The 60,948-nt window shown below is 48.7% G+C and overlaps 5 protein-coding genes, 1 long non-coding RNA gene and 1 other non-coding gene across 13 annotated transcripts; 4 read left to right on the top strand and 3 right to left on the bottom strand.

Moving 5' to 3' along the window:
* Positions 1-188: 188 nt before the first annotated feature.
* Positions 189-4,895, top strand: LOC120654745 (thiosulfate/3-mercaptopyruvate sulfurtransferase 1, mitochondrial-like). 4 transcript variants are annotated; one of them, XM_039932374.1, is made up of 12 exons: positions 189-1,302; positions 1,448-1,526; positions 1,835-1,894; positions 2,015-2,077; positions 2,345-2,469; positions 2,755-2,917; positions 3,010-3,069; positions 3,364-3,422; positions 3,759-3,840; positions 3,927-3,990; positions 4,242-4,309; positions 4,386-4,895. In XM_039932374.1, exons 1-12 carry the CDS (start codon positions 1,094-1,096, stop codon positions 4,494-4,496), a joined length of 1,143 nt encoding a protein of 380 aa, XP_039788308.1. In that variant the 5' UTR covers positions 189-1,093; the 3' UTR covers positions 4,497-4,895. The 4 variants fall into 4 exon arrangements, with proteins under 4 accessions (XP_039788308.1, XP_039788309.1, XP_039788310.1 ...); XM_039932375.1 differs by having other exon boundaries at positions 190-1,302; positions 1,451-1,526; XM_039932377.1 differs by having other exon boundaries at positions 1,230-1,302; positions 1,417-1,526.
* On the bottom strand, positions 2,583-3,760 carry LOC120654746. The gene is made up of 2 exons (XR_005667165.1): positions 3,610-3,760; positions 2,583-3,001 (listed from the first exon to the last, which is right to left on the bottom strand). It is a non-coding gene; the product is annotated as an uncharacterized LOC120654746 (long non-coding RNA).
* A 58-nt stretch (positions 4,896-4,953) lies between the features above and the next one.
* On the bottom strand, positions 4,954-7,806 carry LOC120654744 (pentatricopeptide repeat-containing protein At4g20770-like). Its single transcript, XM_039932373.1, has one exon. It carries the CDS (start codon positions 7,804-7,806, stop codon positions 5,383-5,385), a length of 2,424 nt encoding a protein of 807 aa, XP_039788307.1. The 3' UTR covers positions 4,954-5,382.
* A 1,232-nt stretch (positions 7,807-9,038) lies between these two features.
* LOC120654319 (putative germin-like protein 2-1) lies at positions 9,039-9,842 on the top strand. The gene is made up of 3 exons (XM_039931818.1): positions 9,039-9,210; positions 9,297-9,561; positions 9,635-9,842. Exons 1-3 carry the CDS (start codon positions 9,039-9,041, stop codon positions 9,840-9,842), a joined length of 645 nt encoding a protein of 214 aa, XP_039787752.1.
* Positions 9,843-37,675: 27,833 nt separating this feature from the next.
* Positions 37,676-40,651, top strand: LOC120654748 (tubulin beta chain). Its single transcript, XM_039932381.1, has 3 exons — positions 37,676-38,157; positions 39,118-39,387; positions 39,776-40,651. The coding sequence occupies exons 1-3, from the start codon at positions 37,764-37,766 to the stop codon at positions 40,450-40,452; spliced, it is 1,341 nt and encodes a 446-aa protein (XP_039788315.1). The 5' UTR covers positions 37,676-37,763; the 3' UTR covers positions 40,453-40,651.
* Positions 40,652-42,769: 2,118 nt separating this feature from the next.
* On the top strand, positions 42,770-42,841 carry TRNAD-GUC. The gene has a single exon. It is a non-coding gene; the product is annotated as a tRNA-Asp (tRNA).
* A 238-nt stretch (positions 42,842-43,079) lies between these two features.
* Positions 43,080-58,233, bottom strand: LOC120654747 (SUPPRESSOR OF ABI3-5-like). 4 transcript variants are annotated; one of them, XM_039932380.1, is made up of 17 exons: positions 58,019-58,233; positions 56,738-56,867; positions 56,502-56,542; positions 50,339-50,530; positions 49,783-50,200; positions 49,636-49,707; positions 49,457-49,549; positions 49,299-49,378; positions 48,726-48,879; positions 48,504-48,588; positions 48,335-48,426; positions 48,191-48,259; positions 47,935-48,105; positions 47,394-47,562; positions 46,312-47,244; positions 44,112-44,302; positions 43,116-43,515 (listed from the first exon to the last, which is right to left on the bottom strand). In XM_039932380.1, the coding sequence occupies exons 2-17, from the start codon at positions 56,783-56,785 to the stop codon at positions 43,336-43,338; spliced, it is 2,988 nt and encodes a 995-aa protein (XP_039788314.1). In that variant the 5' UTR covers positions 56,786-56,867; positions 58,019-58,233; the 3' UTR covers positions 43,116-43,335. The 4 variants fall into 4 exon arrangements, 3 of the variants coding, with proteins under 3 accessions (XP_039788312.1, XP_039788314.1, XP_039788313.1); XR_005667166.1 differs by having other exon boundaries at positions 43,080-43,515; positions 44,112-44,279; positions 49,783-50,530; XM_039932378.1 differs by having other exon boundaries at positions 43,080-43,515; positions 49,783-50,530; positions 58,019-58,232.
* Between the last annotated feature and the right edge of the window lie 2,715 nt (positions 58,234-60,948).

The following is a 60,948-nucleotide window of genomic DNA, read 5'->3' on the forward strand; positions in this document are numbered from 1 at the left end:
GAATTCAGCAGCTTTGTGGTTTGGTGTTTGTGTGATTCTTGTGCAGGGAGACGAATCGAGTGCGTGTGTGGGAAATCCCGGCTCTGATCGTGTTTGTTCTTCATCAGAACAACTCTGCCCGTAAGGTGTTCGATGAATTGCTTCACCAGTCTTTCCTTTTTCTGTTAATTTTGCTAGAATTTTTTTGGGTCCCTTTTGAGTAGCAAATCATGTTTTAGGGCTGCCTTCTAGTATTAGTCGCTTAGCTCCTTCTCTAGATTTATTTTCCTGCTCTAGGTTTAATTAATTTTCAGCTTAATTAAAACCTGAAAAAGCAAAACAAAAATTAGTTTAGTTGTTCCTGTGTTAGCTAGATTTCATTCCAGTATTTCTAGTTTTTGTTTTATCTATGCTCTAACCCCTTTGTTCGAGTTTCTGAGATATTTTGGCCTTCCGAACGCTTTGCTCTGATCTTCGTTTGCGTGGTTGAACTTGTGAGATTTTGTTCGAACTTTTCTCGATCGAGCTTCCGTTGTGTGTCAAGAGTATTCCTAGTGCCGATAGTCGTTCCGAGCTATGCGGTACTGACACTCTTCGTCCGAGGTGCGTTGGGTGTAATCGGGACTTTTCTCTTCGATTTTTCAAATCGAATTTGAGGCTCTCATTCACCCCTCCTCTGCTCGCCTATTTGGTCCTTCACAAAGGTCAGGAGGTTAAAGCTGCAACGGCTGAAGACCCTTTACTTGAACAAAGAATAGCAAGAGGGTAGGAAAACCATGAAGCGCCTCTGCTCTGCTGCTGGGCGCAATAGCTTCATCCAGAGTGTTGTGTCTTGGTGTGTATTTGCATCAGCCATCAGGTTCTTCTATAGCTGTGACATTGCCTTAGTTTTTTGTTCTTAGTGAGTTGAGTTTTAGAGCTGCTAAGATTATACTGGTTACTCCAGTGAATTGAGTTGGAAACTGTGTTTGCATTGAAGCTTAACTTGTTATGACTATTAACCATATGAAAGGAGATCCCATCTTTGTATTCATGCCGTTGTTCCCTTGGAGTGCTGTCCTATCTCCTATGCGTGCGTTGTTTTTTGAGGGCAAGACGGCCATACACTAGCGTGATGTCATTGATAACTTTGCACATATGGGCACAAACATGGACACACAGTTCGAGCTGGCAGGACGGATCCGAAGCAAACAAAAATTATTTGTTTATTTATAATAAATTCCTGGCTGCCTCACGAGCCCATCTGCTCCGCCCATCGTCTCCCTCGGCTTTCTTAAGCCCTCCGCTCCCCTTCTCTCTCCCACAGGAGTCCCAATCAACAAGGTGAGCTCCAATCTCTGGCTTGATGGCGGCTCGCTGCAGCTGAGAAGCTGAGTTATCTGCCCTCTTTTGATTCTCATCCTTGGAGGCTATCCCCTAGCGAGCTTCTTTTTCTAGCTAATCCAGTCCGGCGACCTCGGCTCGCCAGCAGGTCGGCCATGGCGCAGGATGATTCGGTTGTTTCTGCTCAGTGGCTGCACCAGCACCTAGGAGCGCCTGACGTTAAGGTACCTACAAAATTAATTCCTCAATTCTGCATGCTCCTCTTCAATTAGGAGATTTGTTTGCTTCTTTCAGATACGGAGTAACATGTTAGGAACAGTTTTCTTCTTCATTTACCATCCAGCTATACCCAATAAGGCTATAATAGTAGTATGTGGAGAACATAAACAGTTTTCCGTGGAGTAGCTATGCACTTGTGATAGTCTGTCAAATTTATTTTACATCCTTGCATGTCTTGTGTTCTTATTGTGCCCATAAAGAATTATGGAGTTACACAAGGATGTCTTTGTGACAGTTGTCTACCTTGTTTTAGGTTTTGGATGCTTCCTGGTACATGCCGGTAGAGAACAGGGATCCATGGGAAGAATACCAGGTTTTCAGAATCAGCTGTAACGTGTTTGTCACGTGCTTGTCTTTCAAAAGGAATACTGTAACGTGTTGCATCTCCCTTTTTGAGATAATTCTTGTTGCTAAAGTGTTATGATATCATCAGGTGGCACATATCCCTGGTGCGTTGTTCTTCGACATAGATGGCATAGTCGATCAGACAACTGACGTGAGAAATCTTTCTGGATATTTCAATGTTAGCTTAGTTGAAGTAAATAAGCAACAAGTTTTTTCTGGTGCTTTTGATGATTAATTGATATAGCCCTATTACTCAAACCTTATGCATTTAAATTTTGTCGCCAACTGACTGGAAGCTTATGTTTCAATTACTTACTGCAAGATGGCCATATAAAGCTTTTATCTTCTTTTTCTGAAGCATCACTGTAAGAATACATATGTTGCTCCTATGTATGCTGACCCCATGTCATTGTTTCAGTTACCACACATGTTGCCATCAGAAGAGGCTTTTGCAGCAGCAGTTTCTGCGCTGGATATAAAAAACCAGGATAAAGTTATTGTTTATGATGGAAAAGGATTCTTCAGTGCACCTCGTGTTTGGTGGTAAGCAGAATGTTTGGATACGCTTAATCATAATGATGAACCTGGCTGAACTTGCTATTTATATGAGTTGTTGGTAAAAATAATAATAATAAAAGTATGTAAAGTTGTTGATATTATCAAGGATTCCATTGTCTTCTGTTTGTGTGCATATGCTACCATGTTCGTATGACTTATCAGTGTATTGGTTTCTTTTCCAAACCAGAGTGACCGCTCGTTGCTTTACTCGATTAACATCCTTTACTTATGCACAAGATGATGACTTCATTTACAATTATCAATTAATAGGATGTTTAGAGTTTTTGGGCACAATAAAGTTTGGGTGTTAGATGGAGGTTTACCTCAGTGGCGAGCTTCGGGGTTTGATCTTGGAAGTGCCAACCCTGATGATGCAGTTGTTAAATCCAAAACTGCCAATAAGGCTGTTGAAAGGGTTTATAATGGTGAACTGGTGAGTCGGTTATAACTATGTTGTACTCATGATTGCTCAAAATTCTTCTTTTCGCTCATTGGATAATGACCCCCTTTTCCTTCCCTGTGCAGACAAATACAATCACATTCAAGACTGAATTTCAGCCTCATCTATATTGGACACTGGAAAAGGCTAGTCCATTTTTCTCCTGAAAACTCTAGGCTTGCATGCATAGGCTATAGTCCATTTTCACCTGAAAACTCTAGTCTTCCATGCATAGACAATACAGATACGCATTCAATATGATCGTGGACTAGTGCGTGTGGTTTTTTTTTTCCATTGCTCCCTTAATGTTTGCTGGAAGCCTGGAACTCCCTAATAATATGGATTATTCAAAAAAGAATTATGAAAATCGGCAACTAAATGAAAACATTATTTTCAATGATTATTCTCATGTGAAATGAGTTGTTTGATTCATGCAACAGGTCGCGCATAATGTTGCTGCTAAGAATTACCAACAAGTAGATGCCAGATCAAAGGGCAGGTAATATCTTGTACTCTTTATTTGTTAGTAACTCAGACTGTAGCAATACATTATAAAAGTTCTGGCGGTAACTAAATGCAGCATGCAAAACTCTTTTGAACTTTGGTTCGCAAAGGCTGTCTTCCAGTTTCAAGCAAGTGTAGGATTACATTAAACTGTTATCTGTATAAATGAAAAGAGACTTCACCTTTTGTGGATCTGTTAATTGTCAAAATAACTGTCAAATATACTTTCACTGCATAGGCAGATGATGCATGTTTTCATATTTGATCCTCTTCCTGAGTTGCCTGCAGTTTCTTGTTATGCTGAAGAAAACTCCTGGTTTTGAATTCTCAGATTTGATGGTGTAGCACCAGAACCACGGGAAGGAGTGAGAAGTGGACATATACCAGGAAGCAGATGTGTTCCGTTCCCAGAGGTGGTATAATTCAAATATTCAGTACATCACATAACACTTGGATAACCATGAATTGCTAAGAAATGATGCTGCTGAACTTGTCCCAGATGTTTGATGGTGCACCAAGGCTTCTGTCCGCTGATGAGCTGAGGAAAAAGTTTCAGCAAGCAGGTTTGGATTCTTCTGTAGTTAACTTTTCTAATCTGGAACTTGTAATTTTCCCATGTTCTTTGGCAAGGAAGAAAGCAACAACTTCTTCAAAATACAAAATATGAGAAGCAGAACAACAACTACATTGATAATTAAACTATATAGGTCACACTTAGAAGCAAATTTGTTTTAGGTATATCACATATGTACAGAAAGTCTGAAAAGTATGGTAGGCAATAACAATAATAGCACTGCATTCTATTTTTATCCAGGAATTTCTCTTGACCACCCCATTGTTGTCAGTTGCGGATCTGGCGTGACTGCCTGCATACTTGCTCTGGTCTGGAATCTTCCCCAGTTGTCTTGGATTTTGCCATGTGTCTGTAAAGCAATCTCTAATAATATCTGATTTACAGGGGCTCTATAGAATTGGGAAGCATGATGTTCCAGTTTATGATGGATCTTGGACAGAATGGGAAGCGCAATCAGATTCTGATTACCCAAAAGCTACCGCCACTGCTGCTTAAAATCCCCAACTATAAAGAGAAGTGAAACAGTCCATCCATCCTGGAGCATTCAGTTTAGAATGTCAGCAAAGATGACATTTCCATGTTACAAGCTTTGCACTTAAACAAAGGCAAAGCTTATAAGGGTAAGAAATGCCCAAAGAGATGAAGAGAACATGAAGCAGGGACAGAAAGTGCACCTTGTCAATTCTTGTGACCCTATTGTCAGCATCGAACTTATGGTTGACATCTACTAGCGTCATTGTATTTACCCATGCTCACGATATTGCAGCTAAATGAGTTAAGAATGGCAAATTCTTGTTTTTGGATCAAAATATGAGGATTAATGTATGAGAGTTTCAACTCTCACAACATTTTTTATTTTGCAAAGTCGATTAAATTGGATATGGAAATTGTTTTCTTCTGAGTTCTAAATGATCAATTGAGAGAAGAAATCAAACGGTGGGTATCTTAAACAGAAAAGAGACAGCTGTCTGTTTGTCTTTCTCAGTAAATGTGCATTTGTAATTAAAAGACAACGTCTGCTACCATTAGAGAGTTAAACTTACTCTTATAATGGGCCATGGAGCTAGGAATTGCTTTGAACATCCACGTGCCATGGCTTATCACGCCCTTTACAACATATGGCGAAATGAACTGAGCAATCAAGCATGTAGTCATCTTTACACCACATCTGCAATAAGCATTTCCTGCCTTCCATTCCCATACTTTGCTCCCAAACGTTCAGACCATGCACAGTTCCCAGTACTGCATTAAACTAAAACAAGAGTGCAACATGAGTCTCACAAGAGAATTGCACCAAGAGTGAGACTGCTGGATTCAGCTAAAAGTGGCATAATATGTCAGTGAATATGCTATAGCAGCAGCAGCAGCAGCAGATTCCGAATCAGCCAGCACAAGTTTCATCACAGTGCACTTCTGCAATCCCAGAAGTATCCTCACTCTCACTGAACATTGTGGATTGTCCAACATTCTTTCCGAGATCATCAGCTACCATAAAGGCACGAGCACCATCCTTTTGATGTACCCAGCTGTATCCACGACCTTTCACAACACCACGACTACTCATTAGTGCCCTAACAGCTGATGCATCGCCATGTCTGCCCAAGGAAGCATATATGTTTGATAGAAGCACATAAGGTGATGGATTCTTCGGTTCAAGGCGGAATAGATGCTTTGCAGCCAATTCTCCCAATTCAGCATTGTGATGTACCACACAGGCAGCTAGTAGAACTTCCCACACTATAGGATCATCCTTGTATGGCATTTTGTCTATTACAGCCTCGACTTCAACAAAACGACCAGCCCGCCCCAGTGCATCTATGAGGCAAGTGTAATGCTCAACTAGTGGTGTTATCCCATAATTGCTCTCCATGGAATTAAACAATGCAATGGCTTCATCAACAAGCCCAGCGTGACTACATCCTGTCAGCACAGCAATGAACGTCACACTGTCTGGTTTTTGTTTTGTAGTTAGCATGTACTCAAACAATTCTATAGCTTTCTCTCCAAAACCATTCTGAGCATATCCATGTATCATCTCATTCCATGCCACTATGTTCTTCACAATCATGCAGTTAAAGGAAAGGCGTGCATCATCCATGTTGCCACATTTAGCATACATGTCGATCAGGGCACTGCCAACATAGACATTCTGATCATAGCCATCTTTTAGAACCTGTGCATGCATCTGCCTACCTTGAGGTATGGATGACAATCTAGCACATGAGTTTATCATACTAGCATAGGAGGATTCTGTGGGAAACATTCCATTTTCTCGCATCTGCTTGAAGAAATCGAAGGCCTCTTCATTCAAAGAATGGATAGCCAAACCTGATATCATGGAATTCCAACATACCACATCTCTCTGTGTCATCCTATTGAAAATGATCTGAGCAAAACCAACGTGACCGCATTTTGAATACATGTCCACCAGACCATTTGCAACAAACATGTCGTTGTGAAGCAAAAGTCTTACTGAAGCAGAGTGCACTTGCTTGCCCAGTTCCAAAGTTCCTAATCTAGAGCATGAACTGAGGATCACAGCCAAGGTTGTCCTGTCAGGCTGCACTTTTTGATGCTGCATCCTCTTGAACAACTCAATTGTGTCCTGATGCAGTTCCTCCTGGCAGTAACCAGATAACAGAGTGTTCCAAGTAGTCACACTTGGCTTTGATATCTTCTCAAACATTGTACGAGCAGAAGGAACATCCCTCGCCTTAATACAGGAAGCAAGCATGTTACTATAAGTGACCTCATTGGGCTCAAAGCCTGACTCTTGCATGAGGTCCAGCACTTCCATGGCCTTAGCATAGAGGCCCACCTGGCCATATCCAGTTATAAGGATGTTCCAAGAAACGATACTGACGCTGGGCAATGACTCGAAGACTTTCATGGCCTCGTCCACCTCCATGCACTTTGCATACATATCCATCAAGGAGTTTCCAACGTGTTGGTCTGATCCAAACCCTTTCCTGACAACCAATGCGTGAATGGACTGTCCAAGCCTGATTGCACGAACGATGCTGTACTCACCAGCGCAAGCCTGTGCACACGCGCCGAGAACACTGGAGACAGCCACCGGATCAACACGGACCCCGCTTCTGCTCATGCGTGCAAACAGCCTGAGCGCATCGTCCGCAGCCCCGCTCTGCGCCAGCCCGCCCATCATCGCCGTGAACGCCACCTCGTTTGGGCGAGCCATCCCGTCGAACAGCCTGACGGCATCATCGACGCTCCCGCACTTGGTGTACATGCCGAGGAGCGCGTTCTCCACGAACTGGTTCCCGTCGAGCCCGACCTTGACGGCGAGCCCGTGGCAGCGCCTCCCGTCGTCGAGCGCAGCCACGGCGCCGCACGCGCTCAGCACGCTGGCGAGCGTGAAGTGCGTCGGCGCGAGGCCCTCCTGCAGCATCCCCTCGTACATCCCCAGCGCGTCCCCCGGCGAGCCCGACCGCGCGACGGCGGCGATCACGGTGTTCCAGGAGACGGCGTTCCGTTCGGGCATTCCGCCGAGCAGGTCCCGGGCGGCGGCGAGATCCCCCGCGCGGCAGGCCGCCGAGATCGCGGCGTTGTAGGAGTAGACGTTGGGGTGGGGCAGCGCGCGGAAGGCGCGGAGCGCGTGGCATGGCAGGCCGGAGAGGGAGTAGAGCTCGACGAGGCGGTTGAGGAGGAAGGTGTCGGCGCCGAGGCCGGCGGCGAGGACGCGCGCGTGCGCGGCCCTGGCGTGGGCGCGGCTGGGCTTGGGGCCGCTGCTCCGCTTGATGCAGGCCTGGAGCACGGCCGCGAGCTGGGCCGCTAGGTTTGCCATCGCAGTCGTCACTCGGCGTCAGTCACAACATTTTATACTGCTCCAGAGGTTCAATTCGTGCCTGGGCCGTAGAATTGAAGTCCAGTTTCTCCTTCCTTCCTCTACTTGGCCCGCTTTAAAAAAAAGTCACAATTGTGTCTATAAAATTGTCTTCATTCAAAACGGCACGGCTCTATTCATTACCCGATTTGCCGGATACCAAGATGAAGCAAATTCTAGAGTCGTGTTTTTGCTACCCTAAACGTTTAAACAAACTAAAGTCACTAATACCCGTTAGCTATTTATTTGAGCTAAATAGCTATTTAAGTAGACTAAATAGTGATTAAACGGGATAAACGGTTGATTAAACGGATACGGTAAGCCACTGTGTGGCGCATACACGGGCTAAACGTTTGCGTCTACCTATTACAAACCAAATGGGTAAACAATCAGGTACCCTGTTACAAATCATATCGGCAAAACGAGACTTTCCATCGAGAAGATGGCGATCTAATACAATCTCGAATTTCTTTTAAATTGCATTTAGAACATTTCGAATACTACTCACATCTTTAATAGCTTTCGCAGCAAAGATGGATTTTCCCGGTGAAGTCTTTTCCACTCCTAAAGCAAAAGATACAGTTTCCTAGCATTTGGGGGACTCTATTGGTGGGTACGGGTGTGGGGCAAGGACACCGCTAGAGACGTGACAACGTAAAGTCATTCGACGAAGAGGAAATAGTGGAAGTAGAAGAAAACAATCCTGATGGTTGAACCACGATCCGACGATCGGTGGAGGAACAAAGGCTGGGTGGTGACTTGGTGAGCATAGGATAGATCAGGGCGGGGTGCCGGCCCTGCAACAACTCGACCAGCTCAACGATCGCATCCAATCGATGCCTTATTTTGCGTGGACTTGGCCCGGCCGGTCACATCAAGTCCACGAGTGACCTCGTCGGTTTGCGCGCGAATTTTTAAACGCCTCGCTCCTTATCCGCCGCTGCGACCTGATTGGCGCCTCGCCGTCCGGAGTGCCTTGCCTGCACAGGACCCGGTCGCGCGCGGGGCCCAGTCGTGTCCAGGAGCCCGGAGCAGGCAGCGCAACCATGCAATGCAAGCTGAGCTCTGGCTATTATATATATATTCGCGTCCTACATCCAGGCCTCTTCATTCTCTCGTCGGCGGCGATCACGCAGGTGTGCTCTCTGCCGGAATAGCCGCGAGAGCTTGAGGGCGGCTGCAGCCAATCAGCCATGGCCATGGCCAGGTCTTGCGACCTCGTCCTGCTTGCTCTTCTTGTTGCAGGCTTGGCGGCGTCTCTGCCTCTGGCCCTCGCCTACGACCCGAGCCCGCTCCAGGACTTCTGCGTCGCCGACGCCGCTTCCGATGCTACGCAGCGTTTCATCGCTCCACCATATGCTGCTTGTGCAGCAACATCGATTCATCAATGGCGGCGGCCTTGCTAATCTTTTATCCCCGTTGGATCGCTCGCGCGCGACCCGACGACGCAGTGTTCCTGAACGGGGTGGCGTGCAAGGACCCGGCGCGCGTGTCGGCCGGCGACTTCGCCTTCTCGGGCCTCGACGCCGCCGGCGACACGGCGAACGCGCTCGGCTCCCGGGTGACCCTGGTGGACGCGCGCGCGGTGCCGGGGCTCAACTCGCTGGGCGTCTCCATGGCGAGCCTCGACCTGGCCCCCGGCGGGCTCAACCCGCCGCACACGCACCCGCGCGCCTCCGAGGTGCTCACCGTCGTCGAGGGCCAGATGCACGCCGGGTACGTTCGTCGCCGCCGACGGGACGCTCTTCGCCAGGGTGCTGTCCGCGGGCGACGCGTTCGTGTTCCCCAGGGGGCTCGTGCACTTCGAGATCAACTTCGGCGAGCGGCCCGCCGTGTGGATCGCCGGCCTCAGCAGCCAGAACCCGGGGGTCGTCCGCGTCGCCGACTCGCTCTTCGGCGCCACCCCGGCCGTCACCGACGACGTGCTCGCCAAGGCGTTTGGGATCGACGCCGCCACCGTGCAGAGGATCAAGGCGCAGTTCGCCACCAAGAAGTAACTCGACTAGAATTCGTTACGTGCCTGGGTGTCAGTCAATTTGTGTGATTGTGTCGTAGAATTTTATTTGTTATGATTTTTCTTGTGTGTGGTGTATTTATGTTTAGGCATGCCCTCTGAAAATAATGTTTTTCCGGTCAAAAGTTGTCATCTTCATTTTTTCCATCCTTTTTATATTTTTGTACGCAGGAATATTACGCATACTATATTTTCAGTCGATTCCTCCTATGCAATGTGAGATTTTGAGTTTAATCCACGGCCTTCAAAGTTGTACAATTGGACAGAGACCACTAGACAGGCATGGGGCCATGTAGGTGATCAGCACATCTTTTGGGCCGGTAGTGTCACGATGGGCCGAAGCAACTAGATCTAGTGGTGCGTCTGTTTGTTTGAGCTATAGCTTTTGATTTTTTTTTTTTGAAAAACTGCTTCTGGTGTCTTGGTTTTGAAAATCCAACATTAGCTTTTAGAAGAAGATGTGTTTAGTTTTTTGAGCTTAAAAAGCTACGAAATGCTTGTAAAACTAAGCTTTCGAATAAACTCAGCTTTTCGGAAGCTGCACGAGAAATTCGCTATTTGTTTGAGCTTCTGGTTTTTGACACTAAGAAGCTACCAGGTGTTGACATCCAAAATTGGCAAATACCGAGTTTGCTGGACAATCTGGGCAAACCGGTCAGACCGGTCCAATAAACCGGTCAGACCGGTCTGGGCAACATTGTCAAAATACCAATTGGACTGCACCATTGTGTAGATCTCGTCGATATGATCGAAATACATATACAGATCGTCAAATTCAGAGTCCGGATGAGGGAGTTATGCCTCCCGGAAGACCTGCACCCCGGTCTGACCAGTCCAGAGCGGTCAGACCGGTCAGACCAGTCCAAAACAGCCAATCCGAGTTAGAAGTTGTATTTTGACACGAGATTTGTTAGGGTTCCGACTGTTAATGGGTACAGACCTCCCCACCCTATATATATGAAGGGCCACGGCTAATTGAGGTAATCCCAATCGAATCAACACATTTATCATTTACTTTTTTATCTCCAAACCCTAGCTTTTCCAACCCTTTGCTGTTCTTCGCTCATCTCTACGGCGTTCGAGGGCGTTATAGGTGGCCTGCCGACTCCAGGACAACCCTAAATCTGCGAGCTCCGATGGGGTCCCTCCCGAGCTCGTGGTTTTAGGTTTTCGCGGTGTCTCTGCCTCAATCGGTCTGACCAGTCTGAAGAACCGGTCTGCACAGCGAGGAGGATCGTTTGCGATCCGCGCGTGCTAGCGCTTTCGTGTGTTGACCAGAATTGTGTCAACATATTTTGGCGACTCCGCTGGGGAAGAAGAAATCTTCATCGTCAACCATGGCCGATAATATAGTAGATGCATCTGAGATCGACCCCGAGGACATCATCAATGTTGAGTACGACGACATACCTGAGGAGCGCCGCAAGCAATTCGAGGCGAAGCTCAGGATGGAGCAGGAAGAGGCCACGAGGAGATTGCTTGCATGTTACGAGAGGACTCGGCAAGGCGTGATCAAGAAGGAAGAATTCATCATGCCGACGTTCCCATCTACAGCGACAAGCGAAGTAAGCACTCCGTCTCCTGATTTGGTTGAACAATTTTTGTCCATCATAGGAGAAAGGATTGTTAATTCATGCGACCGTACAAATGATCTATTGCGCAATCTTGTCGATCAAGTGCGAGGTTTGGGTGAGGGAGAAGTCTTGAATTATAGTTGTTCTATTGAAACCCTTAACCCTAGTTCATCGGCAACATCTGCATTATATCACAACCGTTAAATAGTATGCCGCCGAGCTATTTTGCTGGGCAGTCACCGCCACCATGTTCGGCCCTACCAAACATGGCCGAACCGGTCAGACCGGTCCTACCGACCGGTCAGACCGGTGTGGCAGTGGCCAGCCCGGCAACACCATCACCATTTGCATCAATTCCTTATTCGGCTGGCCCTAGCCGAACGAATGAATTGGCAAATTGTGATTCCTCACATACTACTGTAGCATGCAGTGTGCCGCCTATATTTCTACAAGAATCGGGCGTTCGTCATTGAAGCGTCCCCTCATAAGAGAAGACTTAAATGTGATACAAAGCACCAGTCCCAGGAGGCTGATGCCACATTTATTACATCAGATGGTTCAAAACCGTACAAACCTTGGAGGACACTCGATACAGATAATGATAATGATTAACCAAGCTACGACATAACACCAGACCGCAAACCACATGGGGTCTACCACAGGCTCAGAGTACTGCGACAGCGGAGGCATCTCGTCAGGGCCGGTACCACAGGCAAGGTTGGGTGTAGAACGATAACCCTACTCGGCGTCGTCTGGTATGAAGTCTGGGTCTTCTTCTGTAAAAAGTAAGAGTGGGGTGAGTACAAACGTACTCAGCAAGTCCAATCACACCCACGGAGGGGTTATAACAGAATAATATGCATAGGTAAATCAAGGATAAGGTTACGGTTTAATTTGCAGAAAAACGATATTTTATGCAGGGGTTTATTTTAAGGAAAACTTTTTTGAAAATCAGTTTCTGGAGTAAACACGAAGTTTCAAATTTTAAAACTGCTACCGGACTCCCCGTCCGTCGTAGCACATGGCACAACTGCCGGACACAATTCCAAAGCAACTCACACCAGCCCATCCCAAAGAACACTAGTTATGTGACCACACCGTAACTCGCCCATTACCGTGGGCCCGGACTATTCGAATAGATTCTTAACTCTGCAGAGGTGTGCAACTTTACCCACAAGTAGGATACCACAACTCGAGCACCGTCGTGTCGGTGTAGATCCCAACATAGCCATTACCCACCATAGCTAAGCCTGACTAGCCATCACGGGATGCACCAAGGGGTCATTGACCATTCACTTAGGTATAACCGGGCATAAGCCACTCGGGGCTTATCCCTTTTCCTTAGTTACCCATTGCTCTCAGCTCTCCTGATGGCTACCACACCAACTAGTGGGATTTATGCTACGCCGTTGCCCATTCAACGGTCGAGTGGTTTGCACGATAGTGGAGTTAGGTGAGATGACACACCAACTCGGTCCTTAGACACGACAAGATGGATATCTCCCTTCTTTGCCCTGCCACACAGGCATAAGCACACCAGTCGGCAATTCACACAGAAATGCCGTCCATCCCATCCATACTCATCTTTCGAAAATCCACGTTTTATCCCTTCCCACACGCACACATTTTCTTTATCAAATAAATTATGTTATGAGTAAAGTCCTAAGCGTTCTAATATCGATTAACGTCCAAGCAAAATCAGACATTAATCTAGGTGATCAAGGAATGGTCATCACAAATCAAGGGGTGGCTATCCAACCATGTTTTCATGCAAGTAAAACATATGCAACTTTTTAAAACAGGCCATTGGGTTGTGTTTATAAAAACTAGGACAGAAACATGCATCAAAGGATGGGATTGAACTTGCCGTCTTCGTAGCCTTCGGGGAAGTCCTGTCCTTCGGGCTCGGGGTCGCGGAACTGGTCCTCGTTCTCCTACTCACAGTACTGCTCGTTGACGGGCTCTCCTTCGTTCACTCCGTGATCTACGACGCAAACAAACAAGACACAGGAAATAAAAGGTTTATCGTTGAGCTCGAAACAGAGACACATAAAATATAGAGTATAGAGTGCTAATTTCGTGTGGTTTCTGAGTGACATGGCCAAGACTGAGTTAAATTAGGCAGGGTAGAGTTTTGGTTTGATCCGGGGTTGTTTGGTACATGAAATGATAGGTTTTATAAAGGTTCGTGGGTTAGTTAAGGGGCCAGGGGCCTGGTTGTAAATAAGCTTTAGTAGGCAGGGGTCTGTTTGTAATTTTTGTAATCTTTTGGGTTATTCTGGAGAGGTCAGGGGTATATTTGAGATTAAGTTTATATTGGAAGAGGGTTCATTCGCAAATATATTAAAGGTGGGGGTGATTCTGCAAAAGGCAAAAAGGGTGGAAGGTTCCTTTAAGAAAAAGAGGAAAGGGGGAGGGGGTTTTGGCAAAATTGCCATCCCCTTCCTCCCTCCCACGCTGGGAAACAGGGGAGGTGTCCCCGGGGTGCCGGCGGCGGCCGATTTGGCCGTCCTGGACCACGGCGGCGGCCGGGGGTGGGGGAAAAGGGCTAGGAGGGGCGTGGGGTTCGATTCCCCAGCTCACCTCGGCTCGGGGCGCGGCGAGGGAGCAGGGCGACGTGAACCGGCGGCGGCGGGCGGAAATGGCAGCGGCGGCGGCGCTGTGAGCTGCGAGGAGAGGCGGTGGTGGCCGGGGAAGTTTGGGTGCGGAGGAGCGGCGCCGGCGGGGCCTTTTATAGCCGTTGTAGGTCGGTTTGGGGGGGGCGTGGCCGGTGGCGAGTAGGTGGCGCCCGGCGGGCGGCGCGGCGGGCCTTAATGGCGCTCGGCCGCGCTCGCGCGTCGTGGAGCGGCGCACGGGCAGCGATGTTGTGCAGGGATGACGGGACGTGTGCGGCAGTGGTGAGCATAGGGCGGCGCTGTGCGGGGCAGCGGCGGGCGGCGCGCGGCGTGGCCAGGCGCGCACGTGGGCTCGGCGGAGCTCACGTCACTGCGGCCCGGCGCGTTCGCCCACGGCCCTGTGCTCCGTGCGCGCGTGCGCGCAAGCGGGGCGAGGCGCAGCGGGGTGGCGCGGGCGGCGAGGCGGCGGTGCGCGGGAGCGGGCAGCCTGGCAGCGGCGGGTGGCGCGGCGGTGCTCCGAGCACGCGGTCCACGCGCGTGGACCGGCTCGGTGGGGCGTGCAGGACGAGCGGGGGAGGCGGGGTGCGGCTCGGAGCGAGCGGGGCGGCGTGGCGCGTGTACGAGGCCGGTGCGGTGGTCAGGCCGCTCGGCTCGGGGAGGAGGGCCGGGCACGGCGGCGCTCGGAGCGGGAGGCGGCTCGGGGCAGGCGCGACGGGTAGGAGAAAGGAGAGGGAGGGAGAGGGAGAAAGGAAGGGGGGAAAAGAGAAAAGAAAAGAAGAAAAAGAGAAAAGGGGGAAAAGAAATGGGAAAAAGAAATAGGGAAAAAGAAAATGGGAGGGAGGGAAAGGAAAAGGAGGGGGGGCGGTGCGCGCCAGCGGCGACCGCGACTGCGGTCGGCCACGCGTGGCGTGCGGCCGCGGGAGGTGGGGCACGCGGTCGGAGGGGAGAGAGGAAAAAGGAGGGGGCGGGATTCGCGGCGGCCGGTCACGACGCGTCGCGTTGGATGGGAAGGAGATGAGACGTGGATTGAAATCGGGTGTCGGGTCAGATCTCCGGGGATCGGGAGATCGGAGCAGGAGGGTTTCCGGGAAGTTAGGGTTAGGGTTTGAGTCGAGCTCAACAACAAAAACAAATTTAGCGCATGATTTATTTTGGTGAGTTTTCGGGATGTCACAGTCATGGGCCGATTCCGAATGATGTGTACAATGATTTGTTAAGGCGTGTACCTGTTAGTTCTGCACAGACGATGGTGCAAACTGATCCTATCACACATCGTCTAGCTTCTAACGCACAAGCAGCTACAAGTAGATATTATAAAGCCGATCTTGCAGAAGATCTGGCTAATATGTTTAAAGCCAAACTCAGATTGGATGTGGGAGGATCTCATTTACATCAAAAACCATATCCCGATGACTTTGATTTGGTTTCTTATCCCTTTGGCTGGTGTGTTCCTGATTTTATAAAATTCAATGGTGATGATAATAGAACAACTTGGGAACACATTAGTCAATATGTGGCTTAACTTGGAGAGGCTAGTTCTATAGATGCTTTGCGAGTTCGCTTGTTTTCTTTGTCTTTGACTGGAACTGCTTTCTCTTGATTTTTGTCATTGCCTCCAAATTCGGTCCACTCTTGGAATGAATTAGAACAAAAATTCCATGATCACTTTTATAGTGGAGTCAATGAAGCAAAATTGACAGATTTGACATCGGTTAAACATGGTAGAGATGAGTCTATTCATGACTACTTTATAAGATTTAAAGATGCAAAAAAACCGGTATTTCAATTTGTCAATTTCTGAAAGAGATTTGGCTGGTTTGGCTCTTGGTGGTTTATGCTCTCACTTTAAGGAAAAACTTAAGGGTTATACTTATTATTCTATTAATCAACTCCAAGTTGAAGCTTTAGGCCAAGAGTGCAGATTTAAATGGGCCAAAGAAATTTGTGAATCTCATCAGTCCAATACACATGTTGATTGTGAATCCGATAATTCAGACAATGAGAAAAAGGGAGTTTATGTTGCTGAGCTTGTATGGTCTTTTGAGGCTATACCTTATTCTTGTTCATCACTTAAGCCGATTCAAAAGAATCGGCAAGAAGGAGCTCGTTTAACTTTTGATGTTTCTAAGTGTGATCGCATATTTGATGAATTGCATAGAAACAGAAATATCAAATTGTCTCATGTCATACCACCGCTTGAGGAGTTAAAGCGGCGTGCATATTGCAAGTGGCATGATTCTTCTTCTCATGCAACCAATGCTATCAATGTTTTTCGTCGACAAATACAATCGGCCATTAATGAAGGACGATTGGCTTTGCATGAGAACCAAGTTGACAAGGCGCCGTTCCCTGTACATACCATTGATATGAACAACGCCAAGGTACTCATTCGGCCAGTACAAGCCGAAGAAGCTAAAGGAAAGAATGTGATTGTTGGTGAAAAAGGCCGAAGAATGTCAATGACAAGATTCTGGTCAGGGAAGTGGTGCTAGAAAAGACTCCAGATGGCAAGAAGTCATTGAAAATTACTTTGAAAGCTTCAAGACCCGGGGAGCAAGTAAGTTCCTCGCAGAACTCGAGTTGGCCTGTTACCCAGGCGCGACCGGTCAGACCGGCCTCATCGACCGGTCATACCGGTCATCCCCAGGGCCGACCCAAAACATTTCAGCCCAAGCGCTCAGAAGTGGATACTTGAAAGGTGAATGAATCAAAGGTGCAAGGAGTTGTGAAGCAGAAGCTCACCTTTGATCAGTTGCTGAATAAGTATGCAAAGGTCGTTCCAAAAGATCGGTCGCTAAAAAAGAGACCAAGGTCACCTCTGCATCAAGGCAAATCTGCATCTCCTAGAGGAGAATTCAGCAAGCACAGAAGAGACGTCACCACCTTGTTCCCTCCTCAAACAGTGTATTCTACTATGCCATGGGCGCCGCCGGCATCGGATTCTTCTTGCCCAACGTGGGAGCACGAAGGAATTTGGATGCAATGGTATCCGATGCTGCATCCACCATCTCACCAGAAAGGAGGGAACTTCAGAAAACCTGTTTTTGATAGGTTAGCACGACCGGTGCATGATCAATCGGGATATCACCGATTAGGTCAGAGGCAACAGCCTACACCGGTCAGACCGGTTACCACCGACCGGTCCCACCAGGGACCAGGTCAATTTCGTTTTCCAAGACAGGTGTACCGTGTCAAGGAGAATAAAAAAGAGGTACAGTCCACTACTGATTCAGAGAAGATCAAAGCCAACGATGTTATGCAAATCGGCAACATCAAGGTGGCTGTCACTGAGTCGGGCACAAGACCGATGGTTCTTGGTAAATCGGTTGATACCTCTATCCAGAGGCCGATCATGGCGGATGATCATGAGGCCAGCAGCAGCACTACAACATCAAGGTACTTTCAACCAAGGTGGTGTCCGTCAGGGTTGACTCGTACTCAAAAAAGGAAGCTGCAACGTCTACGATGTCAGGAGAAGAAGGGACATGAGGTCGAAAAGCTAAAGGCTGGGCAATTTAACAAATGCAGGCCCATCATCCCTCAGAGCAAGGTGTGGCGGGTCAAGTCAGCTGACCCGCCAGCAAGACCGGTCGGACCGCCCTTACCGACCGGTCTGACTGGTATAGCTGACCGGTCTGACCGCCCTAACCAACCGGTCAGACCGGTCCAGCCTGTAGTTGAGTAGAAAGCCGAATCAGAAACGCCCATTTTGGCTCCTTGAAATGAAGAAATACTACTGGCGCCTTCAGTACAAGATGATGAGGAGCTAGTGGATCACGAGGCTACACCAAGAATGCAGCAACGCGGAGCTCAACGAGACTTTAGTGCTCGGGGGGGCAGGAAATCGGCAAATGGTAATTTACCTCATGAAGTTTCTATTCAATATATCAGTTTGCAAAGGGTTCTCAAGACTTTGATTATGAAGTCTTGAATTGGTTTAAATTTTTAATATTAGCAAATAAAGCCGAATTAGAAGTTTTTTCAATTCGAGCTAGAAAGTTTGCAAACTGTCAATGAGGAAAAATGTAGAGATACTTTAAATCAATAAGCATCAGGTCATCATGTTCAAAATATATTTTCATGCTAAAGACCGATGTTTATTTATGTGTAAAATATATTTTCATGCTAAAGACCGATGTTTATTTATGTGTGGGGGCACATCATGAACAAACCGGTCTAAATACCATTGACACTAATATGACCGGTTGGGCTGCTACTTCGGCTATTGAGGTTTCATGACTTGTTGAGGCCGAGGTTAGTAGTTAAAAAGCTTGTTGTTGGACATTTGCATAATCCAAGACATATTGGAAGACAAGATAAAAACAAATCAAAAGGGTTCAAGAATAATTTGGCCATCTTTCAATATTGCAGCGACCGATTAACTTTATAGCAATTCGGTCATGTTATACGTCCACAACAGCTTACAAGTGTGAGAATGATTTTAACTGGTGTTTCAAGAGTTCACAGCCGAGGTCATGTGTACTCAGGCTTGGTTCACTCACACAAGATGCATTAATGGCATGGAGCAGGACTGAAGTAAAGATATTGAGCAGAATCAAATGATATAGTCGATATTCAATATCGCCCTTGAAGGCAAGACATGATTGGTGCAGGTGATTCTCATTGTTTCAGTGCAACTGGGCTTTGAGAGATGTTTCTTGGTACGCAAACTTTACCAAGAAACAGGGGGCATATGTTGACATCCAAAATTCGCAAATACCGAGTTTGTTGGACAATCTGGGCAAACCGGTCAGACCGGTCCAATAAATCAGTCAGACCGGTCTGGGTAACATTGTAAAAATGCCAATTGGACTACATCATTGTGTAGATCTCGTCGAGATGATCGAAATGCATATATAGATCGTCCAATTCGGAGTTCGGATGAGGGAGTTATGCCTCCCGGAAGACCTGCACCCCGGTCTAAACGGTCATACCGGTCTAGAGCGGTCAGACTGGTCTAGAGACCGGTCCGAAATAGCCAATCCGAATTAGGAGTTGTATTTTGACACGAAATTTGTTAGGGTTCCAACTGTTAATGGGTACAGACCTCCCCACCCTATATATATGAAGGGCCACGGCCGATTGAGGTAATCTCAATCGAATCAACACATTTATCATTTATTTTTTATCTCCAAATCCTAGTTTTTCCAACCCCTTGCTGTTCTTCACTCGTCTCTACGGCATTCGAGGGCGTTCTGGGTGGCCTGCCGACTCCAGGACAACCCTAAATCTGCGAGCTCCGATAGGGTCCCTCCCGAGCTCGTGGTTTTAGGTTTTCGCAGCGTCTCTGCCTCAACCGGTCTGACTGGTCTGAAGAACCGGTCTGACTGGTCTGAAGAACCGGTCTGACTGGTCTGAAGAACCGGTCTGACCGGTCTGCGCAGAACCTCGCTGGTGAGGACCGTTTGCTATCCGCGCGTGCTAGCGCTTTCGTGTATTGACCAAAATTGCGTCAACACCAGGAAGCTGGAACAAACATTCCCTTAGTTTTCGTTGAAGCAAATAGAGCGCGCTACTGCAATTGGCCCAACTCACTAGAGAGAGCATTATTATTTTTCGTAACTACTTGAGGCACAGAGGCAGCATTTAACCACTTTTTTTGTAAGATTAGTGATTTTTTTAAACTTAATCTAGTGAATCTTTCAGATGTAGCAGCTGCGTTGATGGGTATTTCGTAGCATTATCCTTATGACAATTGCATAGTAGATATAGAAGTATGTTAAACAAAGTACGATTATGAAGTTGCATTGACTATCATCCATCCAAAAGGCAGAGTCGCGGAGGAAAAAGATTTAGGCTATTGGCATGTACTTCAAGTCTTCAACAGAGGTTAGCCTTGCACTGGGAACCAGTAAGGCAGATGGTTTTGGCAATAGTAAGGATATGAAACGGATAGCAGATATTCGAATTATCTGACAGCCATATTCACTTAAATATCAATATGAATTCCGTATCTGTATTCAAATTTAATGTGGTAGTAAAATTGATACAACCGAATCTGATTTTTATTGATTTTTATTGATTTTCTCTGTCCGATTTTGTTGACAGCCAAAATTGGCACCAACCGGTCTGACCAGTCGAGGCACTGTGGCATGTCCGGCAGGGACCGACCGGTCTGACCGGTCCAGGTAGAGTCCGAGTACAACTAGGGTTTTTCATAGATTTATATCTGTAAACAGGATTTCTTGCGGGATAAGTCCACCCCACCCTATAAATATAAAGGGTCACGGCCGATTATAAAACCCAATCGAACCAATCAAATACATTTATCTTTTATTGTCTTTACTTTTTCTCTTTACCCTACTTTTCCAATCTCGACATGCTATTCTTTTCTCGTCTCCATGGCGTTTGAGGATGCCCTAGTTGGCCTGCCGAGCCTAGGGCAACCCTACGCGCGCTTGCCCCGACGGGGTCCCTCCCGGGCGGGCATTCGTCGGATTGTCGTCGTTCTGCACGGCGATCGGTCTGACCGCTCCACGCAGGAGGTGCTTCAAGGAGCTCCTCCTCGCACCGCGCGACCTAGCGCAATCGTGTGTTGGCCCGTAAAAGGCGTCAACAGATTCCACATCCATATTCGACAATATCCGACCCTATCCGTATTCGCTTTCATTCAAAAATTATTTAAAAATTATATTTATTTCTCATAACCCATACTATTAATTTTTACAATAAAGATATAAAAAATAAATTTACTTTTATATATTCTTGTTTTATCTTGAAATTACTTCTATATTTTTTATTTATATATAATAAAAATTATTTATGTTGTTGCAATATATTTTTATTTCTAATTTTATTTTCATGTATTTATTTGTTAACATATTTATTGATAAATAATCTATTTTTAACTAGCTATCTTTATTATATTATTATACTTTAGTTTGTACACGTATAACAGTTTTGTAATCTAAAACTATCAATAAAAAAATAGTTAAACATTAGCTTATATATCAAGTAAATATCTGAATTAAAATCCGAATTCAAGGTATCTGTTTGCATTCATATCCGAGAATATCCGAATCTGTATTCGTATTTGATTTAAAATATGGTAAAAAATACTATCCGAATCCGATCCCATGCAAATTCGATCTGTTTCCATCCTTAGTCAACCGGATCACCACTGATGCGACTAGCTAGGGGCTTAGGGCGTCGGAGCAAGTTCTGAAGAATCTGATGATCCAATAATGATGATGTGCCTGCTGAAGTAGATCCGAGGGAGGAGGATAAGCACCGGACGACGACGGACAGCTCACAGGCGGATCCCCCGGCAGCGTGCGCTAGCTAGCTAGCTTTTCCGATGACGGGGCACGCGCATGGCCCCGGTGGTCCTTCAGTCTGGGCCAGCGTGGCTCATGTGGCCAACACCAGCAAGGCAGCAAAGGACAGAGCCGGCCGGGCACCGGGCACGCATGCAGATCTGGTTGGCCATCCACGGCCGACCAGTTAGAGTCCTATGCTTGGCTAGCTCGCCACCATCCCAAGGTACTCCATGATGGATCGGTGGCGTTCCAAAATCTAAATCCAAATCCAACTCAACTCCAACCACCGATGCTCATAAACAAGGACACCGATCGATGCTCGGGAAGGTTTCAGAACCAAGCACGCTGAGATCAAACCGTCTCGCTCCCTTCAACTCATCCATCGCCTTCGACTCCTTCGAGGACAAAAGAGCAAGACAACACACCAGCGGTTGTTGGGAAACACCACACCACACCACACCCCACCCAACCCCGTCAGCCCGGTCTGCTGGCCTCGTTTAGTTGCCTGTGTAAAATTATAAAAATAAAATCTTTACACATTTGAAAAATTAAATATAGATTAATTACAAAACTAATTATATAACTCGTCTGTAAACTACGAGACGAATATAATGAAATTAATTAATTCATCATTAGAGCATGTATACTGTAGCAGTTATTGTAGTAATTTAATGTCTAATCATAGTCTAATTAGACTCATTAGATTCATCTCGCAATTTATAAGCAAACTATGCAATTTATTTTTTTATTTTATCTAGATTTAATACTCAATGAATGTAAGATTCTTTTTCGATATGATAGATTTGGAATTTTGAATTTACCAACTAAACCAGGCCTGAAAGCCGAGTACCCTTGCCGTCTGTTGACCAGGCTACCCATACCCATTGATGACGCAGGTTAGGCCCGTTCGCCGTTCCGGAGCAATCTCATGAAAGTTTCCTGAATTCTTCCGGACGACAAGTTGGGTTGCTCATCTCATCGTCTTCTCGTTCGATACTATACCACTATTATAGTAGTATATAGTATCAATTAGTTTGACCGTTTGCCACTGTAAGAGCCCAGAATTCAGAATTCAAATTGGAAGCTAAATGGAGATTAATTTTTGGCAAGACTTGAGGACCGGTCAGACCGGTGCTTCTTCTCCAGCGACCCATTTTCGCATCGCAGACTGACGCATGGCCGACATCGGCGCCGGCGGCGTGAGCGGCGGTGCACCCCTCTTTTTCCGGTTGCTTCAGGCGTCCTGGACGACCCCATCGTCCTCATCCATTCCACAGCTCGAGCCCTAACCCTCTCAATCACTTGCTCAGCTTCCTCCTCCTCCATTCCACCATGAACAGAGCTTGAGCAGCTCACGCTCGTTGGCCGAATCCACGGGTTTCCCTCCATGGATACCAAATCCATCGCACCTGAAGCTCATTGTAACGCCCCGAAAAATTTACTAAAATAAATCACGTGCTAAAAATAATTTTCAAAACTTTTTTCATCGTTGAGCTCAAAATCTTCCTAAATCCCTTTCGTCCGAGATCCTGATTCCTCGAAACTATTCCCGGCGACCCGCCATCCTGACACCGGTACAAATTCCCATCCCTTTCTTTCCCTCGTTCCGCGCAACACGCTGCGCATCGCCGACAGGCGCGTGTGCTCGTCCGGTCGCGGCCGCCGCCGCGAAATCCGCCGGCGTGATCTCCCTTTCTCTCTCTCTTTCCCTCTCTTTTTCTCTCTCTCCTTTTCTTTTCTTTTTTCTCTTTCCTTTTTCTTTTTTCCCCTCCTTCTCTCTCCTTCCTCCCTCTCCTCTCTGCCGCGCGCTGCATGAGCAGAGCAGCTCGACGCCGCCCCCCCACACAGCACCACAATCCCTGCCTGCGCCACCGCCGTGCCGCTTGCCTGCCTCAACGCCCGAACTCCCACGACCGCCAGCGAGCAGAACCACGTGCGTGCCACGCCTTCGCCGCCGGCCGCTCCTGTGCTCGCACAGCACCCACGCACACCACGTGGCCGCGCCGCTCGCCGATGCCGGACTTGTCCCATCGCCTGGCCGCCTCGCCGCTCGCGTCGCCGAGCCGCACTGTAGAGCACAGCTCCCCGCCTCGCACCCTCGCCACTCGCGCCCGCACAGCCCGACGCCGAGCCCAACAGCCGGCCCCTCCTCCACGTGCGCCTCCCACCCCTGCTCATCGGCGCCCTCGACGCCCGCGCCGCCCCGCGACGCTCGCAAGCGGCCGAGCGCCATTAAAGGTGCCCTGTCATGCTCGCTGGCCGACACCAATGCGCCCCGCTCGCTCCACCGCCTTGCCACGCCTATAAGTAGGCCCTTCACCTCGCCTCCGAGCTCCACAACCGGTCCACCACCTCCAGCTCTCCACCCCGGCCCCCATGGCTAGCACGCTCCGCTGCACCCCTGTCCTTGGTGAGTGAGGGAAAAGGATCCCATCGTCGCCCTCTCCCTTTTCCCCCACGAATGCCCGCCCCTGGCCGCCCCTGCTCACGCCGCCGCGGCCATGGCCGTCGCGCCCCTCCCTGCGGGCCCCCTCCTCCGAAATTGGGGAGGGGAATCGACTCCTCGTGGCCTCCTCTCTCTTTTCCCCTTGGCCCCGGCCGCCGCTGTGCCCTGGGTCGCCGGCGAGGACCGCCGCCGTCGCCCTGCGCCCCCCCTCCTCTGTTCTGCGCGTGAGGAGGAAGAAGAAGGGCATATTTGCCCAAAGGCCCCTCCCCTTCCGTCTATTCTTTAAAGAGTCCTTCCCCTTTATGTTATTTTTCCAAATAAACCCCCTTCATCTTTAATTATTCCAAATCAATCCTTCCACCATTCAAGATAATTACCAATCGGTCCCTACACATTTCCAAAATAGCCCGGATGTTTTCCAAAATTATAAGCAAGTCCTTTCACTCTCAAAACTAATTACAAAGAAGTCCCCGAATCCCGGTTTAGCCCAAACTACTCCTTCGACCTATCATTTCATGCGCCAAACATTCTCCGATTGACCTGAAACTTTACCACGCCATTCCCAACATAATTTCGACCATACCATTAGGAAACCACCCAAAAATATCACTCCTATCTTCATATATTAATTGTTTCCGATTCGAGCTCAACGATAAAATCTTTATTGTGTGCTTGTTTGTGTGCGTCGTAGATCACGGTGTGAACGAGGGAGAACCCGTCGACGAGCAGTACTGCGAGCAAGTGAACGAGGACCAGTACAGCGACCCCGAACCCGAAGGACAGTACCTCGATCAGGACTTCCCGGAAGGCTTTGAGAACGGCAAGTTCAATCTCATCCTTTGATGCATGTTTTATCCTAGTTTTATAAACACAACCTATTGGCCTGTTTTACAAAACTGCATATGTTTTGCCTGCTGAAAATATGGTTGGATAGCCACCCCTTGATTTGTTATAACCATTCCTTGACCACCTAGATTAATGTCTGAATATGATTTATTCTGTTTGGATGTTAATCGCTGCTAGAACGCTTAGGACCTCGAACCCGGTACAACTTGTTTTACAAAAGGAAAATGTGTGAGTGTGTGGGAAGGGGAAATGTGAAATTTTCGAAAGATGAGTTAGATGGGATGGATGGCACTTCTGTGTGAATTGCCGAATGGTGCGCTCGTACCTGTGTGGTTGAGCAAGGATGGGAGATATCCATCTTGTCACAATTAAGGAACGAGTTGATGTGTCATCTTGCCTAGCTCCACTATCGTGCAAACCACTCGACCGTTGTATGCGGCAACGACTTAGCATAAATCCTACTAGTTAGTCTGATAGCCATCAGGAGAGTTGAGAGCAACGGGTGATCAAGGAGAAGGGAAAAGCTCTGTGTGACTTATGCCCGGTTAAAACCTCTGTGATAGGTCAATGGCCCCTTGGTGGATCCCGTGTTGGCTAGTCAGGTCTAGCTAAGGTGGGTAATGGCTATGTTGGGATCTGCACCGACACTAAGGTGATCGTGCTGTGGTACCCCACTTGTGGGTAAAGTTGCACACCTCTGCAGAGTTAAAATCTATTTGAATAGCCGTGCCCACAGTACTGGGCGAGTTACGGTTTGGTCACACAACTAGTGTTTCTTCTGGGAATGGATGGGTTGGTGTGAGTTGTTTTGGAAAAGTGTCCGGTAGTTGTGCCGTATGCTAAGGCGGATGAGGAGTCCGGTAGCAAATTTAAAATATGGATCCTATGTGGATCAACCCTACGTGTTACTCGGTGCGAGAAAGTTGCTTTGAAAATCCTTTTCTTTCAAATGAACCCCTGCATAAAAATTAGCTTTCCGCAAATTAAACCCTAACATTATCCTTGATTTACCCTGTGTATTATATTATGTTTATACCCCCTCCGTGGGTGTGGTTGGACTTGCTGAGTACGTTTGTACTCACCCCTTTTCTAATTTTTACAGAGGAAGATCCAGACTTCGTTCCCAAAGACGTTGAGTAGGGGTTCCGTCCTGCACCCAACTCTGCCTGTGGTGTTGGCCCTATTCAGGATGCTTTCGCTGGCGCGATACTCTGAGTCCGAGCTGGATCCCATGTGGGTCGTGCTCTGGTGTATCATCGTAGCCTTTTTACTTCTTGTTTTTGTCTGTCTCGAGTGTCCACCTTCTTGGAGGGTTGTATGGTGATGTACCATCTGATGTAATAAATGTGTATCAGCCTCCTGGCACTGATATTTATAACACATTTAAGTCTTTTCTTATGAGGGGACTCTTCAGGTGATATCAGAGCCGTAGATTAGCCGTAGGACGTGACCCCTAGGACTGAGATCTTTTTTTCCAAGCCTTTCCACATTAGGACCATCTATCCCCTGTGTACCCAAGTATTTGTGCAAAACTTATTCACCCTATCTTTGTTTTCAGATGGCTGAGGAAGGATGGACCCAGGGCCTTTGCCAAGCTGCACCTGGATTCCCCGGCCTCTTGATCAATGCCCTGGAGAGCCTTGGCGTTACGGAACGTCCAAGGTACTACAACAGAGAGTACGAGCACCATGATACCCTCCGCTGCAGGGTGATCCTGGTTATCGCCAGAAGTGACCGCTACCCCGACATCCAGCCATGGCGAGTGACCGCCATGGGGTTTAGGCACCAAGACACCTATCCCTTGACAGTCAAGAAAGCGCTCCGTTATCTGTGCCGGATTTTTGAAGGACACCTAGCCCCCACACCAATGAGATTCTTCCCTCCGGCCATCAGAACCCCAGTTTGGGAGGCTCGCATGAGAAGCCTGGAGCGACGCCGCCATGAAGAGGACCCCCTGTACCAAGTGGCTACCTACCTAGTCTCCTTGGATCAGCTCTTTGACGAGTAAGTCAGCATCCTGAGGGAGCAGACCCATCGAGCCGAGCAAGCAGAGCTCGCGGTAAAATTGCAACAGATCCGGGCAGCCCAAGCCGAGGCAAGAGCCGCAGTCGCGGTCAGCAGCGAAACGGTTGCCCAAGAGAGCCTCAGGCAGGCCCGGGACCGGCGTATGCAAGAATGGACCAGAAGTGGAACGCCAGTCCCGGCAATTGGGGAAGACCATGTCCTACTTGGAACGCCATCATAGGATGGGCACCACTGTTGGGAACCCCACAAGCCCCGCCTAAGAACCCTGAAGGGTCTACCGCCGCCCAAGAAGGGGAAGCTGCTGGGCAACCCCTGGAAAACGGGAACCTAGAGGATGGCGAGCAAGGACTACTCACACACTCCGCCCTAGAAGAAGGCTTGCCCCGCGAGTAGCTTGTCCCGAAGCCACCTAGGAGAAGCCCCAGTCCCTCTGGCTTAAGTTGTACCCTTAATTGTGACCCTTGTACACGGACGTGTAGTACGCGTTTGGCTTTGTCCCAGTGTGTACCCCCCTTACAGTAATAAAGTTGTTTGTGCTTGTTGTTTGCTAGTTTGTGTGCTTTCGGCGGAAGATAGATTCTGCCTTTTCAAAAATACGAATTAAACAACTTAAACATCACTTAATCCTAATCCCAATCTCACAAAGACTCTACCCAATCTACAGATGGCTTCCCGAAGCGGTACGAGGACCTCCCACAACTGGACCCCTGCAGCCGCTGGCGCGGGAGGACAACCTAATGGACAGAACCCTCTTCAGAACGAACAGGAAGTGAGCCAGAATGGAGGAGGAAACCAAGGAGAAGCGCCACTACCACCACCTCCACCTTTCGGGGACCTGGCACAGGCAATAAGCAATCATACCCTCATACTGGAAGCTCTGGCCAACGCCCTCATCAACAAACGGGCCCGAGAGCAGACCATCAATGACAAACTGACATCTTTCTTGAGAACCAAGCCACCCACCTTCGCCAGATCTAGCAACCCCTTGGAGGCAGATGACTGGCTACGTGTGATTGAAAGGAAGCTCGAGCCATTCGAATGCCAAGACCGAGACAAGGTTCTTCTGGCAGCTCACGAACTCACTGGAACTGCTTTAGCTTGGTGGGAGAATTATTGTACCGCTGCCGAAGATGCCTCCACCATCACTTGGGAGGAATTTGTGAAGGAGTTCCGTCGCTACCATATCCCCGCAGCCACCATGAAGCGCAAGGCGGATGAGTTCCGCGCACTGCAGCAAGAGAGCATGTCTGTGGAAGAATACACCTACCAGTTCATGGAGCTTGCTCGCTATGCGCCAGAGGAAGTAGATAAGGATGAAAAGAAGCAGGACATGTTCAAGATGGGATTGAGCCCAGAACTCCAGACCCTGCTTACCCCTCAGATATACCCAGACTTCAATACTCTGATGAACATGGCCATCCTCACAGAAAGGGCCAAAGCTGAAGAAAGGAGGGAAAATAAGCGCAAGTTCCTGGAAAGCAAGGCCTGCTAGCAGGACCGCTTCCAGAGACCAAGGAGCTCTAACTATACTGCACCAAGATCTCAGGCCCCAATGTAGTATAGGACCCAGTCGCAAGTGACAGGATCTCAGGCCCCTAACACACAGCTCAGGAGCCAGAACACCATGAAGGCCCCGCAGAGCAAGGCAAGCCAAGTCACCACCAACAACAATAATGCTAGGGCCTGTTTCAACTATCGTGAGACAGGGCATTACATTGCCAACTGCCCATATGCCAAAAACAAGCCCGCTGCATCAGCCCTCTCCAACTCGGTGAATGGGCCTAGGCCACCGGTGTCCGGAGCCAACCGTGTTCCCATCGGCAGCAATAACAAGGCAACAACAACAGCCAGCAGCCGTATGGACGAGCCCGCGTCAACCACATCAACGCTCAAGAGGCTCAAGATGCACAAGGAGTGGTACTTGATGAGTTCCTAGTCAGCTCAACTCTGGCAACAATATTATTTGATTCTGGGGCATCGTATTCATTCATATCATCAAGCTTCGTGAATAAGCATAAAATACCTACGGTACTACTAAAAACACCCCTATTAACCCGGACGCCTGGAGTTGGCATCAAGTGTCAATTAGATTGTCTACGGGTAAGGATCAATTTAAGTGGGATAGAATTTCTAGCAGACCTAGTAGTACTTAAGTCTAAGGGAATAGACGTGATCCTTGGAATGGACTGGTTAAGCCTACACAATGGTCTCATAGGTTGTACCAAGGTGGTACACCTAACGAACCTAGAAGGAGTACGAGTGACCTGCCATACCCGGGGGAGTGGACCAAACCCAATGGTGTTTAGTATGGAAGCTAATTTCTTAGAAGAAGTTCCAGTAGTAAACGAATACCCAGATATTTTCCCTGAAGAACTTATCGAAATGCCACCAGATAGGGATATAGAGTTCGTCATCGACCTTGTCCCTGGAACCTCTCCTATAGCTAAGAGACCCTACAGGATGACAGCCTCCGAATTGGCAGAATTGAAGAAGCAATTGGAAGAATTACAACGGAGTGGCTTCATTAGACCAAGCTCATCGCCTTGGGGAGCCCCAGTCCTATTTGTCAAGAAGAAGCATGGGAGTATGAGGTTGAGCACTGAATGTGGTTACCATCAAGAATAAGTACCCTCTCCCCAGAATTGATGACCTTTTTGATCAGCTAAAAGGAGCCAAGTACTTCTCCAAGATTGATTTGAGGTCAGGATATTTTCAGCTCAAGATTAGAGAAAGCGACATCCCAAAGACAACTTTTGTCACCCGTTACGGGCAATTTGAGTTTACGGTGATGTCTTTTGGACTCACCAATGCACCTGCTTATTTCATGAATCTCATGAACAAGGTGTTTATGGACGAGTAAGATAAGTTTGTCGTAGTCTTTATCGACGACATACTTATTTACTCCAAGAGTGTCCAGGAACACGAGCAACATCTGCGGGTAGTATTGGAAAAGCTGAGAGTACATAAACTATATGCCAAATTCAGCAAGTGTGAATTCTGGCTTGAGAAAGTAGCTTTCCTTGGTCATATTCTGACCGCAGAAGGAGTAGCAGTGGAACCCGAGAAGGTCGAAGCCGTTTCCAACTGGCAGCAACCGACCAATGTTAGTGAAATCAGAAGCTTTCTTGGATTAGCTTGGTATTATCGAAGATTTATTGAGGGATTCTCCAAGATAGCCCGACCCATGACAGAGTTGCTTAAGAAGGAAAAGAAGTTTGTCTGGACAAAATCCTGCGAAAGGAGTTTTCAGGAATTGAAGAGAAGATTGACAACTGCTCTAGTACTAACCCTACCAGATATCCACCGGGACTTTGTCATCTATTGTGACGCATCCCGCCAAGGGTTAGGATGTGTCCTCATGCAAGACGAGAAGGTAGTAGCTTATGCTTCCCGATAGCTCAGGCCTCATGAGCAGAATTACCCAACACATGATCTGGAGTTTGCAGCCGTAGTGCATGCCCTCAAGATTTGGAGACATTATCTAATCGGAAATAAGTGTGAGATCTACACCGACCATAAGAGTTTGAAGTATATTTTCACCCAACCAGATTTGAACTTAAGGCAAAGAAGGTGGTTAGAACTGGTTAAGGATTATAATGTGGAAATTCATTACCACCCTGCCAAAGCTAATGTGGTAGCCGATGCCTTAAGCCGGAAATCTTATGGACACAAGCATGCCCATCTGCAGGAAGAAATGGCACGATTGAATGTGCACATTGTCCCTCGAGGTTCCATTCGCAAGATGAGCATTCAACCCACTCTGGGGGATAAAATCAGAAAGGCCCAAAGTTCGGACAAGGACTTGATGAAAATCCGAATGCATACTGGAGAAAATAAGGCACCAGACTTTAGAGTGGATAATGAGGAAACTTTATGGTATAAAAATAGGATTTGTGTGAACGAGAAAGGAGACTTCCGGCAGATAATTATGGATGAAGCCCATAACTCGGCCTACTCCATCCACCCAGGATCCACCAAGATGTATATGGATTTAAAACAAAAATATTTGTGGAAGGGAATGAAGGTGGATATTGCACGGTTTGTCGCCCATTGTGATACTTGTCAAAGGATCAAGGCCGAACATCAGAAGCCAGCAGGATTGTTGCAACCTCTACCCATCCCGGTTTGGAAATGGGATGAGATAGGAATGGACTTTATAGTAGGTTTGCCCAGAACACAGAAAGAACATGACTCCATATGGGTAATAGTGGACCGACTCACTAAAGCGGCTCATTTCATACCCGTGCGGACCAATTACGGTGGAGAAAAGCTAGCTAAGCTTTATGTGGAAAACATAGTAAAGTTGCATGGTGTGTCTAGCAGAATTGTTTTAGATAGAGGGACACAATTCACCTCTAGGTTTTGGAAAAGTTTGCATAAAGCCATGGGCACCAAATTGGATTTCAGCTCCGCCTATCACCCACAAGCAGATGGCCAAATAGAAAGGGTAAATCACATTGTGGAGGATATGTTGAGAGCATGTGTCCTTACCTATGGCAAGGATTGGGAACAGAGTTTGCCCTATGTGGAATTTTCATACAACAATAGTTATCAAGCAAGTTTGGGCATGTCACCATTCGAAACTCTTTATGTGAGAAAATGCAGAACTCCTCTGATGTGGTCAGAAGTTGGAGAACGTGCCCTAGTTGGACCCGCACTCATAAAGGAAGCGAAAGAAAGAGTTGCCAAGATTAAAGAAAAACTGAAGGCCGCCCAGTCTCGACAGAAGAGCTACGCAGACAAGAAGAGACGAGAAATAAGCTTCAACCCGGGAGAGTTCGTCTATCTTAAGGTTTCACCTATTCGGGGAACTCGAAGATTTCAGGTACAAGAAAAGTTGGCCCCTCGGTACATTGGACCGTACCAAGTTCTGAAGAAAGTCGGAGCTGTAGCATACCGTCTGGAGCTACCAGAAGGAATGTCAGATATACACCCAGTGTTCCATGTATCCCAGCTAAGGAGATGTTTGGGGGTACCTGAGAAAGAGCATGTGCCAGAAGAAGAAATAGATCTACAAACAGACCTTCGGTACCAGAAAGTACCTGTCAAGATTTTGGACACTGTCACTAGGAGGACAAGAAACTCTAAAGTACGAGTTTGCAGAGTTCAGTGGAGCAGACACGAAGTAGAAGAAGCTACATGGAAGCGTGAAGATGCCCTGAAGAAAGAGTTCCCCCATCTGTTTAGAAGCCAGCCGAATCTCGAGGACGAGATTCATTTTAAGTGTGGTAGGTTTGTAACGTCCTGAAAAATTTACCAAAATAAATCACGCGCAAAAAATAATTTTCAAAACTTTTTCCATCGTTGAGCTCAAAACCTTCCTAAATCCCTTTCGTCCGAGGTCCTGATTCCTCGAAACTATTCCCGGCGACCTGCCATCCTGACACCGGTACAAATTCCCATCCCTTTCTTTTCCTCGTTCCGCGCAACGCGCCGCGCGTCGCCGACAGGCGCGCGTGCTCATCCGGTCGTGGTCGCCGCCGCGAAATCTGCCGGCGCGATCTTCCTTTCTCTCACTCTCTTTCCCTCTCTTTTTCTCTCTCTCCTTTTCTTTTCTTTTTTCCCTTTCCTTTTTCTTTTTTTCCCTCATTCTCTCTCCTTCCTCCCTCTCCTCTTTGCCGCGCGCTGCACGAGCAGAGCAACTCGACGCTGCCCCCCAACACACAGTGTCACCACCCTTGCCACCACCCCTGCCTGTGCCACCGTCGTGCCGCTTGCCTGCCTCAACGCCCGAACTCCCACGACCGCCAGCGAGCAGAACCATGTGCGTGTCCTGTCTTCGCCGCCAGCCGCTCCTGTGCTCGCACAGCACCCACGCGCACCACGCGGCCGGGCCGCTCGCCGCTGCAGGATTTGTCCCATTGCCTGGCCGCCGAGCCGCACTACAGAGCACAGTGCCTCGCCTCGCTGCTCGAGCCCGCACAGCCCGACGCCGAGCACAGCAGCCGGCCCCTCCTCCACGTGCGCCACCCACCCCTACTCATTGGCGCCCTCGCCGCCCCGCGACGCTCACAAGCGGCCGAGCGCCATTAAAGGTGCCCCGCTGAGCTAGCCGGCCGACACCAACGCGCACCGCCCGCTCCACCGCCTTGCCACGCCTATAAGTAGGCCCTTCACCTCACCTCCGAGCTCCACAACCATCCACCACCTCTAGCCCTCCTCCCTGGCCCCCTAGCGCCAAACATTCTCCGATTGACCTGAAACTTTACCACGCCATTCCCAACATAATTTCGGCCATACCATTAGGAAACCGCCCAAAAATATCACTCCTATCTTCATATTGTGTGCTTCTTTGTGTGCGTCGTAGATCACGGTGTGAACAAGGGAGAACCCGTCGACGAGCAATACTGTGAGCAAGTGAACGAGGACCAGTACCGTGACTCCGAACCCGAAGGACAGTACCTCGATCAGGACTTCTCGGAAGGCTTTGAGAACGGCAAGTTCAATCTCATCCTTTGATGCATGTTTTGTCCCAGTTTTATAAACATAACCTATTGGCCTGTTTTATAAAACTGCATATATTTTGCCTGCTGAAAACATGGTTGGATAGCCACCCCTTGATTTGTTATAACCATTCCTTGACCACCTAGATTAATGTCCTAATATGATTTATTCTGTTTGGATGTTAATCGCTACTAGAACGCTTAGGACCTCGAACCCGGTACAACTTGTTTTATAAAAGGAAAATGTGTGAGTGTGTGGGAACGGGAAATGTGAAATTTTCGAAAAATTAGTTAGATGGGATGGATGGCACTTCTGTGTGAATTGCCGAATGGTGCGCTCATACCTGTGTGGTTGAGCAAGGATGGGAGATATCCATCTTGTCACAATTAAGGACCAAGTTGATGTGTCATCTTGTCTAGCTCCACTATCGTGCAAACCACTCGACCGTTGTATGCGGCAACGGCTTAGCATAAATTCCACTAGTTAGTCTGATAGCCATCAGGAGAACTGAGAGCAACGGGTGATCAAGGAGAAGGGATAAGCTCTGTGTGACTTATGCTCGGTTAAAACCTCTGTGATAGGTCAATGGCCCCTTGGTGGATCCCGTGTTGGCTAGTCAGGTCTAGCTAAGGTGAGTAATGGCTATGTTGGGATCTGCACCGACACTAAGGTGATCGTGCTGTGGTACCCCGCTTGTGGGTAAAGTTGCACACCTCTGCAGAGTTAAAATCTATTCGAATAACCGTGCCCACGGTACTGGGCGAGTTACGATTTGGTCACACAACTAGTGTTTCTTCTGGGAATGGATGAGTTGGCGTGAGTTGTTTTGGAAAAGTGTCCGGTAGTTGTGCCGTGTGCTACGGCGGATGAGGAGTCCGGTAGCAAATTTAAAACATGGATCCTGTGTGGATCAACCCTACGTGTTACTCGGTGCGAAAAAATTGCTTTGAAAATCCTTTTCTTTCAAATGAACCCCTGTATAAAAATTAGCTTTCCGCAAATTAAACCCTAACCTTATCCTTGATTTACTCTGTGCATTATATTCTGTTTATACCCCATCCGTGGGTGTGGTTGGACTTGCCGAGTACGTTTGTACTCACCCATTTCCTAATTTTTATAGAGGAAGATCCAGACTTCGTTCCCGAAGACGTTGAGTAGGGGTTCCGTCCTGCACCCAACTCTGCTTGTGGTGTTGGCCCTATTCAGGATGCTTTTGCTGGCGCGATACTCTGAGCCCGAGCTGGATCCCATGTGGGTCGTGCTCTGGTGTATCACCGTAGCTTTTTTACTTCTTGTTATTGTCTATCTCAAGTGTCCTCCTCCTCGGAGGATTGTACGGTGATGTACCATCTGATGTAATAAATATGTATCAGCCTCCTGGGACTGATATTTGTAACACATTTAAGTCTTCTCTTATGAGGGGACGCTTCACTCATCCACCTCCTTAGTTTCCTCCTCCATCCCTCCTTCGCAAGCCCTATCAACCAGGTCGCTGGGAATCAAGGATTCCCTGCTGCCGGTCATTAGGGCGCCCAAGATCCACTCGCTGTCGAAATCCCACCTCCGACCTCCGTTTCTTCTGTCCAGCAGCTCAAATAGAATGTAAGTGCCCCAGTTTTGCTCGTGCTCTCCTCGTTCTTTCACGTTCGTCGAGTTTCCACGCACGTTTTCAACCATGCCACCATGGCCGCTGTGGCCGCACGCCACCAACCATGTTCGTCCACTTCTGGTCAAATATATCACCTAGGGTTGTGTGTCCCTCGTCATTTGGGTCATGTAGAGCCAGCTCTTGTCGACAGACGGCCTCCCCGCCGACGGGAACAGAGCGCCGCGTCGCTGGCTCTGGCACTGGCAGAGCTCGGCCTGCTCGGCCGGTCTGACCGGAGTAGCTACCGGTCTGACCAGTCATGAGCGGTCTGACCGCTAAAAGGGGTCGGTCTGACCGGTGGCAATAGCTGCGTAGGGGTTGGTAGTAGTCAGTTGGTGCAAATTGCTAGCATTTATTTGGGTTACTGGTTACTTCATAATTTATTATATCATGTGCATACATGTAGCCACCGCAGCGGACGAAGTTGTGTACGAGGCGATCGTGGAACCCCAGGAGCAATTGGAGCAAGCCCAACAAGAGGTCAGCGAGAACCTGGCCCACGGCCCAGTTGATCCTGGTGCAGAACAGCAGCCCGAAGGCAAGCCCCGGAGCATAACCTAATATTTTAACTTATTTAATGTTATCTATTTATTTGATTATGCATTAAGTTTCTAGGCGTTGAATGAAACCCTAGTTGCATGATCTTTAGGTTCCATTGGTCGATATACTAGTGTGTGTAGCTCGTTAGCGTTGCTATGCTAAATAAAATTCGGTAGAAGTCGAGTAATTTCCTGTTACTCGTGAGATATAGGTTGTCTCTATAATTCGGGTGTATGGAATATTGGAGAATAGAAGAAAGGAAGGAAATTGGAGGCCGGACGAAAACAGTTTAGCCCCGCCTGTGTCGATTAAGGATCGTACCGTTGTTGGCCCTGCTGATCAAGTTTGAATTGTACTAACCGCATACCGGGAGTAGGAGGTAGTCGAAACCGGTGAGCCTAGTACTGCCTCACTTTGAAAGTACAGAACTTCATCACCACCCCTTAGGGCAGTCGAGTGGCTGCGGAGAATCGGGATGCATGTATTTACTTTTGGTGGTCTCTCGTAGGGCTCGGCTGACTATACGTAGGTGGGGCGATTCTGTAGTTCGAGGCGGGGAGAGGAATGATTGGCTCGTATAGTCCGACGGGGCAAATACGTGCCGTGTTGGTTAGGTCCACCTTGCAAGGTTAAAATCGAATCGATTCGCCGTCAGTCGCTCTCGGACATGAGCACCTTGGTCACCGCGTCGCGTCGTAGTAAATGATTGAAAAGAAATGAAATGGTAAAGTGTGAGGTTATCTAGTCAAATGTTTTTCCACACTGATTGTTATAGAAATGCCAACTTAGAAGAATAGTCAATCAACTCTAATCTTGAGCTAAATATTGAAAGTAAGGATCTACTTTTAGTTGCTCTTTGGCAAAACAAACCCACTAGCCAAAAGCCTTGCAAACTAGGAGTCGACTAAGTATATACCAATAGTCGGGTAAGACTTGCTGAGTATTAGTTGCTCAGTCTTTGTGAAACAATTATTTTAGGACCTGCCCACGTGGATTTCTGCCTGTGCTGCGCCAAGTTCGTTCATCTGGATGTGGAAGGCTAGAACGTCGAGGACCCGGATGCGTAGTTTCGGAAGTACGGAATTGCACACTCGTGAGCTGAGCTGAGCCTTTAAGTTTGTCAGGCTTTGTTTCAAATGGCAGTTGGAGTGGAAAACTTATGTGAGGGTTGGAACTCGGTTTGTAAAACTTATTATGTCATACTCAGTCTGTAAAGAGTTACGTTAACTATGTCATATTTGTACCATTCGAGCTCACCTTCGTGTGAGACTACCGGTGTTGTTTCGATCGGGTTGTGGGTTGAATAAGGCTGTCAAGTTACGTTTAATTAAACTAATACGACTGATTTGTTCATTAATGACCGTTACGCTTAATTAAGTTGGTTTAATTTAGCGGATCTGTCACAGCCACTAGCTCAAGATTCCCAATCAAAAAACTCAAAAAAAAAATCCCAATCAAAGCTAGCCGTTGTCTGGCGTGTTTGGGACCGTGATTTCTGCGGCGGCGGTGACGGTAAGTGAAGAATCCCGCCGAACACCTTGCGATGACCGCAGCTCATTTGTGAACTGCAACGCCGCTTACACGGAAAGCGAGAGAATGTGAGCTTATCTCCATCGCGATTTTGCTTGTCGCGCGACGTGGGGCCACGGAAACAAACAGGGCCGTCATGTCGTCGCTCATACTAGATTGATGTCTTGTTCGGCTGGCTGGCTGGCTGGATGGCTGGCTGATTTCGCGTGAGAGGAAAATACTGTTGGCTGGCTGGTTGGCTGGTGGCTGGGTTGATTTTGCGTGAGAGAAAAATATTGTTGTGGCTGGCTGAATCCGGCTGAATCCGCCAGCCGAACAAGGCATGAGTCCTCACACGTTGTGTTTGCCATATTTATATTATTTGTTATAGATCGTACTTATTTTTCGATAAGTCAAACGGTTTGGACTTTAACTAAAGTTATAAAAAATAACAACAATTATGATACCATATAAATACCATTAAATTAGTTATAGAATATATTTTTATAATAAACTTATTTAGAGATATATGCATCAAAACTATTTAATATAGATTTGATCAAACTTGAAATATTTGACCAGCACAAATTCTGTAATTGCTTTCTCTTATCGGCGAATGAAGTATAATTTATTAATATAAATATTAATAATTATATATTTGATCGAATTTGAAATTGAATACAGCCAATGTTCGGAAGTAGTACAGCGGTGCACCAGCACCGCAGCACGGCTCACGTCTGCATCCGCACACTCTCCAATCCCCCCACCCGGTAAACGAGTCGGTCGTCACCACCCCAAAAAAATCCCCTTCCTCCAAGCAATTTCAAATTCCTCACCCGGTAACCTCACCCCACCCGCAGGGCCACCCCGTCTCACGCCTTCCCAATAAAATCACCCTCCCACCCGCTCGGCCGCTCCCCACATTTCCCCTCCCCAACCGCGCGCCTCCTCCCACCTCCCGCAACCTTAGCCCCCCCGCCGTCGCCGCCGCCGCCGCCATGAGGGAGATCCTGCACATCCAGGGCGGGCAGTGCGGGAACCAGATCGGGGCCAAGTTCTGGGAGGTCATCTGCGACGAGCACGGCATCGACCACACGGGCAAGTACGCCGGCGACTCCGACCTCCAGCTCGAGCGCATCAACGTCTACTACAATGAGGCCAGCGGCGGGCGGTTCGTCCCGCGCGCCGTGCTCATGGACCTCGAGCCTGGCACCATGGACTCCGTGCGCTCGGGCCCCTACGGCCAGATCTTCCGCCCCGACAACTTCGTCTTCGGCCAGTCCGGGGCCGGGAACAACTGGGCCAAGGGGCACTACACCGAGGGCGCTGAGCTCATCGACTCCGTCCTCGACGTCGTCCGCAAGGAGGCCGAGAACTGCGACTGCCTCCAAGGTACTATCGTCCTCCTCAACAGATCTGGCCGTCCTGTTAGAAATGTTGGTAGTTCCGGGGCGTTTTGGGGGCTGTCAGCTTGCGGATCTAGTGCATTTTCTTAGAGTCATGTCGCAATGTTCTGGTTCGCGGCTCGTAGATCTAGCCGTTTGTTTGATTTACATGGAAACCAGTAGATCTGGGCGTTTTCCCCACCATTTATGTGTGTGCATTCTAATTAACCGCTTACTGGATGAAATGCTTGGCACGGTTTCCACGGATTATTGCTTGCCGTGCAGTGTTATGCGGTTCAAAGTACATCCCGTGATTCTGCAATTGCTCCAGTGTTTCTGGTAGCTAGCAGCAAGATTGTTGCGTTCAGGACATTTAATTTGGAATTTTAGTACGCATGGTTAGACATGATTTCCATGACCCCTAACAGAAAATTTATTTGGGCTATACATGCTCTGCTCTGTGGCTTTCTTGTAGTCCTGTCAAAGCCGTATTAAACCATTCAACGTTGGAGATGTGAGCTCATGTAACTGATGAGTCATCGTAACAATTTTCATCTCACTTTGTATTCAAACTCTATTGCTTGTTCCTGACTCTGTTGAATTTTTTTTATATCAACTGTTAACTTTGTTTTCTTTAGTTTGGTTTTGTTGGACTTCTATGATATTCATTTTATTTGTGTATGAACATCATGAAAATGGTGGTGCCTTTTAGAAAATCCATCTCCATCCAATAAAATAGTTTACAACTCATCTTGGCTAATGGTTACCGAAGGATATGTGCTTGTGATTCATGTTAGGATGTTGCATTTTGCTGATTTGTCCATCTTGATGTCCTCTTTATCTTTTCCCGCATCATGATGCCCCCTTTTTTTCCTGTACCAACTAGAATCTCTGTTTTGTTATCTTTTTAATTTAGGCTTCAGCTGAGAAATCGCATATGAAATAACTTTTACATTGTCTTTTGCAGGATTTCAGGTTTGCCACTCATTGGGTGGAGGTACTGGCTCTGGTATGGGCACCCTGCTCATCTCAAAAATCAGAGAGGAGTACCCAGATAGGATGATGTTGACATTCTCAGTTTTCCCATCACCGAAGGTGTCTGATACTGTGGTCGAACCTTACAATGCTACACTCTCCGTTCATCAACTTGTTGAAAATGCTGATGAGTGTATGGTCCTTGACAATGAAGCTCTTTATGACATCTGTTTCCGCACTCTGAAGCTTGCTACACCGACCTGTAAGTTTGCATTGCTACTTTGCTCAGTTCCTGCATGCAGCTTTGGTATTTATTGATCATTGATTTCATATCATGATACAGAAGAGTGGATTGTAGCCATCTCCATGTGAAATGCTGTGACACAAATCTATCTCTTGTGATGCTTTAATGAATTGCGTGGTCCTTATTTGCCATTGCTGCGTATTTATTGCAGTCATGCACTACTTGATTGAATTAATGTTTATGTCGGGCACATGCATTTCACTAGTATTTGGCAACATTCTATTTGTTCAAAATAATTTTGCTTGTACTGCAGAATGATTGTCCCAGAGACGAATTTTCATGCTTTTCTGCCTGGTTTCTGCCATTTAGATATGAATCTAACTCTTGCCTTTTTCTGTTGTTCCAGTTGGTGATCTGAACCATCTCATCTCTGCAACCATGAGTGGCGTTACTTGCTGCCTGCGGTTCCCAGGCCAGCTGAACTCAGACCTCCGGAAGCTTGCAGTCAACTTGATACCCTTCCCTCGCCTCCATTTCTTCATGGTTGGCTTTGCGCCGCTGACCTCAAGGGGATCCCAGCAGTACCGCGCCCTCACCGTCCCTGAGCTGACGCAGCAGATGTGGGATGCCAAGAACATGATGTGTGCTGCTGACCCACGGCACGGGCGCTACCTGACAGCCTCTGCCATGTTCCGTGGTAAGATGAGCACCAAGGAGGTGGACGAGCAGATGTTGAACGTGCAGAACAAGAACTCGTCCTACTTCGTGGAGTGGATCCCCAACAACGTGAAGTCAAGTGTGTGTGACATCCCCCCCAAGGGCCTCAAGATGGCGTCCACGTTCATCGGCAACTCCACCTCCATCCAGGAGATGTTCCGGCGTGTGAGTGAGCAGTTCACGGCCATGTTCCGGCGCAAGGCCTTCTTGCACTGGTACACCGGGGAGGGCATGGACGAGATGGAGTTCACTGAGGCCGAGAGCAACATGAACGACCTGGTGGCCGAGTACCAGCAGTACCAGGACGCGACGGCCGACGAGGAGGAAGACTACGAGGACGAGGAGGAAGAGGACGTGGCTGCCTAAGCCACGGGCCCCATGTTGGGTTGTGTTATTATTGTTGTCGCTCTTAAATCTGGTGCTTTGCGGTGCCTTTAGATTGCTTGTGTTGATGGTGTGATGCTGCTGCAAGAGCAAAGCTGTGGGATTAGTTTTAACTGTGGACCTAATTACTACTAGATCATGGAACTGTTAATTTTCATATTCTAGCTATCTTTTGATGTTATTGTTTAGTGTTGATTTTTGTTGGGTAGGTATACGCAGCTATCGAACACTCAGCAACAGGATTTGGATTCAAACAGGTTGATTCGCCCAGTTTATTTCAGGTACCTGTGTGAGCACCTAGAACATGAATCTAGGGATTAACAAGCCACGATTTTCGTCAGATGATCCCCTACCAACACAGTTCACCTATCTTTACAATGAACAGTAATATGATCTGATTTTCCCCCTCGCGTACGGCTTATCCATAAAAAAACACTTTAACCAACATAATAATGTTAGTGCGAATCCTAACAGTGTTCTCAGGATCTAACGAGTGATCTGAGCCTCTGATGGTGTTGGACTGTTGGTAGGTGTACTTGAGGCTCAGAGCAGGTTAGACAGGGCGCGCGCAAACCGGGCACACGGCGCGCAGCCGGCGAAGCAGCGGAAGTGGAACGTGCGGTCGCATTGGCACGTGACGGTCGTGTGGCCACGGCCCACGGCGCCGCCGTAGGCCGCGCAGCAGGAGGGCGATCCTGCCGCTGGCGGCGGCGCGTGCGCAAACCACGCCGGAGCCGGTGCCTCCTGCTGCCTGGAATGGATGCTGCGGCGCCGGCGGCTGCAAGGGTTGGAAGCTGGAGGAGGGGTGTCGCGGCGGTGGCCCCACGGGAAGAAGAAAGCTGTAGGAGTATGATGCCTCGAATGCCTGCGGCCGTGCGGCGGCAGCTGCGGTCGAAACGGGACACCCTGTCTCTGTGAGGGCTGTGAGAATGGCGGACACCAAAATTGGGGGGGGGGGGGGGGGGGGCATTTATTGCGTTCTGCGATTGTAACCAGTCCAATCGCATAAGCGAGCCGCGCGGGGAAGATGAACAGTGCCCCCGCCACCCCCGCGGCCCCTGGCTCCTCTGCCGCCTCCGCCGCCGCCCTCCACCGCCGCCACGCTAACCGAGCTCGCCGCCGCACGCCGCCGCCTTCTCCTCGCCCCTGCCGCCGGCACCGCCCACCGGTTGCCCGGCCCCGCCCGACCGACGGCGCTCCCGCACCGCCTGGCCCTTCGCCGGCCGAACCACCGACACCGCCGCCCCCGACCCCCTCCTCTATAGCCGGCGGCCATGGAGCCGCCCCACCCCCAGCAAACCCGAATCATAAGGCCGCCGCCGCCCTCCACCACCCCGCCCGCCGGCGACCTCGCCGGCGGCCGTTCCGCCCATCAACCACCCCTCGGACCCCGGCCACCCCCTCCCCTAACCCCGGCACCAACCACCATCGCTGGCTCGAGGTTGAAGAAGCACAGTGCGCGCGCGGGCCCACCTACCAGCGAGCTGCGCCTCACTTCTGCGATAGCTCGACCTCCCAGCACGCGCTATAAATAGCCTCCCCGCAAATTGGCCCGTCGGAGGGGGCTGCGTCGAGGCGAAGGCGTGGGGTGCCGCCGGAGGTGGCTGTCCAAACAGGCGCGCGTGGGAGTACTGCTGTAAGAAGTATAGCGCCGGCGGCGGTCCAGACTCGGCCGGCTGCTGCAGTACGTCCGTCTCCGGCGGCAAGCCGGAGGCGGAGGGCCCCGCTTCCACTCTCATCACCACCGGGTTCTTCCACTCCATGAGGCAGTACGGGCACTTGACTCTCCAGGCGTAGGCGCAGAAGTGGTGCAGGGCGTGGTTGCACTCCGACCAGAAGATGCTCTCCCCACGTTTGAAGTCGCCGCCGCAGCCGTCGCACTGGGCCGGCGGCTCCTCCCCCACGCCGGCGAGCAACGTTTCGTCGCCGTTGCCCCTCACGTCGCCCGCGCCGGGGCCGTCGGGCGCCGCGATCCGGTGTGTCCGCGGCGCGGCGCAGCGCGTGCAAGGCGTGGAAGCAGTCGTAGACGACGGGGTCGTCCTCCCAGGGCTCCAGGTTGCGGCCGCACCCGTCGCAACGAGCCCGGGGAGAGTACTGTTCCATGTCGCCGAGGCTGCCGTCGTCGCTCGCCGCGTTTCCAGTGGTTTGCCCCTCCCCGAGCCCCTGTCGTCGTGTATTAATAGGCGCGTGTCGATCAGAACTACCGAGTTCGGTTAGGAAAGGAGACCCGAGCAGGGGGGCTCCCGAACGCGCTTCGGTATGGAATGTCTTGTTCCGAAGAAGAGTGCCTTGCATCAAAGTCGTTGTAGTATAGTGGTGAGTATTCCCGCCTGTCACGCGGGTGACCCGGGTTCGATCCCCGGCAACGGCGTTTTATTTATTTTTTGGAGTTCAATCAACTCCCATGTATACGGTCCTACCTGGAGTACCGTTACGCACTAACAACAGGGACGAGCAAGATTTCCAACGGCCATTGCCCAGTGATCAAAAGACGAGCACAATTATATATGTAGAGATTTTTTTGTATAAATTATCCTAAGAAAAGGGAGCATCGTCCAAATTCTTTCGAAAACAACCGTCACAAAACTGACATACCGTAACACAAGGCCTAGCTAGATAAATATAACTTGTGTGGCACAATAAGATATGTCCGCATGGAACTGCCACATCTTCGCATTTCCAAGTGGTCAAATACACCGGCAGATAATAAGATAGAGAATGTGAACATTGGGGGATTAAACACACATAATTCAACAGCTTGGCTTCTGAGAAACTGCAAGCGAAACAGTGCAAGCAAAAATAAAAAATATCAAAAGTAAATGGCTACAAAATGTAACAACAGAAAAACAGAATAAAGAAAACTGTCTAGGACATCTCCCTGAATCTTGCAATAGCCTTCTTCTGGATGATGGTTTTGTAGCTGTCCCCAGCTTGGGCCTCCAGCGATGGATCAGCTTTCCGCTGCTGACTTCCGAGCCCAGCCCTCACATCCACAGATTTTGCCTGGACTGGTTCCTTGATACCACTACCATCCTTTCCCAATCCCTGGATATTTGCAAAGTAGTTGCAAGAAACAAAAACCATACCAATGGACACTCAGGTCAGAAGGAGCACGATACAATAGTTTTCATGGAAATATCGGCATACGGATTCCCCCTGCATTCAAAAAGTAACTTCTTCTTGTGCCCAAGAAAGTATTCATTCTTACTTTCCAGCTAAATAACTGAGTCCTGATTCCTAAGCAGGTGGTTAAGCCTTTTCAAGTATAGACAAAAGAAGCCATGCTACCAGAATGTACTAGTCAAAACACATAGGTATCATTAGCTAATTTTATTCTGAAAAGGAATCTACAGGAACTCGAAGCTTAGCTTTGAGAACGGATACTATTTTCCAGTTCAGAAAAGGAACCGATACTAACAGCTTACCAAGATCTCTACAGTACAAATAAGTTGACATCTTATACATCAGAAGTCATAAATAAATCAGATTCCAAGCACAAGCATTTTGCAGTACCATCGAGAAACATAAAAGGGGCAACAACTCTTGAGCAAATGCAGGAGAATTAAATGCTAATGGGAAAAATTGCAGTCAAGTCATCTAAGACCATCAACAAAATGAAAAATGTGTGTGGGCAAACTTACCAGACCCTCCTGCCACCCCATGTTGCGTAGAATACGGTTGCCCACATTGCTTTCGTCAATTGCTCTTTCCGCAGTGATAACTTCATAGTTTTCAGTGTTGCTAATCTCACCGCTAGAACGTTCACCCACACCAGGAGGAAATGGCATTGACCCTAGCTCACTTGAACCCTTTCGGGACGGATAGTCACCAGCTTGACAACAAGTAATTTCCAGAAAATTAATACAAACCTTGAACAAGTAAAATCTAAAATATCATCCCTATTATGTTTGTGGGGTCAAGGAATTCATAATTAATCCAAGTAATATCAGCAGGTAAAAGGTAATACAAAAGTTCCCAGCAATACAAGGTCAGCCTATATGCATACTACAACAACAACATAGCTTTTTTTCCCAAGCAAGTTGGGATAGGTTAGAGATGAAACCCGAAAGAAATAAGTTCAAGGTTTAGGCACATTGATAGCTAGTCTCCAAGCGCTCCTATCCAAAGCTTTCTCTTTAGAGATATTCCAATCCTTAAGGTCTCTCTTAACCGACTCATCCCACGTCAGTTTAGGTCTACCTCTACCCCTCTTTACATTATCGACCCGCTCAAGAACCCCATTACGCACCGGCGCCTCAGGAAGACCTTAATTGGACATGTCCAAACCATCTCAGCCGATACTGGGTAAGTTTCTCCTCAATTGGTGCCACCCCAACCCTATCCCGAATAACTTCGTTCCGGACTCTATCCCTCCTTGTGTGCCTGCCCGCAAAACCACAGCAACATCCGCATCTCTGCTACACTCAGTTGCTGGACATGTCGCCTTTTTATAGGCCAACATTCAACACCGTATAACATCGCCGGACGAATTGCTGTCCAATAGAATTTGCCTTTTAGCTTTTGTGTCACCCTCTTGTCACAAAGGATGCCAAAAGTTTGCCGTCATTTCAACCAGCCAGCTGAAATTCTATGCCTAACATCTTCATCAATGTCGTCATTCTTTTGTAGCACCGATCCTAAATACCGAAAAGTATCCTTCTGGACCACCACTTGCCCATCTAAACTAACGTCTCCCCCCTCATGCCTAGTCGCGCTGAAATCGCACATCATATACTCGGTCTTGGTCCTACTAAGTCTGAACCCTTTCGACTCTAACGTGCGTCTCCACAGCTCTAACTTCCTATTAACCCCTGCCCTACTCTCGTCAACTAGCACCACATCATCAGCAAAGAGCATACACTAAGGGATCTCACCTTGTATATCCCTTGTGACCTCATCCATCACTAAAGCAAATAAATAATGGCTCAATGCTGACCCCTGGTGTAGGCCTATGTTAATAGGAAAGTCAGTAGTGTTGCCATCACATGTCCGGACAAACGTCGTCGCATCCTTGTACATATCCTTAATGAGGGTAATGTACTTAGTTGTGACTTTGTGCACCAAGGCCCACCACATGACATTTCTCAGTACTTTGTCATATGCCTTCTCAAGGTCAATGAAGACCATGTGCAAGTCCTTCTGCTCCCTATATCTCTCCATCAATTGTCGTATTAAGAAAATCGTCTCCATGGTTGACCTTCCAGGCATGAACCCAAATTGATTTTGGGTCACTTGTCACTCTTCTTAGGCGATGCTCGATAACCCTCTCCCAAAACTTCATCGTATGGCTTATCAGCTTAATCCCACGGTAGTTAATACAACTTTGAACATCGCCTTTGTTTTTGAAGATAGGTACTAATATACTTCTCCTCCATTCTTCTGGCATCTTGTTTGACCGAAAAAAGAGATTAAAAAGCTTAGTTAACCATACTATTGCTCTATCTCCTATGCATCTCCACACCTCAATGGGGATACCATCAGAGCCCATCGCTTTACCTCCCTTCATCCTCTTCAAAGCCTCCCCGATCTCTACCTCCTGAATTCTCCTCACAAAACGTCTGTTGGTATTGTTAAAAGAGTCATCTAACTCCATTAAACAACTTGTCGAAGTACTCTCTCCATCTATCCATGATCTCCTCATCCTTCACTAGCAGTCGATCTGTCCCATACTTAATGCACATACAACCAACAAAGCCTCAGAAAAATGAAAATAAAAATATTAAAGACATGCGTTTCTGGACCAACTGAATGTTGCTATTGGTAAAATCTTGTGCTCAACAAATGATAATGGGAAAATGACAGTGATTGTACATCATAAAAGTTAAGAAAGTGTGTTCTTACTTGAATCCAGTCCAACACTGTCATTGCCAAGCGATGATCCATAGAGATTTCGTCTTTCTGCAGCACGGTCTCTGTACTGGGATTGCGCTGGTGCCTCAGAAAACCGACGTTTACCACTCCCAGAAACTCCAGATGAAGTATTAGAGATTAAGGCAGATATATCTGTTTTGAAGGGTGCAGGAGTTGCAAGTGCCTCAGGAGTTGTCATTAAGCCTTTTGTGCTTGTGGTAACAGTGGTGCGGGGCTCGGCACTCCCAGTATCAGATAATGCATGAAACGTAGTATCCGACTTGATCACTCCTCTAGCAGAACCTCTTATAACACCCATAACTGTAGTTCCCAAACTGTTACTGACAGGTCTAGGCTTTACATCCGAATCCAGCATTTGTGCTGATGCAGTTCCTTGACCAAAGGAATTATAGCTTGCAGATGAGTTCATATCTTTAGCATTTTCAGAGTCAGAATTAGGCTTACTTTTCAAAGAGAATCCAGTTCCACTGTGTGAATGGATAGATTTATCATCAGAGCGTGATGGTTCTTTGTCGTCAAGGACAATTCGTCCAGCCTGTCCTTCTTGATTCCTTTGCTTCCACATAGCTAGGACATTGTTCATCTTCTTCTTGTTAGCTATCAGACTACTTTTTGAGGCCAACTTGATCTCTTTCGCCTTCTCCTTCTCTCTCTTTTCTGCAGCCAGTGCTGCATTTGCAGCAGCTTGAACAGCATCAGGAAGCGAAGTTTTCTCGCTCTGTTTAATTGTGGCAGCAGGTGCAGAAATCACGACCTTTTTGCCACTATTACTTTCTGAGGTCTTTGTATTTTCATTGGCCACAACCCCAGCTGCCTTAGTATTGTTTTGGTCACAAGGGACATACTGCTGAGTTTGTTGATCATACGAATACCAAACTCCAGAATTACTGTCGTAGTAAAGGCCTGCAACAAACAAAAGATCATAAATGCAAATAATTTACCCAATAGCAGAGGATTTGTGACAGAACTCTTTGCCCAAGTAGATTCATAACATATTACCAAAAAAATAGTCATAGTTTACCAGAATTGACATGGTGGATTTGCAAACTTACCAGTATTTCCATCATAATAGAATCCAGAGGCAGAATCATAGTAGTAACCAGATTTTTCATCCCAAACGAATCCTGACTGTGCTGCAGAAACATCCTTTTGAGTTTCCGAGTTGCTATTCTGTTTTTCATCAGGATTGTACTCTTTGGGAGCCCAACCTATGGCATCATACTGGTCCAAAAAGCAAAGAAAGTAAAAAAAATAAGAAACATGTTCAACCTGCCTAAATTATATGCGATCGTCAACATAAGAACTAAAGAACATGATTAAGATTCTCCTTTTTTTATTCTGCCATTTGACACCTTACCATTTTCAAATGTGATGTTGATCTTTTCTATTTCTATAACCAACAAATCACATGTAGCATTATAAAGTGCTAGAGACAAATCTAGTGACAATCCCAATCACCATAGTTTCAGAATTGCCAAATCTTTGAAATTTGACAGTACTTGTAAGGAACCAAATCAGAATGAATGAACTAATATCTAAATCAGTCAATGCTTAATAATATTGACAATCATCGTAAAAGGAGCTACAGTAAACCTGCTGAGCAAATGATGCAGCCTCAATGGCAGCTGCGGCAAGGCTGTTTGACTGTGAACCCCCTGATGCAGGTCCATGTGTACTTTTAGCGTATGCTACACGCAAAACCTGACCATTTTTCTCCAGTGTAATCCCATTTGTAGCTTCAAGAGCTTTCGTAGCATCTTCCACCTGTCGCAACAGGATGTGGAAAATTGTCAGTAACTATACATCAGAAAAAGAAAAACTAGACTCTTTTATCACCAACACCACTTACTGAATGGAAATGGACGAAGGCAAAACCTCTAGAGACATGAGTAAACTTGTCTCGAACAAGGCGGATATCCTGCAGAGAAATAGCATGAAAATGTGTCGAGAAAAAAAAAGAGAAATCTTATCAAGCAATCAGTTTACTCCCCACCTTTATTGGTGCGTGCTTAGAAAATTCGTAGCGAAGCATTTCTTCATCAGCATTTTCATCCAGGCCACGAACAACTAAAACATGAGTTGGACCTGCAAACAAACAGCATCTAAATAAAGCAGCACAGTACATGTTTGACATAATTCCATAATAGAAGCACAGGACTTGCCTAGTTCAGATCCCCTTCTCCCAAACTGTGGAGTGGAACCTGTCGCATCAGCTGGTAGAGCATCCTCAGTACGAGGCTCATTGCACTACGAAAATACAAAAAAAATGCAATTAGCCAGAGCATTGCATACCAGGATGGTCAGGAGATTGAAAGATGGGATGAGATAGAAGCGGGCAGAGGGGGGAAATAGAAGAGTTATGAAAAATAGCAAGCCTACAAAACCTGAAAACAGGAGGTCCGGCGGGCAAAATTCATACATCCACATATAGTACAAATCCAGTCACATGGTGCAGCAGCAGTCCTGTGCCCATATGTAGGTCTTGTAAAATTTTCTTGTCCAAGAGAAGGCCCACCCATCCCACCAGTTGGTCTACTACTGCAGTCAAGATGGTGTTATAATTAATTGTGATGGAAGCAATATCTGGCCACAGAAGGTTAGGTAAAAAAAATAAAAGGGATATGAAACTAAAGGTGCTCAAAGAGGACCCATTCTCTCCTGAGTCGTTCAAGAAAAGAAAAAGAGGACTCATTCAAGCACAGGAAATTGTTTAATTCAATTTCATCAACCCCACCCATGAGACCTTTAACTAATATAGTTATAAGAATGGTTACAAATGATACAAGAAAAAGACAGTAGTTCCACAACCACAACTGTTTAAGAGACAGATGTAGCAAAAAAATATTGTAGTCATATGCTTAACATCTCATTTATTCACCATACATTATAAAAAAAAATAGTATATGTAGGATGGAGGGACTTGCAATGTTTCAAAATAAAAAAAAAAACACACATACCTGTACTCAAAGAACACATTCCTACCATCGATTTCAAGGCCATTCTCTGCCGTACCTTCCATCATTCTACGAGCAGCTTCCTGTGGAGAGGATATATCTTTGTTAGCAGTACATCAAAGTCTGAATTAGTAATGTAATAACACTTGCTCGGTTAGTACCACAGTATGGAAGTCAATAAAAGCGAATCCCCGAGACATGCCAGAATTTCGTTCCTTGATCACACGCACACTGCGTAGAGGGCCCCACTGAGCCTATAAGAGATCAGACCCAAATGATTAAAACGAACCAGACAATAAACTTTCAACCAGTGCAACAATTTATGAAGAGGAACTTGTACAAGAATCTGATATAGGTCATCATCATTAGTCTTGAGGGACAATCCCTTGACAACAACAGTGGCAGATGGAGCCTGCAAGCATGAACACAAAAATTATGGCTTTGTAAATTCAGAATGCATACAGTATGTAATTATGTCTGGCCATACCACTGAATCACCACGCCTCCTTTCATCCGAGTCATATTCCCTTCTTCTGTCAAAGCAGTTATCATCATAAAAGCCATCTCTTTGGTTCCGACCACGACTTCTCGCACGAGGAGATCTTGATCTAGACCGTGATCTTGATCGGTCATCACGGCCACGTGACCTAGAACGGCTATGGCGCATATATGGACTTTCATTTCTTTCACGGCTTAAACCTCTTCTTTCATGTTCATCCTCACATGAATCGCGTCTTCTCCAGCTACTATCTCTCCTGCCTCTCTCATAGTCCGAATCATAGCTGTGACGCCCGTATTCATGATCTCTCTCATAGCTGTCCTCTCTGCTTTGGTGAGAGCTGCGGTAGCGGTCTTCAAACTCACCATGAAACTCCGCACGTTCTCTGCTTCCAATCCTTTTGCTCCTATCAACACCAAAATCACGGTGACTGCCAGATTCATAGTAGTTGTCAGCAGCATGATAGTTATCACGGAGTTTATCAACTCCTCTGTACGAATCAAACTCATGATGCTTTCCATCATTGCGATAATCAGTGTCATGCCTTCTGTGATCTCTGGCAGTTGCATATTCCTCTTCATGATTCCTCCGAGGCTGAGACCACATAGCACCAACAGAGGCTGGTGGTGGATACATATTTCTATCATGTACATCCTGATAGTATGCACCCCTTCCATATGAATCTCTAGAAAAGCCTTCACCCACAGGCCTCCTACCATTATAGGACCCATCAGCCCTGCAAATTAAGTTAATAGGGAAAGATACGGTGATATGGAAAAGCACTACAAATATATAAAATGCATGCCATAAATCACAAGGAACAAAAAAAAATGTTGATGAGTTAGCAGCTCAATTTTCACTCTCATTGAGCTGAGAGGATGACACTCAAGTTGGGGAAGTTTTCTGGGTTTTTCTTCATTCACACTCACAATGCCATACCATCCAACGGGAGGGGAGGCAACACATTTATACACAGCTGCAGGGCAGCCAACACTGAGGCATATTCTACTCCTAGTCTAAGATGCCAAATGAAAGGACTAACTGTTGTTCTATCTAGATGCTAAAGCAGTCCAAGATGTTGTCCTCTTGGGCAGCAATGGTGCTAGTGCGTGCTGCAGAAAATGAGATGCTGCAGCCCCACACAGGACTACAAGTACAGCCTCACAAAGACCACAAGTACAGAGACTTATTCCCTTCATTCTCCCCCTAAGTCTTGTGCGTCGTTTTGTGGGAAGATTGGACCATCCCGGTCCTGGAGCAGAGCTCAAGGAACTTGATCCTCCCAAGGGGCTTGGTGAGCAGATCCGCAAGCTGATCCTCGCCTTGATGCTTCCTTCCTCCAAGCAGCCTCGGATGAAGTGATACCTCACCCGAATGTGCTTGCTCCGTTCGTGGAAAACGGGGTTCTTTGCCAAGGCCAGAGCGGACTTGCTGTCCACCCTGAGCTCCACTGCTCCAGTGTCTCTGCCGAGTAGATCACCAAGCAGTCGAGCGAGCCAGAGCGCCTGAGTCGACGCGGTGGAGGCCGCTATGTACTCAGTCTCGCAGCTGGACAAGGCCACCACCTGCTGCTTGACCGACTGCCAGCTAACGAGGCACTTGCCGAGGAAGAAGAGGATCCCGCTCGTGCTCTTGCTGGTGTCGATGTCGCCGGCGTGGTCGCTGTCGCTGTACCCGACGAAGTGTGCCGCTCCAGGGCACCTCGGGTAGTGGAGACCGTGGTCGAGAGTCCCTGCAACATAGCGGATGATCCTCTTCACGGCCTGCTGGTGCTCCGTCGTCGGTCGCTGCATGAACCGACTAACGTAGCCGACGGAGAACGCCAAGTCCGGCCGTGTGTGGTCGAGGTAGCGGAGGCTCCCCACAAGGCGCCAGTACTGAGTAGCGTCCACCTCCTCTGCTGTGCTGTCACGGCTCAGCTTCAGCCTCTCCTCCATCGGAGTGAGAGCTGGGTTGCAGTCGGTGAGCCCAGCGAGCTCGACGATGCGCTTGGCGTAGGCGGTCTGTCGAAGTGTGATCCCGGAGTCAACCTGGTGCACCTCGATCCCCAGGTAGAAGGAGAGAGGCCCCAGGTCGCTCATCTGGAAGGTGGCCTTCATCTCCTCCTTGAACTCCGCCACCTCCGCATCCTTGGTGCCGGTGATCACCAAGTCGTCGATGTAGACACCCACCAGCAGGGCATTTCCGCCATTGCCCCGCCGGTAGATGGCCGCCTCGTGCGGGCTTTGCTCGAAGCCCATCCCCTTGAGTGTGGAGTCCAGCTTGGCGTTCCACGCCCTCGGGGCCTGCCGCAAGCCATAGAGGGCCTTGCGCAGGCGTAGCACCTTGCCCTCTTTGCCGGGGATCGCAAACCCCGGCGGCTGGTGCACGTAGACCTCCTCCCTCAAGTCGCCGTTGAGAAACGCCGACTTGACGTCCATGTGATGGACGCGCCAGCCCTCCTGGGCAGCCAGCGCAAGGAGAAGTCGCACGGACTCCATCCGTGCCACGGGAGCGAAGGCATCGTCGAAGTCGACCCCCTCCTGCTGCACGAAACCTCGTGCCACCAGGCGAGCCTTGTGCTTGACGACGGTGCCGGCTTCATCCCTCTTCAGCTTAAACACCCACTTAAGGGTGATCGCGCGGTGACCACGAGGGAGGTCAGCAAGCTCCCAAGTGCGGTTCTTCTCAACCGCGTCCATCTCTGACTGCATCGCGGCACGCCATGCCGCGTGTCCCTCGGCCTCTGCAAAAGACCGAGGCTCGCCGTCGTCGCACGCGAGGTGCAACTGCGCCTCAAGGTCGTGAGGCACCAGTCCCGGCACCGGCTGATCATCGAGAAGGTCCTCCATCATACGGTACCGCAACGGCTCGCCGTCGTGATACGCGTCGACGCGCTCCTCGTCGTGAGAGAGCGGAGTAGCGAACTCCACCGGACTGTGCTCAACACGAGCAGGTGTCGAAGTAGACGTGCCCGGAGGAGTGGCTATCGGTACTGGAGTGCGCGGCGTCGCCGGCTGTGGTGGTGCAGCCGAGGAACTCGGCGCAGCCGGAGTCGTAGCTGAAGGGCGTGGTGCCGCCGGTGTGGCGGGCGCCGGAGTCGGTGGAGGCTCGGGGACCGGGGTAGGCACGCTCGGCGAAGAAGAGCTGCCTACTCCCCCAGCTCCCTCGAAGTGGACGTACTCGACGGTGAAGTCGTCGTACGTCGGAGCCGAGCCGTCGTCCACCGCCTTGTCCCACGCCCATCCTCGCCCTTCGTCGAACACAACGTCGCGCGCCGTGCGCACAGTCTGTCTCCGGGTCGAGAATGCGATAGGCCTTCGAACCCTCCGCGTAGCCGATGAACACTCCCAGAGTGCTCCTGTCGTCGAGCTTGCCGATGTGGCCAAGCTCCTTGGCGAACGCGAGGCAGCCGAAGACCCGCAGGTGGGAGACCGCCGGCTTACGCCCATGCCAAGCCTCATACGGCGTCATGCCGTCGAATGCCTTGGTGGGCGAGCGGTTGAGGATGTAGACGGCCGTCACCACCGCCTCTCCCCAGAAGACAGCCGGCATCCCCCTCTGCTTAAGGAGGGCCCGGGCCATCCCCACAACCGTCTGGTTGCGCCGCTCGACGACGCCGTTCTGCTGCGGGCTGTACGGCGCGGAGTAGTGGCGTTGGATGCCCTCATCCGCGCAGTACGCCGTGAACTCGGCCGCCGTGAACTCGCCACCGTTGTCGGTGCGCAGCACGCACAACTTGCGGCCGCTCTCCGCCTCCGCAGCAGCCTGAGCACGCCTGATGGCGTCCGCAGCCTCTCCCTTGTTGCCGAGGATAATCACCCACATGAAGCGGGAGAGGTCGTCGACGAGCAGCAGAAAATAGCGCCGTCCTCCTGGTGTGACCGGTGTCACCGGGCCACACAAGTCCCCGTGTACGAGCTCGAGCCGCTCCTTGGCTCGGAAGCTCGCCTGCTGGGGGAAGGAGTGCCGCTTCTGCTTCGTCAACACACAGACGTCGCAGAGCTGCTCCACGTGGTCGAGGCATGGGAGGCCTCGCACCATCTCCTTGGCGCCGAGCCGCTTCAGGGCCTCAAAGTGGAGGTGCCCAAAACGCTCGTGCCACTGCCATGCCTCGTCGTCCATGCGAGCTGCAAGACAAAGAGGCTGGGCCACCCCGACGTGGAGGATGTAGAGGCGGTTCTTCCCTCGAACCACTCTAGCGAGAAGCTGGCGACGGTGGTCCCAGATGCGGAGGACCCCGCTGTCGATCACCACGCGGGAGCCGTTCTCATCGAGCTGCCCAAGGCTGATGATGGAGTTCCGCAGCGCCGGGATGTAGTAGACTCCGTTGAGCATCCGGTGCTCTCCGGACTTGGCGGTGAAGATCACGGAGCCCACGCCCTTGATCTCCACGGCGGAGGAGTCCCCGAACCTGACGGAGCCACCTACGTCGACGTCCAGGTCGGAGAAGAACTCCCGCCGCCCGGTCATGTGGTGCGTGGCGCCGGAGTCGAGGTACCAGCCATCGACCCTGTCGTCGTCGGAGCTGTTGCCGAGGGACTCGGGCACGCGGCTCGTCGAGGTGGAGTAGAGCGGTGGCAGGCGGTGCCGCCGGATGCGGCTCTATGTCCCCGTGGAGTAGAAACAGAGCCGGCTCGTCATCCGGCTGGGCCTCCGCGACGTGGGCTTGGCCCCCACGCCTCCGCTGCGGGCAGTCCCTGGCCCAGTGGCCGGGCCTGCCACAGTTGTGGCAGGCGTCGTCTCGTGCCGCCTTGGGCCTATCGGCGGCGCCGCCCTGAGCATCTCCGCGGGCGCCACCCTCGGCGCGCCCTCGTGCCCCGGCTTGGGCACCTCCGCGCCCCTTTCGCGGCTTGCCGCGCTTGCGGCCACCAGTCGAGGAAGAGGGCTCCCCCTTCCTCCTGTCACCGCGCCGGGCCTCCCACTGCTCCTGAGTGAGGTGGAGCTTCCCACCGATGGAGATGCCTCCCGAGGGAGGCTGTGGCTCGTCGCTGTCGACGACCTTGAGGCGACCTATCGCTTCCTCGATCGTCATGGTGGAGAGGTCCAGCAGAGACTCGATCGAGCGAGCGGTCTGCCTGTACCTCTCGGGGACGCAGCGGAAGAGCTTCTTGACAGCTCTCTCCTCGTCGTAGGTGTCGTCGCCGAACTGCACCATCTTCTGCAGCAGAGTGTTGAGACGGAGAGCGAAGTCATCAACGTCCTCACCTGGCTTGAAGGCCAGGTTCTCCCACTCCTTGCGAAGTGCTTGCAGAGTGGTCTTGCGGGCTCGATCGCTGCCGATGCGTGCCGCAGCGATGGAGTCCCAGGCCTCCTTGGCAGTTCGCTTCTTGGAAAGCGTGAACTGCATCTCGGACGGGGCTGCTGCGATGAGAGCATCCAGCGCCCGTCGATCCTCATCGTAGTCGACGTCGCCGTACCGGACTGCCTCCCACATATGTCGCACCTGGAGCTTCACCTCCATGACCGCGGCCCACTCGACGTAGTTGGTCTTGGTGAGGGTGGGCCACCCACCACCGGGACCGACTTCCCTGACCACCGCCTGGAGGCCGTGGTAGCCGGGGGCGCCGCCGCGCGCACCCCAGCCAGGAGCGCCGCCACCGCCCTGCGCGCCGCCGCCAGGGGCGCGGCCCCCTGGACCGTCGCCGGGCGCGCCGCCGTCCAGGCCGCCGCTGGGCGCGCGGGCCCCTGGACCGTCGCCGGGCGCGTCGCCCTCCAGGCCGCCACCGGCGGGGTGGGCTGCTGCCCACCGCGCGGTCCGCTCCCGCCCTCTCTCCCTCTCCAACTCCTCAAGGTCCCCGTCGGCGGTGGTGTCGCCGGCGATGGAGCCGCTGAGGATGCCGCGCAAGGTCTCAACCTCGACCTCCGCCGCACGCGCTGCATCCTCCGCCGCCTCTGCTTCCACCTCCGCCCTGGCCGCCGCCAGCTCCGCTGCAGCCAGCCTGGCCGCCCTCGCCGCTGCTGCAGCGGCTTGTGCCGTCGCTCGCCTGCGCTCCTCTGCCGCGGCGAGCTCGGCATCTCGCTGACGCCGTGCGCTCGAGGCGACCGAGCGCTGAGACGGTGCGTCGGACATGGCGCGCCTCCAAGGGGCTGCTGCGTGGAGATGACGCAGCCTCAGACGAGCTGCTGCTCATCTGCTCAGGTGAGGAAGGTGGATGAGGGGCTGCTGCAGGTGCTACTGCTGCTTGGGAGGGAGAAGAACAGGAGAGATCCAGTCTACAGGAAAGTACGGCCCTGATACCAGATGTTAGCAGCTCAATTTTCACTCTCATTGAGCTGAGAGGATGACACTCAAGTTGGGGAAGTTTTCTGGGTTTTTCTTCATTCACACTCACAATGCCATACCATCCAACGGGAGGGGAGGCAACACATTTATACACAGCTGCAGGGCAGCCAACACTGAGGCATATTCTACTCCTAGTCTAAGATGCCAAATGAAAGGACTAACTGTTGTCCTATCTAGATGCTAAAGCAGTCCAAGATGCTGTCCTCTTGGGCAGCAATGGTGCTAGTGCGTGCTGCAGAAAATGAGATGCTGCAGCCCCACACAGGACTACAGGTACAGCCCCACAAAAACCACAAGTACAGAGACTTATTCCCTTCATTAATCCAGTACTACACATCCAAGCTAACTAGAGAAATTAGATACAGAGTCATGACTACACATTTTAGAGGAATAAAGGACATGAATACCACAGCTAACACAAATTTAGGATGACTAGGCTTACCTATAATCTGGCTCATTGATTACACCATAACCATCCGGTGCCTGTAGATTCAACAGAATAAGTTGAGTCAGCAACAAATCCTACATAACAGGCAGGTAAATCCATTCCATTTAAGCAACGGCCTCTTCTTGAACTCCTTTACATCTAACACTGGTTACACAGAGGCCAACCACATGGCCATAAATCTGCTATTTTCATCATCCTTGGTAGTTAGTAAAGGAAAAGGCTGCAATTACACTGTTGTTCTCCCATCCATGATGTGGAGCATAGCGCCCATGATCCATTTCCAAAATTCAGCACTTGTGTTATCCTGCAAGGGTCTAGGTGACCTTTTTAAACTTTTTTTGGGTGCAACTTTTCGGTATCCTGTAAAGAAATGCATGACATAACAGAGTTAAGCACATAACCAAAAGAAACCCACCATATGGCCAACGATAATAATCTCAAGTTTGAGCTGTTAAGTCCATGCAAAAACGTACACCGAGCTAAATTACCCAACATCATTGAAGGCAACTATTAATTTTTCAAATTAAGACTTCAGGCACGAAAGTATTAGCTTTGATATACTTAGGCCCTTCTGGACTGAAATATTTTCATTGGAAACAAAAGAAATAGTAAAAAATTCCCATGAAATTACTAAATTCAGATGGGCTACACCCATCTGAATTTTATAAAATGCTAGCATTTTATAACTCCAGAGCACAGAACCAGAACCAGAAGTATACCATCATCATTAAAATAAGAGCAATCTTACTGGTAATGGAACTTCATCAGACTATTAGTTGATACAGTAGTAATACAATTCATACGACTATTCAGACATAAAACATAAGAATATGAAAGCATATGGCTGGCTCCAACATGAAGGTTATAACTAATATGTCTGGGATTCAGCCAAGTGCTAGCATATCCACCGATAGCTAAATAATATATCTCAAGAAAAGTTAATCTGTCGAAGAGAATAAATACGGCCATTTTCTTGACATTAAACATATCTTGAAATTTCAATTTCAAGTTGGTCATGGGCGAAAAGATAAGATAAGCATATGCAAATTGAATAAATGCCCATTCTATTTCACAGGTGATCTTAACAACTTAGATCAATTCACATCTGCAAAGCCAAGATGTTACACCATGAAACATAGCAATTAGCACAGTCCATGTCGTTCAATAGTGCAATCCACAGAAATAGCAATACTGGTGAGCAAAAGCAATACTGCAAGCACATCAAGAAACCCTAGCACGAGGAACAAAGCAAAATTACCAGGGGCGGACTCCGCAAAAGATAAACTGCGCTCGCACTGGGGTCGCAAACCCCTAAAGCGCAATTGATCGACCGACCTCCCGCGCAACGACCTGATCGAACCGGATCAGAACCGCGGTGTGGACTAGACATACTACTCCGCCGCGCAGCAGAGGAACAGCTATTCAAATTGGATTCCTCGCAGCTGGAGAGAGGTCTCTCTGACCTAAACCGATTCGAGAAAATTCCAACGGAGCAAGCTAGGGTTCCTTACCGACGAGAGGAGCCGATTCAAATCCGGGATGGATCTCCACTTGGGGCCAATCGAATACCGGTACGGGGGAGGGGCGATTAGGGGGGAAGGGGATGGTGGCGGCGGCGGCCGTGGCGCGGGGGAAGTTGGTAGGGGGTGGCAGGCGTGCTTCGGTGGGAAGAGCGGGGAGGCGGTTTGGCGGCGGCGGCGAGGGCGCTGACGAGGAAGAGGGCGGTGATTGGGGCAGGGTTTTTTTCCCTTATGTGGCCCAAAATTTCGATACAATCTCGCTAATTTGAAGTATTAAATGAAGTCTATTTACAAAATTTTTGTATAGATGGGTTGTAAATTGTGAGACGAATCTAATGATGCTAATTAATTCATGATTAATTCATAATTAGCGGGTGATTACTGTAGTATTACTGTTACAAATCATGGATTAAGTAGACTTATTAGATTCGTCTCGCGATTTACAGTTCATTCATACAAAAAATTTTATAAATAGACTTTATTTAGTACTACATATATATATCTAAATATTTGATGTGACTTTTTTTTCATGTTTACGTGTTTACGAGCCGTGATCTAAACAGGGCCTGTGTCGCGTGTGCCTACGAACATGAGTTGGCGGCTGGCGTTGAGCAATGAGCTTGTGGGCTCTCCATACTTGGGGCCCAAGCTCTAATCTTTTCTTTTTCGGCATTTCATGAAGTAGTAAATCCAAGGTGATGTTTGGTTCAGCTAAAATAGCCTGTAATCAGTTTATAGGGTGATCTATTGCTGTTATTTTGCGTTTAGTTTCACAAGTCCCCAAGTCCGTAATCAATTACCACCTTATCACATACTCCCTCTATAATGGTATTAGGGCATCCCCAACCCTCCATGTAGGATGGTGTCCATGACATTAAATATACTGCCACATAGGATATTTTGCTTATGTGGCACCATAATAAATGAGAGAGAGAATGGAAAGAGTAAGAAATTGGGTCTCGACCTACGAGGGGCTAGCCGCCCCCCGATCATTCTTATAAGAAGGAGGACTTCTAACGCAGGCCGAGAAACCCCCCGAACCCCGACTCTTTCTGACCTTGGGTCTGGTGCCATTTCCTGAAACCTTGGGTCTCATGTAAGATCCAGTGTCAACACGCAAACCAATACGCTAGACACCACATGTTGTGCATTGGGAGTGAGATGGTGTCTTAATAATAAATGGAGAACAAATATGATAGGTGGAGAAAAGAGAGAGAGTTTAATAGGAAACCACACCAAGAAATCATGAATTGTAAAGTTTAGTTTCTAAAGATGATGTCTTGATAATATGGCAACATAGACACTACTCATGGACACTATGGGTTGGGACTGCCCTCAGAAGTCATTCTGGCCTCCAACGACTACAGCGCAAAAGAAGTCGTCCTAGCAGATCAATAGTGTTTTGGACGGGATTGCCCTGCATAATTGCGCAGCACATGAATTGTAAAGTTTAGTTTCTAAAGATGATGTCTTGATAATATGGCAATATAGACACTACTCATGGACACTATGGGTTGGGACTGCCCTCAGAAGTCATTCTGGCCTCCAACGACTACAGCGCAAAAGAAGTCGTCCTAGCAGATCAATAGTGTTTTGGACGGGATTGCCCTGCATAATTGCGCAGCAAACCGCAAAAATAGCACAGCGTGGGGAATTGAACCGGCGACCTCCAGCTTCCAGCGCCACGGGACATGCTGTGCTAGCCAATAGGCCAAGCCCGCGCTGTTGTTTACATTGCACCCGCTATCGTATTTATTATGGACAAATATAGAAAAATTACCCCTAATTAATCACTCCTTAGTATGCTAAATGTTATCTTAAACGACTTCTAATACTATTACGGAGGGAGTACGTTCCAGCGTACTCCCTCCGCCCCAAAAAAACATGTAATTTTAGGATTCAAATTTTGTTTTTAAAAACATATCATCTTATCCTATTTAATTTGTGCATGCACATGTAAGAATCAATTAGTGTCAAATATAGCTAATAAATAGAGGCAAGTAAGTGTTGACGCGAAACGATCACACACCAAGCCCGAGAGCCTCGTACGCCAAGCTCGGACTGCACTTGATTCAAACCAAGGCGTGCCAGTCAATTTGACCTGTAAATTGACAAAAAAACAGCAAACTGTCAAATTCAAGAGTGTATCGGCTGGATTTCCGAATCACTCTTATTCAACGGCAAGGCTCTGCCGATACAAAACAACAACAGATCGGGTATGAAAAGTGTGTATTAAAAGCGATCTACAGTGAACCGACAATAACCTGCCATTACCGGTAAGCAACTAGACGGCTAGATCTTGAGCCGACACGTGCCAAGTAACAGTGTACAAACTCACGAATGTGTAGATCTGGACAAAACTAAACTTGCAACCGATCTAATCAGCTTTACAAGGTTTATCATGATAAACAGGGAGTTTACAGTCGATTAAATAGATCACTAAACCGGATAGTTTGTGAATAGATCTAAACGAGAAAACAGCGATACGCCCGAGATCAAAATTTAGATAAATTCGATAAATTTTGAAAAGATCTGAATGAAACCACAGCGATGCGCCCGGAAGCTAAAACTCAGATTTACTCGGTAAAACGAAGACTTACCAGTAAACCAAGTCGCTCGAATGTGAGGCGTCCTTGATCAGCTTGAAAGAACTCGCGAAAAAGAAAAAAGATGGCGAAGTCGCCGACGAGAAAGTAAATTGCAAATAGTAAAGTTTGTTTTTTTGGATGTGTATCAATCTTTACAATAGCCGGGGGCTCATATTTATATCCCACGCTGACACAATCCTAGCCGATCACGGCAAAGCACGATTCTATTCTATAAAATAAAACTAACTCTAAAATAATATAACTCTTGCCAAACCGAAACCAAAATATCTGGTCAATCTCCCCTTCTTCGGTCAACAAGATTTTCAACGATGA

The sequence above is a fragment of the Panicum virgatum genome, chromosome 1N, assembly GCF_016808335.1.
Source record: "Panicum virgatum strain AP13 chromosome 1N, P.virgatum_v5, whole genome shotgun sequence".
NCBI classification, from domain to species: Eukaryota; Viridiplantae; Streptophyta; class Magnoliopsida; order Poales; family Poaceae; genus Panicum; species Panicum virgatum.

Excerpts from the sequence above, each read along its gene's own strand:
- LOC120654747 (XM_039932378.1), bottom strand. The coding sequence starts at position 56,785 with ATGGATCATGGGCGCTATGCTCCACATCATGGATGGGAGAACAACAGT. Across the intron at positions 48,427-48,503 it reads GAGAAGGGGATCTGAACTAG|GTCCAACTCATGTTTTAGTT; the intron begins GCAAGTCCTGTG and ends GTTTGTTTGCAG. Across the intron at positions 44,303-46,311 it reads CAGTGTTGGACTGGATTCAA|CTGGTGACTATCCGTCCCGA; the intron begins GTAAGAACACAC and ends CTTGTTGTCAAG.
- LOC120654319 (XM_039931818.1), top strand. The coding sequence starts at position 9,039 with ATGGCCATGGCCAGGTCTTGCGACCTCGTCCTGCTTGCTCTTCTTGTT. Across the intron at positions 9,211-9,296 it reads CGCTCCACCATATGCTGCTT|TGTTCCTGAACGGGGTGGCG; the intron begins GTGCAGCAACAT and ends CCGACGACGCAG. Across the intron at positions 9,562-9,634 it reads GAGGGCCAGATGCACGCCGG|GGGGCTCGTGCACTTCGAGA; the intron begins GTACGTTCGTCG and ends CGTGTTCCCCAG.
- LOC120654748 (XM_039932381.1), top strand. The coding sequence starts at position 37,764 with ATGAGGGAGATCCTGCACATCCAGGGCGGGCAGTGCGGGAACCAGATC. Across the intron at positions 38,158-39,117 it reads GAACTGCGACTGCCTCCAAG|GATTTCAGGTTTGCCACTCA; the intron begins GTACTATCGTCC and ends TGTCTTTTGCAG. Across the intron at positions 39,388-39,775 it reads GAAGCTTGCTACACCGACCT|TTGGTGATCTGAACCATCTC; the intron begins GTAAGTTTGCAT and ends CTGTTGTTCCAG.
- LOC120654745 (XM_039932374.1), top strand. The coding sequence starts at position 1,094 with ATGTCATTGATAACTTTGCACATATGGGCACAAACATGGACACACAGT. Across the intron at positions 2,918-3,009 it reads GGGTTTATAATGGTGAACTG|ACAAATACAATCACATTCAA; the intron begins GTGAGTCGGTTA and ends TTCCCTGTGCAG. Across the intron at positions 3,991-4,241 it reads GAAAAAGTTTCAGCAAGCAG|GAATTTCTCTTGACCACCCC; the intron begins GTTTGGATTCTT and ends ATTTTTATCCAG.
- LOC120654744 (XM_039932373.1), bottom strand. The coding sequence starts at position 7,806 with ATGGCAAACCTAGCGGCCCAGCTCGCGGCCGTGCTCCAGGCCTGCATC.